At 39.0% G+C, this 72,089-nt stretch overlaps 1 protein-coding gene and 1 pseudogene across 1 annotated transcript; both read left to right on the top strand.

Moving 5' to 3' along the window:
- Positions 1 to 22,650: 22,650 nt before the first annotated feature.
- On the top strand, positions 22,651 to 27,974 carry LOC119769111. Its single transcript, XM_038261012.1, has 4 exons — positions 22,651 to 22,898; positions 23,153 to 23,657; positions 23,786 to 25,602; positions 25,733 to 27,974. Exons 1-4 carry the CDS (start codon positions 22,651 to 22,653, stop codon positions 27,972 to 27,974), a joined length of 4,812 nt encoding a protein of 1,603 aa, XP_038116940.1.
- A 35,722-nt stretch (positions 27,975 to 63,696) lies between these two features.
- LOC6051059 lies at positions 63,697 to 65,107 on the top strand (annotated as a pseudogene).
- Positions 65,108 to 72,089: the final 6,982 nt, after the last annotated feature.

Below are 72,089 nucleotides of genomic sequence, written 5' to 3'. Positions count from 1 at the left end.
GCGTGGCTAGCAACAGCACATCGGCGATGACGCCCGAAGAGGAGTCAGCAAGTTTGTCGCAAGCAGCCGAACCGGTCGGACGTAAAGTCACCTCTTCGCGATCGTCGGAAGAGACGCTAGTTTTTACCACTAAATTTAAGTTATGTTTAGTAAATAGATTAGTGAAGAGAAATACTAGTGTTTTTGTTTGCTTGCGGTAATTCCGACCCTCCATTCCGACCTTGACAGAAAAGCTCCAACTTGACAGCTCGTTCCAAGGGGACCATAATTGATCCATCGAAAAAATGTTGTCTTGTCAAAAGAAATTTTGGCATTAAAATGAAAATCAGGTTTTTAAATTTTTTTCTTAAATTCTTAAATTCTTAAATTCTTAAATTCTTAAATTCTTAAATTCTTAAATTCTTAAATTCTTAAATTCTTAAATTCTTAAATTCTTAAATTCTTAAATTCTTAAATTCTTAAATTCTTAAATTCTTAAATTCTTAAATTCTTAAATTCTTAAATTCTTAAATTCTTAAATTCTTAAATTCTTAAATTCTTAAATTCTTAAATTCTTAAATTCTTAAATTCTTAAATTCTTAAATTCTTAAATTCTTAAATTCTTAAATTCTTAAATTCTTAAATTCTTAAATTCTTAAATTCTTAAATTCTTAAATTCTTAAATTCTTAAATTCTTAAATTCTTAAATTCTTAAATTCTTAAATTCTTAAATTCTTAAATTCTTAAATTCTTAAATTCTTAAATTCTTAAATTCTTAAATTCTTAAATTCTTAAATTCTTAAATTCTTAAATTCTTAAATTCTTAAATTCTTAAATTCTTAAATTCTTAAATTCTTAAATTCTTAAATTCTTAAATTCTTAAATTCTTAAATTCTTAAATTCTTAAATTCTTAAATTCTTAAATTCTTAAATTCTTAAATTCTTAAATTCTTAAATTCTTAAATTCTTAAATTCTTAAATTCTTAAATTCTTAAATTCTTAAATTCTTAAATTCTTAAATTCTTTTAAATTCTTAAATTCTTAAATTCTTAAATTCTTAAATTCTTAAATTCTTAAATTCTTAAATTCTTAAATTCTTAAATTCTTAAATTCTTAAATTCTTAAATTCTTAAATTCTTAAATTCTTAAATTCTTAAATTCTTAAATTCTTAAATTCTTAAATTCTTAAATTCTTAAATTCTTAAATTCTTAAATTCTTAAATTCTTAAATTCTTAAATTCTTAAATTCTTAAATTCTTAAATTCTTAAATTCTTAAATTCTTAAATTCTTAAATTCTTAAATTCTTAAATTCTTAAATTCTTAAATTCTTAAATTCTTAAATTCTTAAATTCTTAAATTCTTAAATTCTTAAATTCTTAAATTCTTAAATTCTTAAATTCTTAAATTCTTAAATTCTTAAATTCTTAAATTCTTAAATTCTTAAATTCTTAAAATTCTTAAATTCTTAAATTCTTAAATTCTTAAATTCTTAAATTCTTAAATTCTTAAATTCTTAAATTCTTAAATTCTTAAATTCTTAAATTCTTAAATTCTTAAATTCTTAAATTCTTAAATTCTTAAATTCTTAAATTCTTAAATTCTTAATTCTTAAATTCTTAAATTCTTAAATTCTTAAATTCTTAAATTCTTAAATTCTTAAATTCTTAAATTCTTAAATTCTTAAATTCTTAAATTCTTAAATTCTTAAATTCTTAAATTCTTAAATTCTTAAATTCTTAAATTCTTAAATTCTTAAATTCTTAAATTCTTAAATTCTTAAATTCTTAAATTCTTAAATTCTTAAATTCTTAAATTCTTAAATTCTTAAATTCTTAAATTCTTAAATTCTTAAATTCTTAAATTCTTAAATTCTTAAATTCTTAAATTCTTAAATTCTTAAATTCTTAAATTCTTAAATTCTTAAATTCTTAAATTCTTAAATTCTTAAATTCTTAAATTCTTAAATTCTTAAATTCTTAAATTCTTAAATTCTTAAATTCTTAAATTCTTAAATTCTTAAATTCTTAAATTCTTAAATTCTTAAATTCTTAAATTCTTAAATTCTTAAATTCTTAAATTCTTAAATTCTTAAATTCTTAAATTCTTAAATTCTTAAATTCTTAAATTCTTAAATTCTTAAATTCTTAAATTCTTAAATTCTTAAATTCTTAAATTCTTAAATTCTTAAATTCTTAAATTCTTAAATTCTTAAATTCTTAAATTCTTAAATTCTTAAATTCTTAAATTCTTAAATTCTTAAATTCTTAAATTCTTAAATTCTTAAATTCTTAAATTCTTAAATTCTTAAATTCTTAAATTCTTAAATTCTTAAATTCTTAAATTCTTAAATTCTTAAATTCTTAAATTCTTAAATTCTTAAATTCTTAAATTCTTAAATTCTTAAATTCTTAAATTCTTAAATTCTTAAATTCTTAAATTCTTAAATTCTTAAATTCTTAAATTCTTAAATTCTTAAATTCTTAAATTCTTAAATTCTTAAATTCTTAAATTCTTAAATTCTTAAATTCTTAAATTCTTAAATTCTTAAATTCTTAAATTCTTAAATTCTTAAATTCTTAAATTCTTAAATTCTTAAATTCTTAAATTCTTAAATTCTTAAATTCTTAAATTCTTAAATTCTTAAATTCTTAAATTCTTAAATTCTTAAATTCTTAAATTCTTAAATTCTTAAATTCTTAAATTCTTAAATTCTTAAATTCTTAAATTCTTAAATTCTTAAATTCTTAAATTCTTAAATTCTTAAATTCTTAAATTCTTAAATTCTTAAATTCTTAAATTCTTAAATTCTTAAATTCTTAAATTCTTAAATTCTTAAATTCTTAAATTCTTAAATTCTTAAATTCTTAAATTCTTAAATTCTTAAATTCTTAAATTCTTAAATTCTTAAATTCTTAAATTCTTAAATTCTTAAATTCTTAAATTCTTAAATTCTTAAATTCTTAAATTCTTAAATTCTTAAATTCTTAAATTCTTAAATTCTTAAATTCTTAAATTCTTAATTCTTAAATTCTTAAATTCTTAAATTCTTAAATTCTTAAATTCTTAAATTCTTAAATTCTTAAATTCTTAAATTCTTAAATTCTTAAATTCTTAAATTCTTAAATTCTTAAATTCTTAAATTCTTAAATTCTTAAATTCTTAAATTCTTAAATTCTTAAATTCTTAAATTCTTAAATTCTTAAATTCTTAAATTCTTAAATTCTTAAATTCTTAAATTCTTAAATTCTTAAATTCTTAAATTCTTAAATTCTTAAATTCTTAAATTCTTAAATTCTTAAATTCTTAAATTCTTAAATTCTTAAATTCTTAAATTCTTAAATTCTTAAATTCTTAAATTCTTAAATTCTTAAATTCTTAAATTCTTAAATTCTTAAATTCTTAAATTCTTAAATTCTTAAATTCTTAAATTCTTAAATTCTTAAATTCTTAAATTCTTAAATTCTTAAATTCTTAAATTCTTAAATTCTTAAATTCTTAAATTCTTAAATTCTTAAATTTCTTAAATTCTTAAATTCTTAAATTCTTAAATTCTTAAATTCTTAAATTCTTAAATTCTTAAATTCTTAAATTCTTAAATTCTTAAATTCTTAAATTCTTAAATTCTTAAATTCTTAAATTCTTAAATTCTTAAATTCTTAAATTCTTAAATTCTTAAATTCTTAAATTCTTAAATTCTTAAATTCTTAAATTCTTAAATTCTTAAATTCTTAAATTCTTAAATTCTTAAATTCTTAAATTCTTAAATTCTTAAATTCTTAAATTCTTAAATTCTTAAATTCTTAAATTCTTAAATTCTTAAATTCTTAAATTCTTAAATTCTTAAATTCTTAAATTCTTAAATTCTTAAATTCTTAAATTCTTAAATTCTTAAATTCTTAAATTCTTAAATTCTTAAATTCTTAAATTCTTAAATTCTTAAATTCTTAAATTCTTAAATTCTTAAATTCTTAAATTCTTAAATTCTTAAATTCTTAAATTCTTAAATTCTTAAATTCTTAAATTCTTAAATTCTTAAATTCTTAAATTCTTAAATTCTTAAATTCTTAAATTCTTAAATTCTTAAATTCTTATATTCTTAAATTCTTAAATTCTTAAATTCTTAAATTCTTAAATTCTTAAATTCTTAAATTCTTAAATTCTTAAATTCTTAAATTCTTAAATTCTTGAATTCTTAAATTCTTAAATTCTTAAATTCTTAAATTCTTAAATTCTTAAATTCTTAAGAGCGAGTCCATCGACCTCACCAATCTGCCTGAAATTTTCAGGAGTTGTTTGTACATATAAAACTAGCATCTGGCCAAAATATGAGCACTCTAGGTCAACGGGAAGTGGGGCAAATCGGGACACAAAGTTTGAAACGTCAAAAATCTTTAAAAGGCTATAACTTAGGCAACATTCAATTTATTTTCAAAATTCAAAATGCATCTGAAAGGGCTTAAAAAATGCAACAAAATGCAGGATTGAGCATACCAATTGGTTAAATCTAAAAGGAGTTATTGGCATTTTAGTGGAAAAATAGCATAATTTTCAAACTCAAATAAAAAAGTGTTCCATCCAGATATCAACTCGGTTCGACCTGCAGCTTGTAGGGGACATCTTGGACTACCATCTGAGACTGAGAACGCTTTGGGTAAGGCAGTTTAACATATTAAATAGACACTTTTACTTTTAGTGAATTTTTTGGTTGTAAATTTTTGCTCGGGGGACCCCTTAGATCCCATTTTATGGTGATAATTTTATCATAAACATGCATAAAAATGTTTATTTTAATCCATTTTAACCCTTTAAAAAATAAAAGTTCAAAAAAACTTCGATTCACATTTATTGAAAATCAAGCTCGTTTCCAAGGATACTAGATGACACCAGAAAAAAAGCAGCTTTTTAATTTTTTTTAACTTTTATTTTTTAAAGGGTTACAATGGATCAAAATAAACATTTTTATGCACGTTTCTATTGTGAAATTGTCTCAGGAACACGAATATGATAAAATTATCACCAGAAAATGGGATCTAAGGGGTCCCCTGAGCAAAAATTTTCAACCAAAAAATTCACTAAAAGTAAAAGTGTCAATTTAGTATGTTAAACTGCCTTACCCAAAGCGTTATCTATCTCAGATGGTAGCCCCAGATGTCCCCTACAAGCTGCAGGTCGAACCGAGTTGATATCTGGATGGAACACTTTTTTATTTGAGTTTGAAAATTATGCTATTTTTTCACTAAAATGCCAATAACTCCCTTTAGATTTACCCAATTGGGATGCTCTATCCTGCATTTTGTTGCATTTTTTAAGCCCTTTCAGAGGCATTTTGAATTTTGAAAATAAATTGAATTTTGCCTAAGTTATAACCTTTTTAGAGCAATTCTCTACCAAAACCGGAAATGGATTTTATTTGTATTTTTTGATTTGGCTCAAACTTTGTGGGGGCCTTCCCTATGACCAAATATGCTATTTTGTGTCATTGGTTCACCCATACAAGTCTCCATACAATTTTGGCAGCTGTCCATACAAAAATGGTATGTAAATATTCAAACAGCTGTAACTTTTGAGTGAATTTTCTGATCAATTTGGTTTCTTCGGCAAAGTTGTAGGTATTGTTGAGGACTTTTGAGAAAAAAATAGGTACACGGAAAAAAAATTTGCAGATTTTTTATCAACTTTTTCACTAAAACTCAATTTCCCAAAATACGTATTTTTGATTTTCGAGATTTTTATATGTTTTAGGGGACAAAAATCCGCAACTTTTGAGCCATAGAGAAACATGGTCAAAAAATCTGCCGCCGAGTTATGATTTTTTGAAAAAATAGTGATTTTTGGAAAAAATCGAAGTTTCATGCAAAAACAAGTTTGACATTATTTTTTAATGCAAAATTGAATTTGCAATCGAAAAGTACTTTACAGATTTTTTGATTAAGGGCTCCGTTTTCAAGATATAGCCACCGAAATTTTGATTTTAGCGAAATATTTGCAGTTTTTCGATTTTTAAAAATAGTGACCATTAGTGACTATTTCTAAAAATATTTTTTTTTGAAAAGTTCAGAAAATTTGCTATAAAATTGTCTAAGAGACATTGAAGATTGGACCTCTGGTTGCTGAGATACAGCGGCTTAAAGAAAAAGAAACACGAAAATTGAAGTTTTCTAAGTCTCACCCAAACAGCCCACCATTTTTTAATGACGATATCTCAGCAATTAATGGTCCGATTTTCAATGTTAATACATGAAACATTCGTGAAATTTTCCGATCTTTTCGAAAAAAATATTTTGATTTTTTTTAAATCAAGACTAACATTTTAAATGGGCGTAATATTCAATGTTTGGCCCTTTTAAAATGTTAGTCTTGATTTAAAAAAAATCAAAATTTTTTTTTCGAAGAGATCGGAAAATTTCACGAATGTTTCATGTATTAACATTGAAAATCGGACCATTAATTGCTGAGATATCGTCATTAGAAAATGGTGGGCTGTTTGGGTGAGACTTAGAAAACTTCAATTTTCGTGTTTCTTTTTCTTTAAGCCGCTGTATCTCAGCAACCAGAGTCCAATCTTCAATGTCTCTTAGACAATTTTATAGCAAATTTTCTGAACTTTCAAAAAATATTTTTAGAAATAGTCACTAATGGTCACTATTAAAAATCGAAAACTGCAAATATTTCGCTAAAATCAAAATTTCGGTGGCTATCTTGAAAACGGAGCCCTTAATCAAAAAATCTGTAAAGTACTTTTCGATTGCAAATTCAATTTTGCATTAAAAATAATGTCAAACATGAAACTTCGATTTTTTCCAAAATCACTATTTTTCAAAAATCATAACTCGGCGGCAGATTTTTGACCATGTTTCTCTATGGCTCAAAATTTTTGTCCCTAAAACATATAAAAATCTCGAAAATCAAAAAATACGTATTTTGGGAAATTGAGTTTTAGTGAAAAAGTTGATAAAAATCTGCAAATTTTTCCGTGTACCTATTTTTTCTCAAAAGTCCTCAACAATACCTACAACTTTGCCGAAGAAACCAAATTGATCAGAAAATTCACTCAAAAGTTACAGCTGTTTGAATATTTACATACCATTTTTGTATGGACAGCTGCCAAAATTGTATGGAGACTTGTATGGGTGAAGTAATGACGCAAAATAGCTTATTTGGTCATAGGGAAGGCCCACAAAGTTTGAGTCAAATCAAAAAATACAAAAAATAAAAATGGTCGAAATCGGCCGATTTCGTAGAGAGTTGCTCTTTAAGATTTTTGACGTTTTTGAACCTTCAAACTTTGTGTCCCGATTTGCCCCACTTCCCGTTGACCTAGAGTTCTCATATTTTGGCCAGATGCTAGTTTTATATGTACAAACAACCCATGAAAATTTCAGGCAGATTGGTGAGGTCCAAACGACGTCCCATACACTGGGGTATGCCCTGTTCGTGGACTCGCTCTTAAATTCTTCAAATTTCAAATTCCTGATTTTGAATTCATTTTTTTTTATATTTTTGATAAAAATTGTGTTTTTGAATGTTAGAATTTCGGGTTTTTCGTAAATTTGTGAATTTTACTTAATTTCGATCCCGTCCGTGTGGATCAATTGGACAGCGCACTGGACTCACAATCCAGAGGTTGGTGATTGGTACTAGCAATAGTGGCCGACAGCTATAAAGACAACTTCTTTTTTTACTCCATTTCGACCAAAAAACTATATCTGTCCTTTTAATTTCAAAATTCTGCATTTTGAGATTCGGCGGGGATTTTAAATATTATTATATCGAATACAAGATTATTAAAAAGGAAAATTCCAATTCTTCGTTTTTTTCATCAGAACATATTGCAAACAAGCACCGCGCGAAGAAACGTCAAACGCCACTTTTCGTTTATGCTGCGTACCGCTTAAGAAAAAAATTTTCGTGACCCTTTCCCTGACCGTTTCTTGGGAGTTTTTTTATATGGAGTTTTGCGTTCCTTCGGATCTGCGTATCAGCCTTTACGGTACAACCATTCAAAATATTTTTAAATGAAATGAAAAAAAAAAATAATAAAAATAAACGTATTCGTAATTTTTTCTTACTCCTCACTGACGTGAGCAAGATACACCCTTTGTTTACAAACTCACATTGGACCAATTACATTGTTTTGCTTGATATACATTTGAATTTTAGACATAATTTAAAAATGTTCAAATCAGTTTAATTATTTTTAACTTTTGGACATTCATGTTTAAATTTCAGTGATGATTTGCTTATATTAATATATGTGGTTGATTATTTTTTATTTAAAAAATACAAAAGAATATATAAATTCCGCAACTTTTAAATTTAATAAAATCGTTTTGAACTAAATTACTGATTTCTTTAATATTCATTCATTCAATTTGATATTCAAAATAAATGCATCTTCAACCAAAACAAATACAAATAATTCAAAAAATCGCTGAAAAAATTAGGGACTTCTCGAGCACCTATCTTGGCTACTCGACGGATCCCCGATGAACTTTTTCTTCGCTGAATGAACTCGAAGGCTAATTTAGCTTTAGCTTTGCTACCCGCGGTGTGAAAGTTGGGGTGCAAACATGTCGGGAGTAAATCGGATGAACTCTTTTAAAAATTTGAAAATGATATTTGTTTGCGCATGCAAAAGGTTCAGATTGTAGATTTGTATCAGTTCAGTTAAACCTAGTACTGCATAATAATTCTAAGCATCTCCAAATGAGTTCTTGGCATTGTTATAGAATTTCCCGCTAGAACTACCAGCTCACTATGGGCCAACTCCATACAAACAGGCGGCCAAATTATTATTTTTGCTTTTTAAATGTTTTTTCATACAAATTTGGGTAATTGTATGGTATTGAAATGATATACGTCGATTTTTATGACTTTTCATGTTTTTCAATAGTGGATTGTTTATAATGAATAGTCTTTTCAAACATTTGCAAGTGCAAAAGAATTGCGTATATATTTTATTGCAAGTTTATATTATTAAATTATGGATAAGCTAATACATCCCCACTTTAAGGACACAACCCCTCCCTCCATTTTCTTTCAAGATATATGTTAAAGGTACTTTTATGATGTTTTGTACTAACCAACATAGAACTTAAATGTGGATCAGTTTCATGGATTGATCGCAGAAATTCATCATGCTAAGTCAATATTTTGCTGAATACTTTTTTCGGTATCAAACTGAGATTCTCCAGTTTCGCTTGAGAAAGTTCGGTACGAATACCTTATTTTGACTAAAGTACCTACTCAATTTTAAATGTAGGCAACAGAAAATTCCAATAAAGTCATTTCGAACTTCTTGAAACCAGGTATTGATTTTTGAAGCGACGATGCCCACGAAGTAGGTAGCAAAGCAAGTGAAATAAACGGGCGCATATGTAGATTGCAGCAAATTTTGATAAAACGTAAATGTTCAAAATGGCATATCTCCGAAAACGCAAAATCGCAGGCTGAAAATTTCAGCTATGTTAGATTATGATCCAATCTTTCAAGTGATCTTAGTTTCATGTTTAGCATCGGTTAGCAAAAAAAGTACTCGATTAACAAACACAAAAAAATAAGTTTTGTCAAAAAAATGCTCCAGTTATTCGATGAAAACTTCAGTTTTTGGTTTTGAAACAACATTTTATCTATTGATAGTTTCAAAGCTTATCTCATTACCTTTCCAAAGATGTATATAGGGTGGATCAGGGCTCCTTGGAAATGCAAAAATGTCCGCTAGGCCGTTGCATTGTTGATAAAATCATAGTTTTATGTCTACAGAAGCTCCCCTGAAATTTTCAGCCAATTTGGTTCAGGATTCGTCGAAGCTCTTTAGCATTTAAGTTTGTATGCGATTTTCATAGAGAATCTGCACCTTTTTACATTTTCTGACCGCAAAAAACATCTACTGAATCAAAATTTATGAAACCTGAGATATATATCAATTATTATATGGGAAACAATTCTGTAGAACACTTAAAGTTGATCTGAGCAAAACTGACTTAGTTATAAGTGGATTAAGTGAAGGTTTCGATGTTGTATTTTCCAAAGGGCCTCTTTCGCCAAATTTTCACCTGATGGCACACTTTGATCGATGGCAAATCGTTTGACAACTTGTTTTGTTGTTGATGTCAGAAAAAAATCGGAATGAGGGTTTCAACGTCTGTGGAACTATTTAATTAGCTTTCTTCCGTCTTTTTTAGGTTCCAGCAGGATATGAGCGCTTGGCCAGCATTGAGCAACACTTGGACTCGATCTGTGAAACACGACAGATTCAAGGATATTTGTTCAGCAGCTTAATTGGGCCTCCTGTTTAGTGGGGAAGGTGTGTTTCGTGGTGGTTTGTTGAGGTGCTGACATATCGTCACAAGCTCAACCGATGTTCGCGCTCCGGCGATGTACGGGCCGCTAGAGGAGCTTCAATTCCACGCTTCCGCTTCTACCCACTGGGTGGGGGAAAAGCGGGGGGAGGTCGGTTGGCTGATTAGTTGCTTATAGTTGCGTCTGCGATCTACGTCACCGGAGCAGTATTTCTTCAGCAAACTTTCGAGCCGGATGTTCTTAGAGACGGACAGCGAGCGTCTGACATTGCATATTCCCTCCTTGTCAAATCGACAACCAATCTTCTGCTTACCCGGGCATGTCGGAAAGGGTGTCTCCTTTACGATGATGGCCAGCCGACTGAGGATTGTCATCCTTAACGGCTATGGGCCGGGGAATCGCCAACGACGTTGAGGTCATTATTAGACGTGGACACATGGGGGCGGGACTCATACTACTTAGGCTGACCAATCCGGGTGCACACACACCAACAGAATCGCCTGGTCCCGCACTTCCATGTGAAGTCGATTGACTACCTGCACTATAACAAGCGTGAACTGTCCACTCGGATCGCAACTTCCACCAAGAAGCCTTTGATATAGGAGTAGTTAGGCGGCAGTTTTATATTCACATAACTTAAAAAACATTCCCGTCCCTGCGCGCTCCTCGGTCAACTTTGACGCTCTGCATGGCACAGATTGACTAGATTTGAGATAAATGTGTGGGTCATCAAGAACCCAAGTACCATGAACAGACGAGTCGTACAATTGCTCCTACCTCGACATACACTCCCTCGATCGTAGTGTCCCGAAGACCGTTTATGACTACGATGATGATCAGGATGTTATCCCTTATAAGTGATCGTTATGGTCTCCTCTCGCTACCTCCTACGATCATCCGTACTCGAGTTCGCGTATTGTTCTAATTGTTCTGAGCTGACCAGAGCGAAGCAGTGATAGAGATATAGTCCTGAGAATGATAAAGGGCTACTCCCAAACACGGTGTTATAAAAGAGTTAATCTGGGAAAGATCGACCTTTTATACTCTTCAGGGGTCCGAGTGGACAGTTCACGCTTGTTATAGTGCAGGTAGTCAATCGACTTCACATGGAAGTGCGGGACCAGGCGATTCTGTTGGTGTGTGTGCACCCGGATTGGTCAGCCTAAGTAGTATGAGTCCCGCCCCCATGTGTCCACGTCTAATAATGACCTCAACGTCGTTGGCGCTTCCCCGTCCCATAGCCGTTAAGGATGACAATCCTCAGTCGGCTGGCCATCATCGTAAAGGAGACACCCTTTCCGACATGCCCGGGTAAGCAGAAGATTGGTCTGTCGATTTGACAAGGAGGGAATATGCAATGTCAGACGCTCGCTGTCCGTCTCTAAGAACATCCGGCTCGAAAGTTTGCTGAAGAAATACTGCTCCGGTGACGTAGATCGCAGATGCAACTATAAGCAACTAATCAGCCAACCGACCTCCCCGCAGTGGGTAGAAGCGGAAGCGTGGAATTGAAGCTCCTCTAGCGGCCCGTACATCGCCGGAGCGCGAACATCGGTTGAGCTTGTGACGATATGTCAGCACCTCAACAAACCACCACGAAACACACCTTCCCCACTAAACAGGAGGCCCAATTAAGCTGCTGAACAAATATCCTTGAATCTGTCGTGTTTCACAGATCGAGTCCAAGTGTTGCTCAATGCTGGCCAAGCGCTCATATCCTGCTGGAACCTAAAAAAGACGGAAGAAAGCTAATTAAATAGTTCCACAGACGTTGAAACCCTCATTCCGATTTTTTCTGACATCAACAACAAAACAAGTTGTCAAACGATTTGCCATCGATCAAAGTGAGCCATCAGGTGAAAATTTGGCGAAAGAGGCCCTTTGGAAAATACAACATCGACACCTTCACTTAATCCACTTATAACTAAGTCAGTTTTGCTCAGATCAACTTTAAGTGTTCTACAGAATTGTTTCCCATATAATAATTGATATATATCTCAGGTTTCATAAATTTTGGTTCAGTAGATGTTTTTTGCGGTCAGAAAATGTAAAAAGGTGCAGATTCTCTATGAAAATCGCATACAAACTTAAATGCTAAAGAGCTTCGACGAATCCTGAACCAAATTGGCTGAAAATTTCAGGGGAGCTTCTGTAGACATAAAACTATGATTTTATCAACAATGCAACGGCCTAGCGGACATTTTTGCATTTCCAAGGAGCCCTGATCCACACTAATGTATAATTGTCCTAATAAAAAATTTAAAATGGCTGAGCTATGTTAAAATTAAACAATCAGCCATTTTTACGAAAACGCTAGTTTTTTACTCCATTTTTTGACTTTCAGCTTGCGTATCTCCGTAATGAACAAACTTAGAACTTTGAAAATTTGGATTTTTCTTAGTTAGAATGTTTACTTTCGAGAAAAAAATACCAAAAAATATTTGGAGAAGGTAACTTTTTTGAAACTTGGCCACCCATTGTACCATAGTGTAATGATGGATCTTTCAGCTTCAAGGAAGACGACATCAAGGACATGTTCCTGCTGTGGTTCAACAAGATTTTTTATCGATATGACGCGGGTCGTCACGCAAGCAAGCGCTCGACGAACGTGATGGACGTGTGGATTACGTCGTTCAAGGAGTCGCTGCTGGAGTTTGTGTCCAAGGAGATGAAAGCGTTACTTCAAATATGAAGTACATCAACCTGCCGATTGAGCGTTCAAGGAGTCGCTGCTGGAGTTTGTGTCCAAGGAGATGAAAGCGTTACTTCAAATATGAAGTACATCAACCTGCCGATTGAGCGTGCCGTTTCTCGGATGCAGGCCGTCGTCGAGTTGAGCTGTGTTATGCGCGATCGTAGAACCGTCCCCATCAAGTACCCGAGGTCATCGTCATCAACTAGAGCAAGGAATATCTGGATGACATCAAATCCCTCGTGAACTTTATCCTCAACGTGCGCGATATCATACTCAGCTCGGACAAGCAAAAGTACAAGCAGGTCATTCATGCGGTAAAAGTACTCACGGACCCCCAAATCGCCGAACAGCTCAAGCTGGGCTTCTTCACCGTGCTCGGCCATCGCATCGAGCTGAACGAACTTCGCTTTATCTACCAGTTTGACGAGCAACAGGCCAGTGGCCGAAACACGGCAATGACGTGCTCGTCCTCCTCGAAATGACTCCCAACGAGACCCTCATGAAGGAGGGCGTCGCTCGCGAAGTCATCAACCGCATTCAAAAGCTCAAAAAGAATGTATGACTCTTCCCAATCGATCCGGTGCTCATCTACTACACTGACAGCATGGGCAGACATGGGCACCGCCATAAGCTTCGGCATATCGAGCTCCACGGTCAGCAGCAGCAACGTTTCGACCGCCAACCCACCAAAACACCCAGGTCGAGAAGATCCTTGCAAAGCACGACGACGACCGTGGCAGATCTGTTGTAAAAGTGTCCCAGCCCGCCGTCGGTCGGCAGCCCCGACAAATTTTCTGAGCTGAAAGATTTTAACCCACGGAACGCGGACAAAATTGTTCCTGCTGCGCCGGGTCAGGAGTTTTGAGATTTGATCCTGTCGATATCTTCCTCGACTGTTCGATCTTCAGGTGGACGTCGACTTCGGCACCACCCTGACGGACGGACGGATATATTTATTTATTCATTTTGATTGCAGAAGATTCTGCGAGGAGTCAACCCTGCGGGAGATTGCCTTCGACAAGGTGCGTATGGTGATGGATATGAACCTGATAATCGTCACGATCGCCAGGACTCGCTCGAATGTCCCCTAGCACCGATTCCGCTAAGGACGATGAAGAAGAAGACAAGTCGGAGCCGTTTTTGTCGCAAATCGCGCCGTCGTCATAATATCAGGCTGTTCATCTGGAGGGCCGCCAGGAACTCCTCGAGGCATTCATCGACCTTCCTTCGAGCCTAGATCAAGCTGCGTGATCACCTGGGCATCTTCGTAATCTACATGTGCGCTAACTTGTTCTGGATGTGTCGATTTGATTCATATTAAATAATAAAATAATATGGGCGGGGAAGGAGGGGGTAGGGGTCTCAAGGTAGTCTTCTTCTTCCAGAATTGTTTTATTAACGAACAAAATGTGAACCTTCCGGGCCTTCGTCACATCCCGGCGGGTAGAGAGCCTCAACAACGCTGGTTCACGCTGTGTCGCTGAACTCCAGTCCAGCGGAGTTCGAGCTGCGGCCGCTTTTGGTGTCGGAACCCATTCCGGATTCTCGTGATGCAGATCCGCCAGCGGATGGTCCGAATCTTTGTCGGACGTTGGCGAACCCATGCTAATGTACGACTCTTTAGGTATCTCTCCACATGACCCAGCAGCTCCTTCAGCGTTTTATCCGCCATGCGATCAAGGAACGAACTAAAAATTTTTTTTTTGAATTTCGTTATTTTTTTATTTTTTTTTTATTTTATGAAATTTCAAATTTTCTTGAATTTTTTTGAATTTTTTAAATTTATGAATCCTTAAATTTTTTTAATATTTTAAAACTTGAAATTTCTGAAATTAAAAAAAAACCTATCTTAAAAATGAATAAAAATTTTAAATTTATAATTTTTTTTTAAATATGATAATTTGTCCCAGCTTCTGCGGGGGACCCTTCGCCGATGCAATCTTCTTAAACTCCGGGAACTCCATCTTCACTTGCAGCCCCTGGACCAGTTCCTACTGGCACAGCAGATCGTACCGGTTGGTCGGAATATTGATCCGGTAAATCACATTCTCCGACGCATCCTTGGCCGCATCCACCCGTCCTGATCATCTGCTTCTCGGTCGTGGCCTCGTCCAGCTCGAGAGCAAACTCAAAACACAGCTTCTAAAAAAGAAAAAAAAATAACAACAACAGCAAGAAACATAACCAAATCCTACCGTACAGTACCACCATACGGTATTGAAATAAAAAATATTTTTTCTGTTTTAAGGAAATTTTACGATAATATATTAAGAAAAAATATTGAACTATAGATATGTCAGTTCTGCAAACTTTTACATAGTTTAGCTTATTTTTTTTCGAAAAATTTGATTAAACTTATTTAAAACCAATGATACTACTCCGTACGACAACTGTTTACGTCACAGTGGTGCAATCTATCTGTTAAAATTTAGTTCATCGAATGTACCATCAGAGGGATATAGCGTAAAACATATGGCCAACTCACACAGCAGTTGCCCCGACCCCTCTTCGATTTGCGTGAAACTTTGTCCTAAGGGGTAACTTTTGTCCCTGATCACGAATCCGAGGTCCGTTTTTTTGATATCTCGTGACGGAGGGGCGGTACGACCCCTTCCATTTTTGAACATGCGAAAAAAGAGGTGTTTTTCAAAAATTTGCAGCCTGAAACAGTGATGAGATAGAAATTTGGTGTCAAAGGGACTTTTATGTAAAATTAGACGCCCGATTTGATGGCGTACTCTGAATTCCGAAAAAAAGTATTTTTCATCGAAAAAAACACTATTTTTTTTAAATTCTCCCATTTTCCGTTACTCGACTGTAAAAATTTTTGGAACATGTCATTTTATGGGAAATTTCATGTACTTTTCGAATCTACATTGACCCAGAAGGGTCATTTTTTCATTTAGAACAAAATTTTTCATTTTAAAATTTCGTGTTTTTTCTAACTTTGCAGAGTTATTTTTTAGAGTGTAACAATGTTCTACAAAGTCGTAGAGCAGACAATTACAAAAAATTTGATATATAGACATAAGGGGTTTGCTTATAAACATCACGAGTTATAGCGATTTTACGAAAAAAAGTTTTGAAAAAGTTGGTCGTCATCGATCATGGCCGTTCATGGTCACCCTGTTTGAAAAATGTCGCACGTCGTACGAGTTGTCGCACGGTTTTGATTTTACCGTTTCGATATCGATTGGTCGAAAGGACGACAAACGTGCGACAAACACTCGACATGCTCGACATTGTTTTTTCCATCGATTTACCTTCCATTCGACGTCGATTATTGTCGACGCAAACAGTTTGACAGTTCTCTTCAGTTGATCTTGTTCGGACTTGATCAAATCAGAAAAACAATATTGTTGTAAAGGTTCGTGAGGATTTTGGCTGGTTGATTGGTAAGTTGTGTTCCTTTTTTTGCTGGAAAGTTCCGAACGGAGTGGGCGAGCGGCTAAATCATAACATTATGTTCCAGATTTCCTGATTTCAGCCTTCGCGACGGTGGAAGAGAACGTGAAACATCGTTAACCCGGCGAATCATGCCGGAAGATGGGACGGGAAGGAACCGGTCTGTGATCGGAAGCGGATTGGGGTGAGTCGTGTTTTTTTAAACGGTGGAGGTGTGCCGGGAGGAAAAAAGAGGACGATGGAAATGTGCGTGGGGAGGACAGGAGGGGGGATCCAAACCTAATGCAATTACAAATTCTAAACAATAAAATAATTAAAAAAAATAATTCTTGAATTCTTCAATTCTACGAGCCAAAACTTTTTTTAAATCTCAAACACAAAAATTCTGAAATTCTTTACTTCTGAAATTCTAGTATTCAAAAATTTTACAATAATTAAGTAAATAAAAATTATAAAACTCTAAAATTCTGAAACCTGGCTCAACTCGAGAGGGCAGCATGAAGTTTGTGGGAGTAGCGAACAGCTCTAATTCTCCATACAAACTTTGGAGAAAACCCATTCGGCTCTGTCCAAATATTTTTGAAATTTTTGAAAAATACAAAGTAAACATGTTTTGGGGTCCCCTTGAGTTAAGCCTGCGCAGAAACTTTGTTGGTCGGTGCTATTTATAAAATCATAAAATTATAAATAAATAAATAAATAATTAAATAATTTTATTAATAAATTATTAAACTATTAAATGATTAAATTATTAAATGATTAAATTATTAAATTATTAAATTATTAAATCATTAAATAATTAAATTATTAAATTATTAAATTATTAAAATATTAAATTATTAAATTATTAAATTATTAAATTATTAAATTATTAAATTATTAAATTATTAAATTATTAAATTATTAAATTATTAAATTATTAAATTATTAAATTATTAAATTATTAAATTATTAAATTATTAAATTATTAAATTATTAAATTATTAAATTATTAAATTATTAAATTATTAAATTATTAAATTATTAAATTATTAAATTATTAAATTATTAAATTATTAAATTATTAAATTATTAAATTATTAAATTATTAAATTATTAAATTATTAAATTATTAAATTATTAAATTATTAAATTATTAAATTATTAAATTATTAAATTATTAAATTATTAAATTATTAAATTATTAAATTATTAAATTATTAAATTATTAAATTATTAAATTATTAAATTATTAAATTATTAAATTATTAAATTATTAAATTATTAAATTTTTAAATTATTAAATTATTAAATTATTAAATTATTAAATTATTAAATTATTAAATTATTAAATTATTAAATTATTAAATTATTAAATTATTAAATTATTAAATTATTAAATTATTAAATTATTAAATTATTAAATTATAAAATTATTAAATTAATAAATTATTAAATTATTAAATTATTAAATTATTAAATTATTAAATTATTAAATTATTAAATTATTAAATTATTAAATTATTAAATTATTAAATTATTAAATTATTAAATTATTAAATTATTAAATTATTAAATTATTAAATTATTAAATTATTAAATTATTAAATTATTAAATTATTAAATTATTAAATTATTAAATTATTAAATTATTAAATTATTAAATTATTAAATTATTAAATTATTAAATTATTAAATTATTAAATTATTAAATTATTAAATTATTAAATTATTAAATTATTAAATTATTAAATTATTAAATTATTAAATTATGAAATTATGAAATTATGAAATTATTAAATTATTAAATTATTAAATTATTAAATTATTAAATTATTAAATTATTAAATTATTAAATTATTAAATTATTAAATTATTAAATTATTAAATTATTAAATTATTAAATTATTAAATTATTAAATTATTAAATTATTAAATTATTAAATTATTAAATTATTAAATTATTAAATTATTAAATTATTAAATTATTAAATTATTAAATTATTAAATTATTAAATTATTAAATTATTAAATTATTAAATTATTAAATTATTAAATTATTAAATTATTAAATTATTAAATTATTAAATTATTAAATTATTAAATTATTAAATTATTAAATTATTAAATTATTAAATTATTAAATTATTAAATTATTAAATTATTAAATTATTAAATTATTAAATTATTAAATTATTAAATTATTAAATTATTAAATTATTAAATTATTAAATTATTAAATTATTAAATTATTAAATTATTAAATTATTAAATTATTAAATTATTAAATTATTAAATTATTAAATTATTAAATTATTAAATTATTAAATTATTAAATTATTAAATTATTAAATTATTAAATTATTAAATTATTAAATTATTAAATTATTAAATTATTAAATTATTAAATTATTAAATTATTAAATTATTAAATTATTAAATTATTAAATTATTAAATAATTAAATTTTTAAATTATTAAATTATTAAATTATTAAATTATTAAATTATTAAATTATTAAATTATTAAATTATTAAATTATTAAATTATTAAATTATTAAATTATTAAATTATTAAATTATTAAATAATTAAATTATTAAATTATTAAATAATTAAATTATTAAATTATTAAATTATTAACTTATTTAATTATTTGATTATTTAATTATTTAATTATTAAATTATTAAATTATTAAATTATTAAATTATTAAATTATTAAATTATTAAATTATTAAATTATTAAATTATTAAATTATTAAATTATTAAATTATTAAATTATTAAATTATTAAATTATTAAATTATTAAATTATTAAATTATTAAATTATTAAATTATTAAATTATTAAATTATTAAATTATTAAATTATTAAATTATTAAATTATTAAATTATTAAATTATTAAATTATTAAATTATTAAATTATTAAATTATTAAATTATTAAATTATTAAATTATTAAATTATTAAATTATTAAATTATTAAATTATTAAATTATTAAATTATTAAATTATTTAATTATTAAATTATTAAATTATTAAATTATTAAATTATTAAATTATTAAATTATTAAATTATTAAATTATTAAATTATTAAATTATTAAATTATTAAATTATTAAATTATTAAATTATTAAATTATTAAATTATTAAATTATTAAATTATTAAATTATTAAATTATTAAATTATTAAATTATTAAATTATTAAATTATTAAATTATTAAATTATTAAATTATTAAATTATTAAATTATTAAATTATTAAATTATTAAATTATTAAATTATTAAATTATTAAATTATTAAATTATTAAATTATTAAATTATTAAATTATTAAATTATTAAATTATTAAATTATTAAATTATTAAATTATTAAATTATTAAATTATTAAATTATTAAATTATTAAATTATTAAATTATTAAATTATTAAATTATTAAATTATTAAATTATTAAATTATTAAATTATTAAATTATTAAATTATTAAATTATTAAATTATTAAATTATTAAATTATTAAATTATTAAATTATTAAATTATTAAATTATTAAATTATTAAATTATTAAATTATTAAATTATTAAATTATTAAATTATTAAATTATTAAATTATTAAATTATTAAATTATTAAATTATTAAATTATTAAATTATTAAATTATTAAATTATTAAATTATTAAATTATTAAATTATTAAATTATTAAATTAATTAATTATTAAATTATTGAATTATTAAATTATTGAATTATTAAATTATTAAATTATTAAATTATTAAATTATTAAATTATTAAATTATTAAATTATTAAATTATTAAATTATTAAATTATTAAATTATTAAATTAATAAATTAATAAATTATTAAATTATTAAATTATTAAATTATTAAATTATTAAATTATTAAATTATTAAATTATTAAATTATTAAATTATTAAATTATTAAATCATTACATTATTAAATTATTAAATTATTAAATTTATAAATTATTAAATTATTAAATTATTAAATTATTAAATTATTAAATTATTAAATTATTAAATTATTAAATTATTAAATTATTAAATTATTAAATTATTAAATTATTAAATTATTATATTATTAAATTATTAACTTATTAAATTATTAACTAATTAAATTATTAAACTATTGAATCGAAAATTTGACAAACACAAAATTATTAAACTATTGAATCGAAAATTTGACAAACACAAAATTATTATCTACAATTCTTAAATTTTATTAATTCTCATGTTTTGAAATTCTTAATTTCTAAAATTCTTAACTTCTAGAAATTTTAAATAATTTGAATATTTTCGACAGGAAATTCTCGTATGTTTAGCAAAATAAGCACTCGCTCCTGACTCCATCCAATTTACTTATTTTAACTATTCAAACAACTAATTTTTCAAAACTTTTGATAGGAACTTGCTTGCTCACGTCTTATTGGCCGATTTATCGTTTGATTTCAGTTGAAAACGCTTTTTATGAGCTGTAATTGAATGTCAAAGTGCTGATATGGCAACATTAAAGGCACGCTGGAATTAGATGCCATTATCAATACTAAGACCTGGAAAAAAGAACAAACTTGCGGCCGAGAACAACCTTTGAGTGAAAGCGATGGAGGTGAACGAACTACTCACGGGGCAGCACACGAATTCTACCGGATTGGCCATCATCAAGCGAAATTTGGAAAATTGTGACTGCAGTGATAGTGAATATTTGGAAAACAAAGTGCCAGGCCAGTGAAAACCAATAGATATCAATAAAAATCAGCAAAACAACAAATAAAATGAATTTTATTTCGAAAATAACCTAAAAATTCCGAAATGACAGCACACGACAATAGCACGACATCCTAAATAACAAAACCGTGCGACGTCGGTCGAATGTCGTACGACAATGTCGAACAATTTCGATGATCGATCGCACGACAAATACGACATTTTGGTGCAAAAACGTATGACATTCGTGCGAATGTCGCACGACATTGGCGTGCGATGTCGTACGATTGCACGTACGACAAACGACGGACGTCGGACGGACTTTTCAGTCAGGGTACCCGCGACAGACACGGACGACGAAACAAAGAGAAACGCAAAAAGTAACTTTTTCAAAACTTTTGTAGAACATTGTTACACTCTAAAAAATAACCCTGCAAAGTTAGAAAAAACACGAAATTTTTAAATGAAAAATGTTGTTCTAAATGGAAAAATGACCCTTCTGGGTCAATGTAGATTCGAAAAGTACATGAAATTTCCCATAAAATGACACGTTCCAAAAATTTTCGAAGTCGATTAACGGAAAATGGGAGAATTTTTAAAACTTTTTTAGTGTTTTTTTCGATGAAAAATACGTTTTTTCGGAATTCAGAGTACGCCATAAAATGGGGCGTCCAATTTTACATAAAAGTCCCTGTTGGGGCCGAAAAACAAATTGTGTCTCCTTTAAGGACCCTATCATGCACTTAGCTTGGCACACGACCCGAAGATTCGGTTCTCTCACTCTCTGCACTGTGCGCACGGCCCCAAGAGGTTCTCGATCATTCGCTTATTGTACCCATTGTATCCCCATTGTGTCCCCTTGCCTATAAAAACCCATCCCGACCAATGTAAAGACCTCTTTCCCCAATAAACGCTCGACCTGATCGATATCTTCCGGAGTAAGTAGTTTTTTATACAGTCCGCTTGCCCTTCCTTCATTGGACTGGGCCCGAAGAGGTGTCTGGCGTAGACATTTCTGGTCGCCTTCGAGCCAAATTCATTCCGGCGGCCTCGAAGCGAACCTCCGCTCTTCACGAGCACTGGACTGGCGCGGTGTGGAGCTCCTGTGCGAGCCGCCGTCGCTCTCGCGAGGCCTGTGGTTGCCTCACCCGGAGGATATCGATCCGGTGTCGACCCGACCGGAAGTGAAAGTGAACAATAAGTGAAGAACAATAGACATTGAACACGTGTTTGGCCGATAAAAAGATCGCGCCCAGTAAGTGAAAACAGTGCTAAAACAAAAGAAGTGCTCCAGTTCCGGCTTGCTGCTGTGATCCTGAGTCGACGTGGACCCGAAGGCGGACCGTTCCTGTACACGTCGTGGGAAGTAGCTGCAAGTTCCTGCGTTTTCCCAGGTTTCTCGACAAAACCTGAAGCACGTGGCCGACCCACGTGACGTAGGCGCGCGTAGGTTGGGTCTGCGTGAACAGGTGGGCTTAGAGCGTAAGAAAGTGGTTAAAAGAGGATTTGGTGGAGGGAGTGGAGAGCCAGGAAGTTTTAAACGTGAGTTGTTGACCAAAGCTGATCATGTCGAAGCTGAGGGAACACTCGAAGGTGGTGAACGTCACCAAGACATCGATCCTGGCAATCCAACGTTTTGCTGATGCTTTTAATGCAGCGACTGACGAGGACAAGGTTTCGTTCCGCATTCAGCGGCTCGATGACCTCTTTGAGCGATATATGACGGCTTCGGTTGACCTTGAGCTGTTAACCGATGACGACGACAAAGTTGCGACACAAAACATCACCAAGGATAGGTCGGACGTCGAGGAACAGTATTTTACCCTCCGCGACTTTTTGGTGTCCAAAAAAACCTTTTGTACCCGTCCCCGGCAATCAGGTCCCCACAGCTCCGGTGCAATCGGTTGTACGTCTTCCCCAAATCGAGCTCCCCATGTTCGATGGTGAACTTGACAACTGGATTCCTTTCCGGGATGCATTCAAATCGTTAATCCACAACAACAATAGCTTGAGCGCGGTTGACAAATTCCACTATTTGAACTCCGTGTTGAACCCGCGTGTCAAACAGCTGTACGATTCCACCAAGGTTACTGCAGCAAACTACAAAATCACGTGGGATCTGCTGGTGGAGCGGTTTGACCAACGCGAAAGAATCGGCGGACGCCATTTTGAATTTGATTGACCAGTTTGACCGCCATGTTCGAATTCTCAAGACATTGGGCGAGTTGACTGACAAATGGAGTCCACTCTTGGTGCACATGGTGTGCACGCGGTTGGACCAGAGCACGCTGCGGGCATGGGAAGTGTCCACCAAGGAAACAGTTGACGAAATCCCTGCCTACCAAGACTTGGTCGAGTTTCTCCACGAACAGGCTCGTGTGTTGCAGTCCTTGAAAAGCGCAACAGTTTCCCCAAGTCCAGCTGCCCCTAAGGAAAAGTCCCGATTCTCTGTCGCCCACGCCGCTACCAAGCCAGCTACGAACATCCCTGGTTGTCCTGTCTGCTCGAAGTCCCATCGCATTTACGAATGTGATCAGTTCCGCCGCATGACGGTGGAGCAACGACAGGAAGTCGTTCGCAACAAAAAGCTGTGTTGGAATTGCTTGTCGTCCGCTCACTTCAGTCGCAACTGTACCTCGAGGGCCTGCCGCTGTGAGAGAAACACCACTCGATGTTGCACCCGTCCCCCTCGAACGGTCAGTCCTCGCAACCTCGATACACTGCTGTCCCGCACAACACACCCAAGGGAAGTAGTTCGAGCTTTCAACCACACGCTACACGAGACACACAGTCCTCCCCCACCAATACAAGCCCCCCTCACGCACCCACCACGCTGAAAGTGGAAGCCGCCTCTCCTGAGTCTCCCCGCGCGACTGCCCTGTCGGCATCGCAAGGCTCGAAGGCGCAGCAAACTACCGTGCTGCTGTCCACGGCGGTAGTCAAGGTCCACGGACCTTCCCGAAAGAGCACCCTGGCGCGTGCTCTGCTGGACTCCTGTTCGGAAATGAACTTCATAACCGAACGAATCGTTCAACTGCTTGGGTTGAACCGTGCGAAGCAAGTCACCACCATCTGCGGTATGGGTGGAGTCAAGACACAAAGCACGCACAGTACCGTCGCCATGTTCAGCTTCCTCAACTCGTCGTTCTCTGAGACCCTGACCTTCACCATTCTGCCCAAGATCTCGAACAGTATTCCCGCCAGACCTGTCGATACATCGCGGTGGAATCTGTCCTCCCAACTGGTTCTGGCCGACCCTGGTTTCGCAACCCCCCAAAAGATCGACATGGTAATCGGTGCCCAGCTGTTCTACGTTCTGCTTCAAGCAGGTCAAATGTTCGTTGGTGATGGTCCCGGTCGCTACCCAATGCTCCAGCAGACTGTTTTCGGTTGGGTAGTCAGTGGTCCGGTGGTCCAAGAAGGGATGAAGTCGGAGACTTCAAGCACTGCTATGGTCTGCACCGCCGATGATCTCGATCAGCGGCTCGCAAAGTTCTGGGAGGTTGAAACATGCTACAGCCCTAGCTGTCTGTCCAAGGAAGAGTTGATCTGCGAACGTCTCTTCGCCGATACAACCACTCGAGATGAGTCTGGTCGATTCATCGTTCGTCTCCCGAAAAAGCAACTAGCTCTGAGTCAACTTGGCGACTCAAAATCCTCCGCTCTGTGCCGGTTGCGCTGGATGCAGCGACGCTTAGAGAAAAATCCCCACCTGAAAGAGCAATATGTCGATTTCATGCAAGAATACCTCGACCTCGAGCACATGGTTCCCGTAGACACGCCTCAAGACAATACCCAAGAACCGCCATTTTATTTGCCACACCACGCGGTGGTTAAGCCTAGCAGCTCCACGACGAAGTGTCGCGTGGTTTTTGATGGGTCCAGCAAGTCTTCTACGGGAATATCGCTGAACGACTGTTTGATGGTAGGGCCAACGGTTCAAGACACCCTATACTCCATTGTGTTGCGTTTTCGAATGCAAGAAGTTGCTCTGGTGGCGGACATCACCAAAATGTACCGCCAGATTTGGGTACACCCAGACGATCGCAGACTGCAGCGCATTTTCTGGCAACAGCCCGCGGACCCGGAGGTCCGCGAGTATGAGCTGACTACGGTCACATACGGCACCGCCAGCGCGCCTTATCTGGCCACGCGCTGCCTCAAGCAGCTCTCGTATGACCACTCCGAGTCTGCGAACGACGCTGCTGCCAAAATTGGGAGAGATTTCTACGTGGACGATCTCCTGAGCGGAGCACCCACGATCGACGAAGCAGTGCAAGTTCGCGGTGAAGTCCAGAACATCCTCGGTTCTGCCGGGTTCGAGTTGCGCAAATGGGCATCCAACTCTGCCGAGGTTCTCCGCCAAATTCCCCCCGAGCTGCAAGATGAACGCTCGCTTTTGGAAATCGACAGTCCGTCCGACACCACAGTCAAAACTCTGGGCTTACTGTGGCACCCCGAATCGGACACGTTCCGGTTCAAGGTTCCTGAGTTCTCGCTGGACGGTCCCGTCACGAAGCGAGTCGCAGCATCTGAAATGGCCAAACTCTTCGATCCAACTGGCATTGTTGGCCCTGTCGTTGGCCAAGGTCTTTATCCAAGGACTGTGGAGAAAAGGCTACTCGTGGGACGCACCTCTGCCCGACAGGCGTGCCGCGGAATGGCAGACGTTCCGAGACGACTTGGCTGCTCTGAAGACCATCTCCGTGCCCCGCCTTACAAAGGCTCCAGGCGCTGGTGACCAAGTCGAACTCCAAGGGTACTGTGACGCGTCCAACGACGCATACGGTGCGTGCATTTACATCAAAAGCAAGGGAGCAGATGGCAAGATCTCAGTTAACCTACTGACATCCAAATCTCGGGTCGCGCACATTCTACCGATGCCGATCCAGCGCTTAGAACTCTGTTCAGCCTTGCTCCTTGCCCACCTGTACTGCCAGGTGGTGGAGAGTCTGGGTCTCCAAAATATCACAACGTACCTCTGGACGGACTCCATGGTGACCCTGCACCGACTGCGCGACACACCCGCAAACTATGACACTTTCGAGAGAAATCGGATCGCGGAGATCCAGCGCCTCACCGACGGCTGCATCTGGGGTCACATCGCCGGCAAGGACAACCCAGCCGATATCATCTCACGTGGCGTCAGTCCCAGCGAGCTGATCGAGATGCCACTCTGGTGGCACAGCCCGCCGGAAACGGAAGAAAGCCCAACCATGTTCGTCATGCACGCTGTGCACGATGAAGAAGACGTCCCTGCAGTGGCAGCGGCCGTCACAAGCCCCCCGGAAGCAGACGAAGAAGAGAACGAGCGGTATTGGTTGTTCAAGTGGTATTCCACATTGACGACACTGTTGCGCACCGCAGCGTACTGCCGGAGATTCGCTACTCTCTGCCGGCTGAAGCGATCTGGCACACCCGCAACGCTTCCGCCGTACCTGACCTCTGACGAACTATCGCAATCCTTGATCGGCCTGGTCAAGGTAGTCCAAGATCAGAGTTTCCCGAAGGAGTCAACCTTAATACGAGCTGGCAGGCTCGCCCAGCTGAAGAAGTCGTGGCGCTTCCTCGACCCATTTGACGACGAAGGTGCACTCCGCGTTGGTGGCCGGCTGGACAACTCGGCTTACGCATTCGGCCGAAAACACCCGCTGATTCTCCCGGCGGATCATCCACTGACCGAGCTCATTTTGGAGGAAACACACCAGCAACTTTTGCACGCTGGCCCGCGCTTGATGATCGCACACATTCGCGAACGGTTCTGGCCGTTCAATCTCCGTAACTTGGCACGGAAGAAGTTCAGAACCTGTCTACAGTGCTTCAAGGTCCAGCCTCAACTCGAAGGCCAGCTGATGGGTCAGCTGCCGAAGGTCCGCATAACCCCGGCCCGTCCGTTTCTCAACACGGGTGTTGACTTCTGTGGACCAGTCTGGATCAAGCAATCGACGCGGCGAGGCAGAGCGGTCCCCCCAGTGCGTGCCTACATCGCGCTGTTTGTGTGTATGGCAACGAAAGCAACACACATCGAACTGGTCAGCGATCTCAGCACCGAAGGATTCATCGCCGCGCTGAGACGATTTGTGGCCCGCAGAGGACGCCCCCTCAGTCTGTACTGCGACAACGCAACCAATTTTACTGGGGCAGAAAAGGAACTGAAACTGCTGCTCAACCAATTTCTGGACCAACAATTCCGCGAGAAGGTGTCGGCGTACTGCGCGGAATCGACCATCCAGTTCCACTTCATCCCAGCGCGCGCTCCTACGTTCGGTGGCCTATGGGAGGCCGCAGTACGAGCGCTGAAGCATCACATCCGTCGAGTCGTAGGCACAGAAGCTCTCACCACTGAAGCCATGCAGACGGTGCTCTGCCAGATCGAGAGCTGTCTCAACTCGCGGCCGCTGACGGCCGTCTCGGAAAGCCCCAACGACGTGACTGCCATCACACCCGGACACTTCCTGGTCGGCTCCGCTCTACAATCGATTCCTGAGCCCGACCTCTCCGGTGTCCCCACCAACCGGTTATCGCTGTGGCAAGCGATTCAACGGAAGACCCAGCAGTTCTGGAAACTGTGGACAACAGACTATCTTCACCAGCTCCAGCAACGCACCAAGAACCTGTACCGGCAGCCGAACCTCCTCGTCGGCAAGCTGGTCCTCCTGAAGGAAGACAACCTTCCACCCCTCCGGTGGAGCATGGGCCGCATCACCGCAGTTCGTCCTGGTCCGGACGGACTGGTACGGGTCGTAAGCGTCAAGGTTCCGTCGGGCGCTGTCTACGACCGGCCGGTCGTGAAAGTGTGCCTGCTCCCGATCAACGATCTCTCACCAGCGGACAACCCAGAAGACGACGAGTCAGCCAGCCAGCCGGCGACCTCCGAAGACGAACAGTGAAGTGTTGAAGTGGTAGTTTGTAAGAAGTGTGAAGTGTAGAATTAATTAAAATGGAATCGGGATTCCACTGGTGGCCGGGATGTTGGGGCCGAAAAACAAATTGTGTCTCCCTTAAGGACCCCATCATGCACTTAGCTTGGCACACGACCCGAAGATTCGGTTCTCTCACTCTCTGCACTGTGCGCACGGCCCCAAGAGGTTCTCGATCATTCGCTTATTGTACCCATTGTATCCCCATTGTGTCCCCTTGCCTATAAAAACCCATCCCGACCAATGTAAAGACCTCTTTCCCCAATAAACGCTCGACCTGATCGATATCTTCCGGAGTAAGTAGTTTTTTATACAGTCCGCTTGCCCTTCCTTCATTGGACTGGGCCCGAAGAGGTGTCTGGCGTAGACAGTCCCTTTGACACCAAATTTCCATCTCATCACCTTTTCAGGCTGCAAATTATTGAAAAACACCTCTTTTTTCGCATGTTCAAAAATGGAAGGGGTCGTACCGCCCCTCCGTCACGAGATATCAAAAAACGGACCTCGGATTCGTGATCAGAGACAAAAGTTACCCCTTAGGACAAAGTTTCACGCAAATCGAAGAGGGGTCGGGGCAACTTTTCCCGATTTCGTGTGAGTTGGTAGAGAATGCGAACCTGGCGGCAGTTTGGTGAAACACCCCGTCAGGTGTTCCATTTTGCAATATCAAAACAATACCTTAAATTGGTATGATACCACATTTTGCTCTTGTATAGTCCTTAAGACAAATTTTAAAAGGTCCAGGAATACCAAAATTTGGAATTGATACCAGAGAAAACTATTATTACGCATTTCCCTTGTTATTTACCCATGCTCGGGAGGGAGCGTTCTTTTATTACATAACGCAAAAAATGAATTTTGGAACCCCCCTCCCCCCCCCCCTCCTCGTAACAAAATTTTCATACACATTTTAAAAAAATTGTATGGAGTGTAAACCGCGTGTCTATTTATTTTCCAACTTTCTGTTTAATGACAGTTCCCTTTTCCCTCGCGTTGGTATTGGTTTGCACGTTTAACCAGAATACAACACATGGGCCATCTGGTTTCGCGCGTGTGAAAACCCGAACGCACAAACGACATCGCCTCAGCCGGCCCTTCGTTTGATCTTGAATAGAGAACTGTGAAGTTATGCTAACTGGGCCAAGTTCCCCTGGAGGTAATTTGGCTGTAGACTAATTATGATTTGAGTGGCTTCACGGTTCTCTTTAATTTCACAGCTAGATGAGATCTCCTTATCATGGGTCAAAGTCCAATCGCACATTATTGCATCGGGGATTTAATCTAAAGTGAAAAAGATGTGGGTCGCTCGCTACACTAGTACGGCACTCAACCCTTGAATTGCACCCAGCAACTAATTCCTGTTTCCCATGTATCTTCTTTTCAGATAAACAAACTCATAAATACATGCAAACCGAATTATTAATAATTTTGCATCTAATAGATATAGTTAGAAAAACAATCGTGGCGTCACACAATCAACTAATCATTTTCTCGACGGGTTTCTGTAATGCACGCAAATGTGCCTACAGATCGAGCAGGTGGTGCAGGAGGATCATGGCGGTTACCTCCAGATGAGACTTTACAGGTAGCAGATCCAAAGCAAAAGGACGAACAGGTAAAAACTTGCATCAATGGAAACAATGAAGATCTATCCAACTACAACTCAAAAGCGAAAAAATCCTAAGGCGACGCTTGCCGACCCGGTCATGGACTGTTTTTGTGAACATGGCATGGCCGCCAAAATTCATGATACTTTTTATGTTCCTAGACAGTGAATCATCAAATGTTTTATTTTCATTTCTATTTGATATGTTTGGAATTAGCGGAATTTCGAAAATTAATTTGTTTGGCATTTTCGCTGGATTTTATTATTTTGGGCCTAAGAAAAAAATGTAAAAGTTGGAAAGTTTTTGGATACTACCATGCATTTATTCGGATTGAAAGTTACTTCGTCGTAGTGGTGCTTTGCATCGTAGTCACGTGCGGTCCCGTTTAGTGCAATAAAAATCGCCGAAAATTTGTTCGATCGCGACCGTGTGTGGTACTTGCCGAATCAGGGCGTGACCGGGAACCATTTTTGAGTGTTGTCCTGATGCGGGAATCTGTGACCAAGCGGAAAAGTGGCCACAAAGTTCTGGTTCCCCAAGAGTGTAAACAAAGTGATCAGTGAAGTGGTGGCATCATCGGCGCAAGAAGGGTCATCGTCGTCATCACCCTTTGTGCTACAAACAAGCCACACAGGCGAGTGCCCCGGTCGGGTCGCGCGCGAATTGCGTCACATAGACGAACAAAGAAGTCACGACACACATATTTCTCGAGCGTTGGTTGTCGAACAAAATGTGGAAGTTTTGGAGAAAAAGTGAAGTGCACGGAAAAGAGCGAGCAAGCGTAGTAACTGTGGCGACAAGGCTACAGCTGGCCTTGCAGCGTAGGTGGTAGTCCACCGCGAGGCTAGGGCTCCTTAGGCTAGCCACTTATGGAGCCCGAAAGTGGACTGAGGGCTACTGAAACCGCTAGAAGGAAAACAGACTGGAGGAATGGAACAACCCTTGGCATGAAAACACGGACACGAATCGGAACATGGAATGTACTGACGCTTGCCCAGGCGGGTAAGTTGGAAACGCTAGGGAGGGAGGCAGTTCGGCTGAAGCTAGACATCTTGGGTCTGAGCGAAGTCCGTTGGCCGGACTCAGCAGAGCACAATTCGCCATTGTTTGTTTACATCACGTTCTTCACTGTGTCTCGTTTTCCCAGTGGTTTTTAGTGTGTTAAACTTACCCGTTTATTTTTAAACTAATTCGAACCGTTGCTTAAGTGTTCTCCGCATCTCCGATCGGTGTTAGTTGGTGGTATTATCTCTGGCGCTTATTTTCGTGGATCGAAACAGTTCAGCAACCTCAGAATTCGTCGTCGTCATCTTCGTTGCTGCTCCGTTCGTGATAATCATCATCATCATCGTTTGTTCCCACGCTGACGATTCGGTGCGCCATCTACTGTCGGATAGCTGAAACCTACTCTTCATACACGGAAAAAACTGCAGTGTAAAGATGTCGAAAGTTGCGGCAGTGTGCCACTCGTGCTCAAATGAGGTCTCTGGACACCAAATCTGCTGCCAGGGATATTGCAGCGCTGTGTTTCACCTGAAGTGCAGCGGCGTCTCGGAAAGTCTACTCGCGGCAGTCGACGGGAACAGGCAAGTCTTCTGGATGTGTCGGTCTTGTACCACCATGCTGTTGGACATGCGCCACCGCAAATCGGTTCACTCTGCCTTCATGTCCGGCCAGGAATCGCTGGTGGATACTCACAGCCAAAGTGTGGCCGAAATGAAGAGTGAACTCACGGAACTGAAGGCCGAAATCCGCTCCAACTTTGCTTCCCTGAAGAACTCAAACTCGCCCTAGGGACAATCCGGACCTAAGGAAAAAACTTTTCCACGACAAGCTAGAACCCAAGAAGCAATCTCAGCCCTTGCTGCAAGGGACAGGCAATCCTGTCTCACCGAGCTTTAGCTCCATGCTTGTGGCTGCACCAACGCCGAAGTTCTGGTTGTACATGACAAGGATTTCTCGTACCGTCACCGTGGACCAAGTGACAAAACTTGCGGTCGAGCGCCTTGGTGTCCAGGATGTGGAAGTCACCAGACTTGTTGCCAAAGGCAAGGACGTCAACACGATGTCGTTCATCTCGTTCAAAATCGGGATGGACACCTCGCTGAAAGAGAAAGCTCTGGCAACCTCCACTTGGCCGCAAGGTCTGATTTTCCGCGAGTTTGAGGACAGATCAACGGAAATTTTTTGGGCGCCGATAGCAACAGCGTCTGCAAACCCGACTGCTTCAGGAGCAACAGGGACTACGACTACTCCGGAATCTACGCCACCGAATCTCCCTGCTACGGGGGACGGATCGGAGAATCCGAATCTCGGGGTAGAGAGCATGGAAGAGTAACGCGACCATCTTTAGCTGCATCGCCAGGACGCGCCGTAGAAAGCCACGTGAGAGTCCCTCGCCTGCCCGACACCACCACGTCGTCACCCAGCCACCGCCTGATAAGACCAGCCTGTTGCAGCCTTCAGAGCCGTCCTGGTGCTGGTGTCGGTGCCGGGGAGGGTCTCTCAAACGGCAACCCTCGGCAAGTACCCTCTATATCGCAATATTCCTTGCCTGATGCTCGTCCAACTTCCAGCTCGTGCGCCATATCATCTACATCGCCTTCGGTCAGGACACCAAACGCTGTACGAGCTTTCCGGTCATCGCCAGGACGCACATCGCCTCCAGTCAGGACACCAAACGCTGTACGAGCTTTCCGGTCATCGCCAGGACGCGCCGTAGAAAGCCATGTGAGAGTCCCTCGCCTGCCCGACACCACCACGTCGTCACCCAGCCACCGCCTGATAAGTTCAGCCTGTTGCAGCCTTCAGAGCCGTCCTGGTGCTGGTGTCGGTGCCGGGGGAGGGGTCTCTCAAACGGCAACCCTCGGCAAGTACCATTCTAGTTTGCAAAATCCATTGCCTGATGCTCGCCCAACTTCCAGTTCGTGCACCACATCGCCTCCAGTCAGGACACCAAACGCTGTACGAGTTTTCCGGTCATCGCCAGGACGCGCCGTAGAAAGCCATGTGAGAGTCCCTCGCCTGCCCGACACCACCACGTCGTCACCCAGCCACCGCCTGATAAGACCAGCCTGTTGCAGCCTTCAGAGCCGTCCTGGTGCTGGTGTCGGTGCCGGGGGAGGGGTCTCTCAAACGGCAACCCTCGGCAAGTACCCTTCTGGTTTGCAAAATCCCCTGTCTGATGCTCGCCCAACTTCCAGCTCGGTGGCCTTCCCTTCTACGATCAACGCTAAAGGCACTTCAACCCCCTGCAAACTCCGCATCTACTATCAGAATGTTCGCGGACTCCGAACAAAAATTGATGCCTTTTTCCTTGCCGTCACTGAGTGCGATTATGACGTCATCGTCCTGACTGAAACTTGGCTGGATATTGAGATCCTTTCCCCTCAACTGTTTGGATCGACGTATCGGGTTTTCAGGAATGACAGAAACGAGCGGAACAGCGACAAAAGAGCGGAGGAGGTGTCCTGATTGCTATTTCGTCTCGCCTGGACTGTGTGCTTGACCCCACTCCTGTTTGTGACACGCTAGAACAACTATGGGTTAGGTTGACCGTAGGCGCATCACAGCGCGTTTGTATAGGGGCGTTCTATCTTCCACCGGGCTTAAATCGCAGCATAGATCTGATTAAGGATCATCTAGAATCCATCGGTAACGTCCTCTCCCACCTCAACTTAAACGATTCGTTCATTCAATTTGGTGACTACAATCAACCTGGGCTGAAATGGATTCCCTCGGAAGAAGGCGGACTTGAAATCGACCCAGTACAATCTCGTGTCCCGCTTGTTAGCAGTTACCTCATCGACGGCTTCAACCTACATGGACTTAGTCAGCTCAACCCCTGCGTCAATGTCTACAACAATTGCCTCGACCTTGTATTGGTGAATGAAGTTGCGCTGCCCAACTGCGCTGTTCTCGCAGCCGTGGACCCGTTGCTTCCGCAGGATATTGCGCATCCGGCGCTCGAAATGTTCGTCGATGTTCCCGCGCCCTCTGCAACTGCCGAACCACCACTCAACTCTCAGCAATCGTTCAACTTCAGGAAGGCCAACTACGCAGCGATTCAAGAAGAGCTGAGCAGGATTGACTGGAGTTTCTTAGAACTGCCCCGAGCATCGATGCTGCAGTGGATGCTTTTCAATCGATTTTGAACAACCTTTTTACCGAACATGTCCCGTTACGAAGGCCTCCCCAGAAACCCCCGTGGTCAAACCCAACCCTACGGAAACTAAACCGACTCAAAACAGCTGCTCTCCAAGAATTCAGCAATCACCGCTCGCCTTTCTTCAAATCCAAATTCAACCTTGCCAGCAAAAGATACCGGGGGTACAACCGCACCCTCTACAGGCGATACGTCATAAGGACGCAGCGTGATCTCCGGAGAAATCCTAAGAACTTTTGGTCATTCGTGAACTCAAAAGAAAAGCGGACGGTCTGCCACCCACATTATACCTGGACGATGTTGCTGCTGCGACTTCAGAGGAGAAATGTGCCCTGTTTGCTGCCCACTTCAAGGACGCGTTCAATTCCAGGTTCGCTTCGGAGGCGGAAATTATCGAAGCCACAAGGAACACTCCCATCAATGCTATCGAGTGTTCTCTCACGGAAGTTGCGAATTGCCAAGTATCTGCTGCTATTAACAAGCTCAAACTCTCCTATTCGCCCGGTCCCGACGGAATTCCCTCTTCGGTTATCAAACGATGTTCTGGTGCACTCCTTTCCCCCTTGACCTGCCTGTTCAACCTATCTTTGCGGCAAAGCACCTTCCCGGATAAGTGGAAAGCCTCTTTTATGTTCCCGGTGCACAAGAAAGGTGACAAAAGCAGCGTCAAAAATTACCGTGGAATCACCTCTCTCTCGGCTTGTTCGAAGGTTTTCGAAATTCTGGTCAATAATGTTCTGTTTGACTCTTGCAAAAACTACATTTCCAAGGATCAGCATGGCTTCTACCTAAACGCTCTGTTGTCACGAATCTTGCTCAATTCGTGTCACATTGTCTTCAAGAAATGGATGCTGGAGCTCAAGTCGACGCAGTGTACACAGACTTGAAGGCGGCGTTCGATCGGGTTGACCACGGAGTTTTGCTAAAACGACTGGAAAGACTCGGAGTCTCCGCCAGTCTCGTTCGTTGGCTGAAGTCTTACCTCACCAACCGGATTCTGCGAGTCAAGATCGGGAACTCTGAGTCAGACATATTCATAAGTCTCTCTGGCGTTCCTCAAGGCAGTAATTTAGGTCCGTTACTGTTCATACTTTTTGCCAACGAACTGTCGATGCTGCTAAGCGAAGGGTGCCGGTTGTTTTACGCTGATGATGTCAAAATCTTCACCGTTGTTAGAAGCGTTTTGAACTGCTCAGCTCTGCAAAGACAGTTAAACCACTTTAACGAATGGTGCGTGCGTAACTTCCTGACGATCAGCATAGAAAAGTGTAGCACAATCTCTTTCCACCGTAAACTCAAACCCGTGGTCTTCGACTATGCCATCGCCGGAAACACTCTTGCTCGGGTAACCCAAGTACGTGACCTGGGCGTTACCCTTGATAGCAAATTGTGTTTCACTATCCACCTCCATGACATCGTGTCCAGAGCCAATCGACAGCTTGGATTCATCTTTAGGATCGCTGATGACTTCCGAGATGTCGCGTGCTTACGTTCATTATACTGCGCGCTGGTAAGATCCATCCTCGAGTTCTGTTCCGTAGTGTGGTGTCCGTACCAGAGCACTTGGACTGCTAAAATCGAATCAGTTCAGCGAAAATTCACCCGGCTTGCCCTTCGCCGTGCAAGGAATCCTGCCGGTTGGAACACGTACGAAGAACGTTGTCGTGTCTTGCAGCTAGAGACTCTCGAGCGGAGGCGGCACGTCTCACAAGCAACGTTTGTTGCCAAAGTACTGGCCGGTGAAGTTGACACTCCTTGGATTCGCGCTCAAATTCAAATCTACACACCTGCTCGGCCACTTCGTCAACGCCAATATCTACAACTTGCTCACCGCAACACCAACTATGGACAGCACGAACCAGTTCGTTTCATGTGTAGCCGATTCAACGTATTTTCTCACCTGTACGATCCCAACATCTCCACCCCGCAGTTTCAACAACGAGCCCGACTCTGGTACTCTCACCAGCTTTAATCTGTTTTTGTGTTTCATGTTGTTAGCATTTGTCTTTAGTTAAGTTAAGTTTTATCATTAAGACCACAAGTTGTCGGATGATTCAAATAAACAAATAAACAAATAAACAAGATGCCTACCAGGCAGGTTCTGCTGTACTCTGGCTTGCGAAGCGAAAACACTCAACGTGCCAACCGGGTACGGGCGAGTAGGAAGCCAATAAACGAGCGAATAATCGTGGCTAGATTCAGGACGCGGGTCAGAAACCTGCCCTTCGTTCAAGTTTACGCGCCGACGGATGCTGCCGACTTGCAGGAAAAAGAGGAGTTTTACAGTCAACTGAGCGGAGTTGTCAACGAGATCCCGAAGGGTGACATCCGAATCTACGCAGGCGACTTCAACGCGAAGATAGGCTCTGACAACACAGACCTGGAGCGCATCATGGGGCCCCATGGTCTTGGAGAAATGAGCGAGAACGGTGAGATGTTTACAGAGTTCTGTGATACCCAGAACTTGGTGATTGGGGGATCGCTCTTTCCCCATCGCTCAGTGCACAAAGTCACGTGGGTGTCACGTGTTGGAAGAACGGAGAATCAGATCGACCACATCTGCATCAGCCGCAAGTGGAGAAGAAGCCTGCTTGATGTGCGGAATATGCGCAGCGCCTTAAATTCTTAAATTCTTAAATTCTTAAATTCTTAAATTCTTAAATTCTTAAATTCTTAAATTCTTAAATTCTTAAATTCTTAAATTCTTAAATTCTTAAATTCTTAAATTCTTAAATTCTTAAATTCTTAAATTCTTAAATTCATAAATTCTTAAATTCTTAAATTCTTAAATTCTTAAATTCTTAAATTCTTAAATTCTTAAATTCTTAAATTCTTAAATTCTTAAATTCTTAAATTCTTAAATTCTTAAATTCTTAAATTCTTAAGTTCTTAATTCTTAAGTTCTTAAATTCTTAAATTCTTGGATTCTTAAATTCTTAAGTTCTTAAATTCTTAAATTCTTAAATTCTTAAATTCTTAGGATTCTTAAATTCTTAGGTTCTTAAATTCTTAAATTCTTAAATTCTTAAATTCTTAAATTCTTAATTCTTAAATTCTTAAATTCTTAAATTCTTAAATTCTTAAATTCTTAAATTCTTAAATTCTTAAATTCTTAAATTCTTAAATTCTTAAATTCTTAAATTCTTAAATTCTTAAATTCTTAAATTCTTAAATTCTTAAATTCTTAAATTCTTAAATTCTTAAATTCTTAAATTCTTAAATTCTTAAATTCTTAAATTCTTAAATTCTTAAATTCTTAAATTCTTAAATTCTTAAATTCTTAAATTCTTAAATTCTTAAATTCTTAAATTCTTAAATTCTTAAATTCTTAAATTCTTAAGTTCTTAATTCTTAAATTCTTAAATTCTTAAATTCTTAAATTCTTAAATTCTTAAATTCTTAAATTCTTAAATTCTTAAATTCTTAAATTCTTAAATTCTTAAATTCTTAAATTCTTAAATTCTTAAATTCTTGGATTCTTAAATTCTTATTCTTAAATTCTTAAATTCTTGGGATTCTTAAATTCTTGATTCTTAAATTCTTAGGATTCTTAAATTCTTGATTCTTGGGATTCTTAATTCTTAATTCTTAAATTCTTAAATTCTTAAATTCTTAAATTCTTAAATTCTTAAATTCTTAAATTCTTAAATTCTTAAATTCTTAAATTCTTAAATTCTTAAATTCTTAATTCTTAAATTCTTAAATTCTTAAATTCTTAAATTCTTAAATTCTTAAATTCTTAAATTCTTAAATTCTTGATTCTTAAATTCTTAAATTCTTAAATTCTTAAATTCTTAAATTCTTAAATTCTTAAATTCTTAAATTCTTAAATTCTTAAATTCTTAAATTCTTAAATTCTTAAATTCTTAAATTCTTAAATTCTTAAATTCTTAAATTCTTAAATTCTTAAATTCTTAAATTCTTAAATTCTTAATTCTTAATTCTTAAATTCTTAAATTCTTAAATTCTTAAATTCTTAAATTCTTAAATTCTTAAATTCTTAAATTCTTAAATTCTTAAATTCTTAAATTCTTAAATTCTTAAATTCTTAAATTCTTAAATTCTTAAATTCTTAAATTCTTAAATTCTTAAATTCTTAAATTCTTAAATTCTTAAATTCTTAAATTCCGTCATCAGGGGTGACATTGGGTCTGGGGGGTGAGATTGGGTCATACAAATTTCAGCATTTTTGTATGACCCAATTTCACCCCCCAGACCCAATGTCACCCCTGATGACGGTTCTTAAATTCTTAAATTCTTAAATTCTTAAATTCTTAAATTCTTAAATTCTTAAATTCTTAAATTCTTAAATTCTTAAATTCTTAAATTCTTAAATTCTTAAATTCTTAAATTCTTAAATTCTTAAATTCTTAAATTCTTAAATTCTTAAATTCTTAAATTCTTAAATTCTTAAATTCTTAAATTCTTAAATTCTTAAATTCTTAAATTCTTAAATTCTTAAATTCTTAATTCTTAAATTCTTAAATTCTTAAATTCTTAAATTCTTAAATTCTTAAATTCTTAATTCTTAAATTCTTAAATTCTTAAGTTCTTAAATTCTTAAATTCTTAAATTCTTAAATTCTTAAATTCTTGGAATTCTTAAATTCTTAAATTCTTAAATTCTTAAATTCTTAAATTCTTAAATTCTTAAATTCTTAAATTCTTAAATTCTTAAGTTCTTAAATTCTTAAATTCTTAAATTCTTAAATTCTTAAATTCTTAAATTCTTAAATTCTTAAATTCTTAAATTCTTAAATTCTTAAATTCTTAAATTCTTAAATTCTTAAATTCTTAAATTCTTAAATTCTTAAATTCTTAAATTCTTTAATTCTTTAATTCTTTAATTCTTTAATTCTTTAATTCTTAAATTCTTAAATTCTTAAATTCTTAAATTCTTAAATTCTTAAATTCTTAAATTCTTAAATTCTTAAATTCTTAAATTCTTAAATTCTTAAGTTAAATTCTTAAATTCTTAAATTCTTAAATTCTTAAATTCTTAAATTCTTAAATTCTTAAATTCTTAAATTCTTAAATTCTTAAATTCTTAGATTCTTAAATTCTTAAATTCTTAAATTCTTAAATTCTTAAATTCTTAAATTCTTAAATTCTTAAATTCTTAAATTCTTAAATTCTTAAATTCTTAAATTCTTAAATTCTTAAATTCTTAAATTCTTAAATTCTAAATTCTTAAATTCTTAAATTCTTAAATTCTTAAATTCTTAAATTCTTAAATTCTTAAATTCTTAAATTCTTAAATTCTTAAATTCTTAAATTCTTAAATTCTTAAATTCTTAAATTCTTAAATTCTTAAATTCTTAATTCTTAAATTCTTAAATTCTTAAATTCTTAAATTCTTAAATTCTTAAATTCTTAAATTCTTAAATTCTTAAATTCTTAAATTCTTAAATTCTTAAATTCTTAAATTCTTAAATTCTTAAATTCTTAAATTCTTAAATTCTTAAATTCTTAAATTCTTAAGTTCTTAAATTCTTAAATTCTTAAATTCTTAAATTCTTAAATTCTTAAATTCTTAAATTCTTGGTTCTTAAATTCTTAAATTCTTAAATTCTTAAATTCTTGAGTTCTTAAGTTCTTGGATTCTTAAATTCTTAAATTCTTAAATTCTTAAATTCTTAAATTCTTAAATTCTTAAATTCTTAAATTCTTAAATTCTTAAATTCTTAAATTCTTAAATTCTTAAATTCTTAAATTCTTAAATTCTTAAATTCTTAAATTCTTAAATTCTTAAATTCTTAAATTCTTAAATTCTTAAATTCTTAAATTCTTAAATTCTTAAATTCTTAAATTCTTAAATTCTTAAATTCTTAAATTCTTAAATTCTTAAATTCTTAAATTCTTAAATTCTTAAATTCTTAAATTCTTAAATTCTTAAATTCTTAAATTCTTAAATTCTTAAATTCTTAAATTCTTAATTCTTAAATTCTTAAATTCTTAAATTCTTAAATTCTTGGGATTCTTAAATTCTTAAATTCTTAAATTCTTAAATTCTTAAATTCTTAAATTCTTAAATTCTTAAATTCTTAAATTCTTAAATTCTTAAATTCTTAAATTCTTAAATTCTTAAATTCTTAAATTCTTAAATTCTTAAATTCTTAAATTCTTAAATTCTTAAATTCTTAAATTCTTAAATTCTTAAATTCTTAAATTCTTAAATTCTTAAATTCTTAAATTCTTAAATTCTTAAATTCTTAAATTCTTAAATTCTTAAATTCTTAAATTCTTAAATTCTTAAATTCTTAAATTCTTAAATTCTTAAATTCTTAAATTCTTAAATTCTTAAATTCTTAAATTCTTAAATTCTTAAATTCTTAAATTCTTAAATTCTTAAATTCTTAAATTCTTAATTCTTAAATTCTTAAATTCTTAAATTCTTAAATTCTTAAATTCTTAAATTCTTAAATTCTTAAATTCTTAAATTCTTAAATTCTTAAATTCTTAAATTCTTAAATTCTTAAATTCTTAAATTCTTAAATTCTTAAATTCTTAAATTCTTAAATTCTTAAATTCTTAAATTCTTAAATTCTTAAATTCTTAAATTCTTAAATTCTTAAATTCTTAAATTCTTAAATTCTTAAATTCTTAAATTCTTAAATTCTTAAATTCTTAAATTCTTAAATTCTTAAATTCTTAAATTCTTAAATTCTTAAATTCTTAAATTCTTAAATTCTTAAATTCTTAAATTCTTAAATTCTTATTCTTAAATTCTTAAATTCTTAAATTCTTAAATTCTTAAATTCTTAAATTCTTAAATTCTTAAATTCTTAAGTTCTTAATTCTTAAATTCTTAAATTCTTAAGTTCTTAAATTCTTAAATTCTTAAGTTCTTAAATTCTTAAATTCTTAAATTCTTAAATTCTTAAATTCTTAAATTCTTAAATTCTTAAATTCTTAAATTCTTAAATTCTTAAATTCTTAAATTCTTAAATTCTTAAATTCTTAAATTCTTAAATTCTTAAATTCTTAAATTCTTAAATTCTTAAATTCTTAAATTCTTAAATTCTTAAATTCTTAAATTCTTAAATTCTTAAATTCTTAAATTCTTAAATTCTTAAATTCTTAAATTCTTAAATTCTTAAATTCTTAAATTCTTAAATTCTTAAATTCTTAAATTCTTAAATTCTTAAATTCTTAAATTCTTAAATTCTTAAATTCTTAAATTCTTAAATTCTTAAATTCTTAAATTCTTAAATTCTTAAATTCTTAAATTCTTAAATTCTTAAATTCTTAAATTCTTAAATTCTTAAATTCTTAAATTCTTAAATTCTTAAATTCTTAAATTCTTAAATTCTTAAATTCTTAAATTCTTAAATTCTTAAATTCTTAAATTCTTAAATTCTTAAATTCTTAAATTCTTAAATTCTTAAATTCTTAAATTCTTAAATTCTTAAATTCTTAAATTCTTAAATTCTTAAATTCTTAAATTCTTAAATTCTTAAATTCTTAAATTCTTAAATTCTTAAATTCTTAAATTCTTAAATTCTTAAATTCTTAAATTCTTAAATTCTTAAATTCTTAAATTCTTAAATTCTTAAATTCTTAAATTCTTAAATTCTTAAATTCTTAAATTCTTAAATTCTTAAATTCTTAAATTCTTAAATTCTTAAATTCTTAAATTCTTAAATTCTTAAATTCTTAAATTCTTAAATTCTTAAATTCTTTAACTAACTTCGGAGTAAGAACTGGTTCGTTTTGCCTTCCTCACTGAGGTAAGGCTATAATCCTACTCGAAAATTGAACCTTTGAAAAACAGCTCGTAGACCTATATTTATGTATACCTATCGACTCAGAATCGAAAACTGAACAAATGTCTGTGTGTGTGTGTGTGTGTGTGTTTTTTTTTTACAAGGTCGGAATCTGCTACCAGACACCTGAGAATTAATTTCTCAGGTAGTGTGGGGTTGAGAAAAACGAATTTCCCGACCCACTAAACCAGCCCTTGAACGCCATGCCCTTTTCCCCCCGGGACCACCTTTCGGTATAACTTCGGGGGGAGGCGTTGCATTTTCTTCACTAGTCTACTTATAAGATCCATGCCGGGTACTAGAACCATTTCCTGTTCCACATACATATGAGTCCATGCGAGGGTTTAACCGCGCCCAAGAATCGCGTTGCTTTTGATCGGCTAGTCATATGCAGCCCTCTCCTTGGACCATCGAGACGTGTACCGATTTGGTAGAGCCAACCGTCATAACGTGCTCTCCTTCACAGCCACACTCGTAGGTTCTCGACTCCTGTGACCATCGAGACGTGTACCGATTTGGTAGAGCCGACCATCATAACGTGCTCTCCTTCACAGCCACACTCGTAGGTTTTCGACTAGGCTCCTAGTCGTTCCTCCTCTGATCGTCTCTCTATTTCCGCTGGAGAGCCGAAGTGATCTGCGTCACCGCTCCGACGACCGCAGTCCACTTGGCGATGTCGCTGCACATTGTTCGCACCACATTATCCGGGCTGGTGTCTGCTCCGATAATGGCCAGCATTTCGCTTCGCGCTGCTTCGAAGCGAGGGCAGCCGAACACCACGTGCTCCAGTGTTTCCTCACAATCGACGCAGTCCGGACAGAGAGGAGACTCTGCATGTCCGAACCTGTGCAGGTACTTCCTGAAGCAGCCATGGCCCGACAGGAACTGTGTGAGGTGGAAGGTGACCTCTCCGTGCTTTCTGTTCACCCACGCGGATACGGACGGGATAAGCCGATGCGTCCATCTGCCTTCCTCCGTAGTGTCCCACTCACGTTGCCACCTTGCCAGCGATTCGGCTATAACGCCAATCGCTTCCGACGAGATGGTCCTGTACGCGCTTGCAACCCGCATGGCCATCAGTCTCTGCGTTCTGTCCACCATACCGGTCCGCCGTACCTAAGTATGGACGTCGCGACACTTGCCAAGAGACGGCGCCTACTGCTTCTGGGTCCAGCGTTGATCGGCATCATCCTCGACAGTGCCATGATCGCCTTCGCCGCCTTCTCGCAGGCGTAATCGACGTGGCTGTTGAAGTTCAGCCGGTCATCCACCATCACCCCGAGGTACTTGAGCGCTCTCTTCGAGTGCACTACGTGTTCCCCAACGTGTATCTGGGCCTGCTGCACCTTTTTGTGGGTACTAACCAGTATCATCTCCGTCTTGTGGTGAGCGATCCGCAGCTTCACCTCGAGCATCCAGTTCTCGATCATTGCAATGGCCTCCGTAGCCAGAATTTCGACCTCCTCGACATTTTCGCCGGTTACCGTCAGCACTATGTCGTCTGCAAAGCCAACAATCTCTACGCCGTTGGGTAGCCCCAGTGTCAACACTCCGTCATACATTCCGTTCCACAGTGCTGAACCCAGAATGGATCCCTGCGGAACTCCGCGGTAACAACAACGGTTTTTGTCCATCGGCAGTGTCGTAGACCAGCACGCGGTTCTCGAAGTAGCTCTTCAAGATCATGCACAAATAGTCAGGCACCTTCATTTTGTGCAGCGCTGCTGCTATGGCCGCCCAGCTCGCACTGTTGAACGCGTTCTTGACGTCAATCGTGACTATTGCGCAGCAACGGTTCCCCCTGCGTTTTTTCCTCCGTGCTTCGTCGGCTTTCTCGACCACTTTCCGGATGGCGTCCACTGTGGATCTCCCTTTACGGAAGCCGAACTGCCTCGCTGCTAAGCCATGCTCGCTCTCCATGTACTTGGTCAGCCGGTTAAGGATGATCCGTTCCAGAAGCTTTCCGAGGGTGTCCAGCAAACATATAGGCCTATACGATGATGGGTCCCCCGGTGGTTTGCCTGGCTTCGGCAGCAACACGAGCTTTTGAACCTTCCACGGGTCGGGGAAGTGTCCTTCGTCCAGGCATTTCTGCAGGACTGTTCGAAACCTGTCCGGGAATGCTTGAACCGCCGATTCCACTCAAAAGTCTTGGGGACCATCACACCAATGGAGCGCTTCCACGAAGAGACCCTCGTCGAAGTACTGCAGCTTCCATTTCCTTCCGTAGGATCGGCTGCTCCTATCTGGTACAGGGGCTCGTCTCCCGATGCTGTACCGGATCGCTTGGTGATCACTATGGGTATAGTCTTCACTTACCCTCCAGTTCATGTCGGCCGCCAGCCGCGGGCTACAGAACGTAACGTCGATAATGGACTCACGACCGTCTTTGCGGAAGGTACTGCTGGTTCCGCGATTCGCCAGCCTAACGTCCAGCTTTGCCAGAGCTTCCATTAGGCTATGCCCCCTAGCATTGGTGCATCTGCTACCCCATTCGACTGCCCACGCGTTGCAGTCACCTCCGATGACGATCGGGCTTCGTCCGATCAGTTCGTCGGTCAGACTATCCAGCATCTGCTGAAACTGCTCCAAGGTCCATCTTGGGGGAGCATAGCAGCTACAGAAGAAGGTTCCGTTTACTTTGGCGATCACGAATCCTTCAAATGCTCTCGAGACCACTTCCTGTTAGGGTACCGCCCCATCACGTGTATCGCCGCCATTCTTGCTGTATCCGCGATCCAGTTTCCATTGTCGTGGGGAACTCGGTACGGTTCTGCAATAATTGCCACGTCACACCCCGTCTCCGCGGTCGACTGCCACAGCAGTTGCTGTGCAGTTTCGCAGTGATTGAGGTTCACCTGGGACACCTCCATTTCTTTTTGCCCGAGGCCAGCTTCTGATAGACCGGGCAATTAAAGCCACCCGTCGTGTGACTATTGCCATCTCCTTCTTTACAGAGCATGCACTTCGGCTTATTTTTGCAGTCTCTTGCCATGTGGCCTTCTCTACCACACCTTCTGCAACTGGTTCGATCGGGACCGTCGCAATTTCTCGCCTGGTGGCCGAAACCCATACAGCGGAAACACCTCGTCATCTGCTGGGTCACACGAGGAACAGGCCCCAGTGGGCACACCGACCACCCTACTTTGACCTTGCCGGCTTCCAGCAGCTTAGACGCCGAAGGCGTCGATAGTTGGATCGACGCAATTTGCGTGCCGCCGTAGGCTTTCCTCAACCGGATTGCCATCGGTGTCGTACGGTCATCCAGAAGAACGATCAGCGCATCTTCTAGCTCTTCCTCCGTCGTGATCTCGTCCAGGTTCCTGCACTCGATCGTTGTCTCCGGCGATAGCGCCCTCACCTTCGACTCGTAGCCTACGGCTTTCTCGACGGGGGACTTAAAAGCTGAACTCTTGACCGCGGGATCATTTTTCAGCTCAAAAAGCATCGCGCCGGTCTGGGTGCGCCTGGTTTTAACCACGTTCTCGCCAAGCTCCTTGAGTTCCGGATCGGTTCGTACTTTCCGGAGGAGGTCTGCGTACGAAACACCTTCCTTCACCTCGACCACCAAAGCCTCGCCTTTGTTACGCTCCCTGCGAAACTTGGGTTTTTGGGTGTCCTCGTTCTGCTTCCCTTTTTTCTTCCGCTTCTTTTTCTTTACCTCCCATTCCTTCTCCTTCCCTGGGTCTGGTTCTGGCTCCTTCGCTGGGTCCGGACTGTCTCCATTCCCCTGCTTCTGCTTCTTTGCGTCCTCCTCCTCTCCAGGCGTTTCCCTGTCCCTTTTTGTGCTTGGGCCGGGCGGCGTTTTCAGTTCTTTCCCCCGTAGCGCTTCCTCCTCCAGTTTTGCCTCCAGCGCTTCTTCGGCTCTTTCAGCTCTCAGCTTCAGTGAAGTTCTCGTCACCACCAGCGAACTGTTTTCGCGCTCTGCAGCAATCATGGCTGCCTTGACTCCATTCACCATCTGTTTGATTCTGGTGTGGACGTTGTTTTTGTCTTTGATGAAATCAAAGAGTTCGTTGACCCTCCTCCTGACCTCCTGCAACGCGGTCCTTCTGAGCAGGACTCCATCCTGAGGGGGTACCGCCGGCGAAGTTCAATACGGATGACTTGGGAGTTTCCCCTCCAATGACTCCTATCTGCTGACTCGAAGCATGTGTGTATGTGTGTGTGTGTGTATGTGTGTGTTTGTATGTACGTATGTGTTTAAAATTCTTGCCAAGTTTTCTCAGCACTGGCTGGACCGATTTTGATCAAACCGGTTGCATTCGACTTGGTTTAGGGTCCCATACATCGCTATTGAATTGTTTGAAGTTTCGATAAGTAGTTCAAAAGTTATATATAAAAATGTGTTTTCACATTTATCCGGATCTCACTTATATGAATGAAAACTATGTCCGGATCCATCATCCAACCCATCGTTGGTTAGGTAATCAAAAGACCTTTCCAACGAGTTCAAAACATTGAAGATCTGGCAACCCTGTCTCGAGATATAGCCACTTAAGTAATATTTATGTAGTTTTTGGAAGCCGGATCTTACTTAAATGTATGTAAACTATGTCCGGATCCACCATCCGACCCATCGTTGGTTAGTTTATCAAAAAACCTTTCCAACGAGTCCAAAACATTGAAGATCTGGCAACTCTGTCTCGAGATATGGCCACTTAAGTGATATTGATGCACTTTTTTGAAGCCGGATCCCACTTAAATGTATGTAAACTAAGTCCGGATCCACCATCCGACCCATCGTTGGTTAGGTTATCAAAAAACCTTTCCAACGAGTCCAAAACATTGAAGATCTGGCAACCCTGTCTCGAGATATGGCCACTTAAGTAATATTTATGTACTTTTTGGAAGCCGGATCTCACTTAAATGTATGTAAACTATGTCCGGATCCACCATCCGACCCATCGTTGGTTAGTTTATCAAAAAACCTTTCCAACGAGTCCAAAACATTGAAGATCTGGCAACTCTGTCTCGAGATATGGCCACTTAAGTGATATTGATGCACTTTTTTGAAGCCGGATCCCACTTAAATGTATGTAAACTATGTCCGGATCCACCATCCGACCCATCGTTGGTTAGTTTATCAAAAAACCTTTCCAACGAGTCCAAAACATTGAAGATCTGGCAACCCTGTCTCGAGATATGGCCACTTAAGTGACATTTATGTACTTTTTGGAAGCCGGATCTCACTTAAATGTATGTAAACTATGTCCGGATCCACCATCCGACCCATCGTTGGTTAGTTTATCAAAAAACCTTTCCAACGAGTCCAAACATTGAAGATCTGGCAACCCTGTCTCGAGATATGGCCACTTAAGTAATATTTATGTACTTTTTGGAAGCCGGATCTCACTTAAATGTATGTAAACTATGTCCGGATCCACCATCCGACCCATCGTTGGTTAGTTTATCAAAAAACCTTTCCAACGAGTCCAAAACATTGAAGATCTGGCAACCCTGTCTCGAGATATGGCCACTTAAGTGACATTTATGTACTTTTTGGAAGCCGGATCTCACCTTAATTTATGTAAACTATGTCCGGATCCACCATCCGACCCATCGTTGGTTAGGTTATCAAAAAACCTTTCCAACGAGTCCAAAACATTGAAGATCTGGCAACCCTGTCTCGAGATATGGCCACTTAAGTAATATTTATGTACTTTTTGGAAGCCGGATCTCACTTAAATGTATGTAAACTATGTCCGGATCCACCATCCGACCCATCGTTAGTTAGGTTATCAAAAAACCTTTCCAACGAGTCCAAAACATTGAAGATCTGGCAACCCTGTCTCGAGATATGGCCACTTAAGTAATATTTATGTACTTTTTGGAAGCCGGATCTCACTTAAATGTATGTAAACTATGTCCGGATCCACCATCCGACCCATCGTTGGTTAGTTTATCAAAAAACCTTTCCAACGAGTCCAAAACATTGAAGATCTGGCAACTCTGTCTCGAGATATGGCCACTTAAGTGATGCACTTTTTTGAAGCCGGATCCCACTTAAATGTATGTAAACTATGTCCGGATCCACCATCCGACCCATCGTTGGTTAGGTTATTAAAAAAACTTTACAACGAGTCCAAACATTGAAGATCTGGCAACCCTGTCTCGAGATATGGCCACTTAAGTAATATTTATGTACTTTTTGGAAGCCGGATCTCACTTAAATGTATGTAAACTATGTCCGGATCCACCATCTGACCCATAATTGGTTAGGTTATCAAAAAACCTTTCCAACGAGTCCAAAACATTGAAGATCTGGCCACCCTGTCTCGAGATATGTCCACTTAAGTGATATTGATGCACTTTTTTGAAGCCGGATCCCACTTAAATTTATGTAAACTATGTCCGAATCCACCATCTGACCTATCGTTGGTTAGGTTATCAAAAAACCCTTAAAACGAGTTCAAAACATTGATGATCTGGCAACCCTGTCTCGAGATATGGCCACTTAAGTAATATTTATGTGCTTTTTGGAAGCCGGATCTCACTTAAATGTATGTAAACTATGTCCGGATCCACCATCCGACCCATCGTTGATTAGGTTAACCATAAACCTTTCCAACGAGTCCAAAACATTGAAGATCTGGCAACCCTGTCTCGAGATATGGCCACTTAAGTAATATTTATGTACTTTTTGGAAGCCGGATCTCACTTAAATGTATGTAAACTATGTCCGGATCCACCATCTGACCCATCGTTGGTTAGGTTATCAAAAAATCTTTCCAACGAGTCCAAAACATTGAAGATCTGGCAACCCTGTCTCGAGATATGTCCACTTTAGTAATATTGATGCACTTTTTTGAAGCCGGATCCCACTTAAATGTATGTAAACTATGTCCGGATCCACCATCCGACCCATCGTTGGTTAGGAAATCGAAAAACCTTTCCAAAGAGTCCAAAACATTGAAGATCTGGCAACCCTGTCTCGAGTTATGATTACTTAAGTTATATGTGTGTTTTCTGGATCTAAAAAAATTGCTGAAATATGTATCCAAACCACTCATATTACCCATTGTTGGTAAAAAGTGAGGAAGGCATCAACCACTTAGGTGGATTAAGTTAGTTTTTTTTTAATTTCTAATTAATTGAATGTTATTTTTTTAATATGTTGATTTCTAAATGTTTTTTTTATTATTATAACAAAACTATATGCTTATTATTGCACACTTTGCACCAAATTCTCCCCCTGTGCAAATCATAACTGCACACCAAATATTTGCACACTTGAAATCCTACCCCTTCTCCCCCCCGCTCGCCTACAGTGGTGCGTGTCTCGACTGAGCTTTGTTGCTTTCGACCACTTTAGGACAGTTTCAAAATAGGGTGTGTGTCTTAGATTGTTTTTTTCTGCTGTAGTTTGAGGTGTGCACTTTGTTGGAGAGCTTTTCACAACTTGCACGATTGTCTAAAAATCTATGAAATACGCAATAGATAATGCACTACAGACTCACACTTACACATACAAACTTCCAATGACACATTCTCCGGCAATGTACACCTTAGGATGAAATTTTGAAAAGCGTGTATGAGCTATTTGGATATTTTTCCTCGATTCTAGACTACTTGAAGCTTCAAAAATCATGGTTTCCATTAATTGATCATTTGAATATCATTATGCACAAGTTGGTTAAGTTATGCATCAATTCATGATAAAATCATCGTTTTAAAACATTTTTCTAAAAACTCCTGGTTTTCAGCGAAATAAATTCCAAAAATTATTCTTTAGATTGCATTTTGTAGGTTTTTAGATGTACTAAACGGAAATGTCATGGATTCGCAGTTTATCTTAAGTTAAGTATTTTTTCAAACTAGTGTAAGTTTACCATTTTATTGCGTTGCAACGTCACGAAAAAGGGACATTTGTTTATGCCAACAGAAAACTAAACATTCAATCCTTTTGATATTTCGGATGCTCTTTGTACTTTGAAAGAGCTTTCAAATGCAACCTAGAGCGACTAAATTGGTTGTCTAGATCCAAAGTTACAACAGGTTTAAGTTTGCGTTGCAACGTCACGAAATTTTAAATCATATTGGTCACATGGCAAAAAAGGTGTATGCTTAGTTGGTTGTTGAAGATAAAAGGTTACTAAATATTATATAGGGTAGGGTAGTCATCAATGAGACACTTTTGGTTTTCAACTTTCAACGATTTTTCTAATTTTTTCATCAGCATGTTTTAATGAGCTTTTAGTTGCATTATCATTCTTTTAGTGTGTTCTAACATTGACAAAAATATGAGATCGATCCGACATCTATAACCAGAGTTATTCAACTGTCTCATTGTAGACGCACTTGGCAGGAACAATGAGACAGCTGGGGAACAATGAGACACTCTACGAAAATCAACATTTTTTCTAGCAAAACATCATGTTTTTGTATTGTTCCATTGCAGGTGACTTGCCTTGAACATTTTAGAGCAATTTTGCCAACATGAAACTTTTAATAACAAAAGTTACACAAAAAGTATTACAATTTTGTAAAATCCATATATTAATACCAAATAACTTTGTATTTTTGGTTAAATGAAGTTTAAACTCTGTAAATATGCCAAAAATCACTTTTAATTCATGTTTTGAAAGATTTCCATCGATTTTGAAAAGTTTATTGAAGAAAAATCAAAGTGTCTCATTGTTACCCATGGGCTGAAATGAGTGGGGAACATTGAGACAGCCCTGGATTCTGGGTATATTCTAAATTTTGGCCAAATCTAATGAAAGGACATTGTAGCCCAACTTAATCCCTATAGAACGTCGAAAGAAATTTGAAGAAATATTAGTTTTGGTGTGAATGGCAGCCTACGAGCGAACAAGTATTTTTTGTTCATAATTTACTTTTACACCCCAGAATCAAACATTTATGAATTACTTTTCAAGGGAGCGTCCATAACCAAAGCCACTAATATGGCAGACGTGTATCCAGTAGACACACCTTTCCCCCAAATATGAGCCTGATTGGTTGAAACTACGACTTGTGAGAGCCATTTTATCATTGTTGTCTCATTGATGACTACTCTACCCTATTTTTTATATAATGTTTCCAAGCATATTTACTGAAGAATTGTACATGGGTCATTCACAAATTCCGTTACTTAAGTTTGAATGCAACTCGATAAAAGTAGGTATTTTATGAAACTTGTTGAACAAATCAAAATATACCGATGTTCACAAGGGGAAAAAAATCTTAAACTTTCAAAAAAGTAATCACTTGGTTACTGGATGGCCCCTTTATAATAAACTGATTTAAGTGAGGGTTTATTCTAACACAACGCAACGATTTTTTTTAGCCTGCACCCTTATGTAGGCCATATTACAGTGAAATTCACTAAACATTAAAAATCACTTGATTCGATTGTTTTTTTTACAAACTTTTGTCACTTTGTTGTTGGACGAACACTTACCTAAATAAGTTGTATGCAACGTTTAGTTGTTCGCAATTAAAAATGTTATGTTGCGCAGCTAAACAGTTTTATTATTTCCTCAAATTTAATTTAAAAAGCACAAAAGTCAACAAAATAAGTTACGTTGTTTGCAGATCACCCCTTAGGGGCCATCAACAAACGATATGGGCACTTTATTTATAAATTTCAGCCCTCCTAAAAACTTGAAGCTCCTCCTCCCATCTAAAACTTCCACACTTCCACGTGTTTTGTAAATTGCTCAAAAGCATTAAAATATTAAGGGAGCGTTCGTGAATTACGTAACAAAATATTTATATTTTTAGGCCCCCTCTACACCCTGGTAGTACATTTCCGATACATTTTTTGTATAAATCCTCGAACCCCCCCTCCCCTTTGATATTATGCCGTTACGTAATGCATGGACGTTCCATTACATGGATAGAGGAGGGGAGAGTGTGGGGGGGGGGGGCGGGGTATGTTTGTCCTTCGTGATAATAGAATAATACAAATATTTATTTTTACTTTAAAAACGCTTTGGAAAACTTCGTAAATTGTACTGCTACTGTGATAGCGGTATAGGAGGAGGGGTGGGGGGGTCAAACATGGGCAGGCCAATCAATTCACATGTCCTTGTACTGTCTATTGACCGATTCTTCGGCGCCTTTTCAAAAAAATCCCAAGTTTTTTTCAGCATTTTGGCTGTAGTTTATAACGATTAGACTTAATTGGTAGCGAAAACGTAGTTATTAGTCCTAGTTTGTACGAAACTGTGAAAATGAGATCTTTGTAAGCCCGTCGTGGTGAGTTTTTCTGATACCGTACCGATTCATGTTGTAGCTATTTTGTAAACCATTTGTGGCAAAAATTAAAGTTATGTTTTAAAGTTCTTGTTGTTTGGGATAATTTTGCTTTTGAAGACCTTTTGAGAGTTCAGCGAAGATGATGGAGGTTAATCCCATTGATCTGAGCAATGAAGAACTCAACTTTGAGTTAGAGCTTCGTGGTGTAGCAGGCCTTGGGCCGATGACGCACAGAATTAAGTGTACGACACTAGAGAAAGTTATGCAAGATGATTTGAAGTCGGGGAGAATTTACGCATCCTCGTCTCACGTGGTGGATGGTTCGTCGGAGATCAAAATCTGTCAATCGCGGATCAATCGGTTGTTGCCCCAAATTATCACGGGAATAGAACGCAACAATATCGCTTTCCTCGAGCCAATCGTGTCGCGCTTGAACCATTACTACAATCGGCTCACCCTGGTTTCGCCGCCGTCAGCGGACATGCGAGAAGAATGGACAGGAGTGCGAGAAACGATAACGCGTACGAAACGGCAATTCTTTACCCAGCCAACCAGTCAACAAATCAGTACAGTGTCAGTTCGGTTTCAAACTCCACAGTGCCGGCGCACAACAGCACAGCTGTCAGCAGCGGTAGCGCTCAGCAAAACAATCAGCTATCGCTAGCAGGTGCAGCTGGGGGAGATTCGTCGGGTATGGAGAGAGGAAATTCTGCAAGCGCGCGTCTAGCATCAACCGGAGCCATCCCGAAAAGGACATCGAACCTAAGCGTAAATGATCTACTACTCCTGTCAGGTCAAGCTTCGGCGCAAGCCAGCAACGCAGCAGCACAAGCACATGGAGGACAAGGCTTACCGGTCGATCCAAGACCGCATTCGCTAGGTCGAGGACGAGGACAGCCAATCTTCAACCCGGATCATCCTCAGCGCAACCCTCAACCACGACCACCGAACCTAGGACGAGACATCACTCCACCGCCACGGCCGGGAAACGACGACGCAGAATACAACGAACTGAGGGATCGGGTACTGTGTGACCTGCTTCGCCGCGAACGTCAACCAGCCGAAGGTGCGCGAGTTCCGAAGGCAATCCACAACTGGCCATTCAAGTTCCGTGGCACGAAAGATTCGACCAACCTTAACACGTTCCTGGATCGAGTTGAATCATTCGCTTTTTCGGAAGGAGTCAATAACGCGATGCTGCTGCGGGCGATCAAACATCTGCTGCAGGACGATGCTCTGGATTGGTACAGTCGTGCGCTCAACGAAGGAGAATTGGACACCTGGGAGAACTTCAAGCTGATGATCCGCCAAGAGTATCTGTCGAGCCACTACGGTCAGCTGTTGCGCGAAGAAGCATCGTCGAGATACCAAGGCGCAAACGAAATATTCCAGAAGTACTATCGGGATATCTCTGCGCTCTTCCGCTTCGTGCAACCGCCGATGTCGCAGGAGGACAAGTTTTTCATACTGAAAAAGAACATGAATCCAGAGTACGCAACCATCCTAGCGTCGGCAAGACCGCAGACAATCCAAGACATGGTTGAAGTTTGCAACGCCTACGACGACACGCGCACGCTTCTCACACACCAGCGTCGAACGCCAATTCCGCATAGTTCGCTTCTCGAGCCGAATCTGGCCACACCCAGCGGTTCACAGCGCTCACAAGCAAACAACGCAGGATGGCAGAGGTTTGGCGGCAGGGTCAACGCAATCGACAGTCGGGAAGAGAACCAGGACAGGCGAGGGAGATACGACGCAACAAGCGCGGACCAGCGGGACAACCTGGACGAGGACGATTGGACGGAACAGATAGAACAACTGACGCAGCAGATTTGCGCGATCCGTACACAGTTTCAGAAACGCAGCAACGAACAGTACAGAAGAGGAGGAAACTATGCGGGACAGCGTTGGCAATCCCATCAACAACAACCGGTAGCAGAAGAACAGCAGCCGATGTTGGCAAGAAACAACCATCAGCAAAGCGAGTCCGCGCAACCGCGAGTCAACCAGCGTAGTCCAGAACAAGTAGCGACAAGACCAAGTGCGGAACAAAGACAAGGCACGTTGTTGTGTTGGAATTGCGACGAGGAGGGACACCGTTTCACCGATTGTGACAAGGCACAAGCCGTTTTCTTCTGTTACAGATGTGGCCGCAAAGGATACACGCTCAGAAACTGTCCGGAGTGCTACGCAGAACAGGGAAACGGTCCAGCGGGGAGCCAGTAGCAGAGGGTTCAACCTCCTCGCGCCAATTCTACAATCCCTCGAATTATCCCGAACTCCAACACATCAACTCGATCATCATCAACACCGGAAGCGACAACCGTCCACACGCGACGATAAACATTTTGGGAAAAGAGATCACCGGTCTACTGGACAGCGGGGCGAACTGTTCACTTCTAGGAGGAGCGTGGGTGGACATCGTAGATGAACTGCAGCTAAAGAGAGGAACGCTCAAAGGCGGAATTCAAACAGCGGACGGAACGAAACACGAGATCGAGGAGTTTGCGAACCTACCAATAGCGTACAACGGGAGACACGAAACGATCCCAGTTCTGCTAATCCCTTCGCTACCAAACTCGTTGATTCTCGGCATGAACTTTTGGGAAGCCTTCGGAGTCAAAGCAATCTGCTGTTCGATCACGACAAAGCCGATAGAAACCGAGCCGCATCCGGAACCAATGCGAGAACTCAACAAGCAGGAACAGTGGCAGCTGGATAAGGCGATCGCGAAGTTTCCGTGTAGTCGGGAAGGCATGATCGGACGCACCACGAAGTACGTGCACCGGATTGACATTGGAGAGGCGAAACCGAAGAAGCAGAGAGTCTACGTTATGTCCAAGTACGTGCTGGATAAGGTCAACAAGGAGGTCGACCGGATGCTCGCGCTGGACGTGATCGAAGAAGCAATGTTCAGTCCCTGGAACAACCCGCTGGTTGCGGTGAAGAAGAAAACGGGCCAGTATAGAGTGTGTCTGGACGCGCGCTACCTGAACTCGATCATGCAGAACGAAGGGCACCCGATTCCACAGATCGCCAACATCATCAACATCCTGGGCGGCTGCAGGTACATCTCGTCGATCGACTTGAAGGACGCATTCTGGCAGTTGCCGCTGGAAAAGGAGTCAAGACCAATGACAGCGTTTACTGTACCGGGACGTGGCCACTTCCAGTTCAAGGTTGTACCGTTTGGGTTGTGTACAGCGAGCCAAGCCCTGGCGCGCTTGATGACGCATCTATTCGCCGATCTCGAGCCGCATGTTTTCCACTACCTAGACGACGTGATCATCTGTTCCAGGAATTTTGACGAACATCTTAGGCTGCTGAACATCGTTGCCGAGCGACTGAGGGACGCAAACCTTACGATATCTCCAGACAAGTCGAAATTCTGCCGCAGCGAGATGAAGTACCTGGGATACGTGCTGAACGAAAACGGCTGGAAGGTCGACGAAGGCAAGATAGCGTGTATTGTGAAATTTCCGAGACCAGAGAACAAAAAGGACGTGCAACGTTTCTTGGGGCTTTGCGGTTGGTATCGTCGTTTTATCGCCAACTTCTCGTGCATTGCAGTACCGCTCACCGAGCTAACGAAAGCGAAAGTCAAGTTCAAGTGGACTCCGGCCGCTGAGGACGCGTTCGTGAAGCTGAAGTCGTTGCTAGTGTCTGCGCCCGTTCTGGCCATGCCGGACTACTCGAAGCCGTTCAACATAGCGTGTGATGCAAGCGACACGGCCATCGGTGCCGTACTCGCACAAGAGGTCGACGGAGAGGAACATCCGATCGCGTACTTCTCGCAAAAGCTGTCCGCTTCGGAGCGCAACTACTCGGTGACGGAAAGGGAATGTTTAGCGGTCATCAGAGCAATTGAGCACTTTCGTGGTTACGTTGAAGGAGTAAGGTTCACGGTGTACTGCGACCACTCGGCTCTGACGTACTTGCGATCGATCAAGAACTCTACCGCGCTGATGTGCAGATGGATTTTGCGGCTAAACGCGATTGAATTCAAGATCGAGTACCGAAAAGGATCGTGCAACGTCGTCCCCGACGCGCTCTCAAGGATTGTTGCGTCGCTGGTGTTTGCGGTGAAGGCGATGGACGACAGCTGGTACAAGCGAATGAAGCAGAGCGTGGAAAAACAGCCGGACAAGTTTCCGGACTTCAAAGTTGCGAACGGCGAGCTGTACAAGAACTGTCGCTGCAAGGATGAATTGGGAAATACGGTGCACAAATGGAAGAAAGCGGTGCCGTTGGGCGAAAGAGCAGACGTGATCAGCAAGTTCCATGATTCGGTGACCGGTACGCACTTGGGATTCCAGAAAACGTGGCAAAAGCTGCAGAACTTCTACTACTGGCCAAAGATGCAGCAAGACGTTGGTCGCTACGTTCGCTCCTGTGCGGTCTGTAAGGCCAGCAAAGCGCCAAACACCAAGATGATGCCAACGATGGGGAAGCTCAAGCCAGCGCGCGTGCCCTGGGAACTCATCTCGATCGATTTTGTAGGTCCGCTGCCGAGGTCGAAAGACGGGAACACGGTTCTGCTCGTGATTGTAGATTGGGTAACGAAGTACGTGATCGCGCACCCCATGCGAAGCGCTGACACGTGCAAGATGGTGGCGTTTCTGGAGAAAGAAGTCTTTTGCGTTATTCCAGGCCAAGGATCGTGCTCAGCGACAACGGAAAGCAGTTTGTGTCAGCAGCGTTCAAATCGCTTCTCGCACGGCACAAGATCGAGCACATGACCACCGCGTTCTACTGCCCGATGGTCAACAACGCCGAGCGCGTCAACAGAGTGCTGGTCACCTGTATCCGAGCACTGCTCGACGAGGATCACCGTTCCTGGGACGAGAACTTGCCGTCGATTGTTGCGGCGATCAACAGCGCGAAGCACGAAGCCACCGGGGTAAGCCCGCACTTTGCGAATTTCGGAAGGGACCTGATTCTGCATACCGATCTGTACAAACAGCAAGATCTGAACGCGCCGGACGATCCAAAGCTCGCACAGGACTTGCGACTGTCGAAGCTCAAGCGAATCCACGAGTTCGTCATCCAGAAGATCAAGAACAACCACGAAAAGTCCAAACAGCGATACAACCTGCGCACTCGAGCCGTGTCGTTCAAAGTGGGAGAACTTGTTTGGCGGAAGCTGTTCTCGTTGTCGTCTAAAGCAGATCACGTCAACCAGAAGCTCAACCCGAAGTACGTTCCGGTGATCGTGAAGGTGGTACTCGGCCACAACCTGTACGAACTGGAGGACATCTCGAGTGGCAAACGAGGGCGCTACCACGCCAAGGACCTGAAGTCCGACTGATTCTAGATCCCAAAGCTATGTCTGCAACCAAAAGGTTGCTAACCAGATCGACAAGAACAACAAACACGCAAAGCGGTAAACATGTCATCTGAGGAACGAGGAGGAGAAAAGTCATCAAGCTGTTTTGCAGCGGTATGACACAGCCAGCTATGTAGCCTTCATACCACGCGAGGAGGACCAAACCAAACAACACACGGTGCGAAGCACAGCGCAAGCAACCGGGATGGCGAGGAACCAGTAGGAGAGTCCGGAACGTTGAAGCGCGCCGAGGACAACAGTAGCAGTACTGGCTTACCGTGTAGTGCAGTGCCGACGAAGACAAGCCTCGTGCAGAGGTTCTGGACGCAGCACGCACCGAACGCAGGAGGACAACAACTGGAGCAGCTTCGACGCAGGACAGCCGCTGGAAAACTGACACCCCGGGAACGCTGGCGCTGGAGGAAACCGGACAAGAAACCACAACAACCACCGAGCACAAGCGCTTCTTGGGCCCTGTTGTGCCCAGGGGATTGTGATCGAAATAAACTCCAAGACTACTGAACTGCGACTAACTTTATTTAAAACAAAATTTGGTTTTTATAATTGGTCTTAATTCTAAACAATTATTCTAAACAGTTTATTCTAAGCAATGAAAGGGATGACAATAGTTTGCATTTATACTAAACTCCTCCTACTGATAATTTTTCTAATTTTCCTTTCTTCTTACTCATCAATGGAGATATGAGCGTGGGTGTATCGCGCTGTCCTCGTCCTTTTCCTTGTTCTTGTCCTTCCTAGATCCTTTTTTCTTCCATGAGGATCACTTTCTTGAGTAGGCGTGGAATCCAATTTCTGGTTCCCACGCACTTTCGCCAGATGCCATTTCTGCGTCTGGTTTCGATCGGTATCCCGTCGTAAAAGGGACCCGATCGTAAAATCTCATCCCTTCGCGGGAGATCTTCAATTTTACAGCGTGTCGTAACCCTTCTCGAATTACGTCGCCTGTGTAATTGCTCGGCTCCGTTCCCATCGTCTGGCAAGGGACTCGGGCCATGTGTTTTTTAGTAAATTTCCATAAATTTTGAAGGAATCCATTTAGGGAATTTTTGGAAGTCCTTGAATTAATTTATAGGTTCTCCGGTTCTTGAGAAAATAAAATTCAAATTTTCTCTCGTCCCTCGGAACACATGTGCGTCGTAAATTTTCCAAAGTCGTTCGTCTGTCTCGTCAGCGACATTCCGCCCCTCGTAAATCGATCTCCTCGATTTACCAATTATTTAACTATTATTTGAAGGTTAACTATGACAATTTTTTTTTTAATCCATATTTGTTGTGAAGCTACAATTTTTTGTTGTATTATTATTATTAACTACGTTTTTACCAGCTAAATATGATTTTTATCTACGTGCCTAATGATAAAAAATGTTTTCTTCATATAATCAAATTCATTGTTTAATCAGTTGTTGAGGCTCTATTCATAGGTATGTATATTTCATCAACTTGGTTTCGTGGTACGTGCTGTCTGCGTACAGGTTGTGGTTTATTGTCTACTGATACTTGTCTCAAGGCATTGCGGTGGGATAAGAAGGTTGTCAACGAATCCCAGAATGAGGCAATCAGTTGCCATCCAAATCCATAAATGTCATACAAGATACGTCCATGCATAATGGTATCTATGACGAATTTAACAAGGCGTCCAATCATATAAGCTCCGATTATGGTGGAAGTTGCCGTTCCAAACCACGTCGACCAGGTTAAGAATTTATGCCAATACTTATTTATCATACTGTCTATAACAGTTTCTGTGACAAAGGCGTCCAGTTTAAACCCTTGTAAGTTAGGATTCTGTCCCGTCATTACTTTATGGAGTACCGTTGAGGCCGCGCGTCTGTCTCCTTGTTCATTGATCATGCTTCTCATTTTCTCGATGCTTTTGGCATCGTATACACCGCTTTCCATTAAGTTTGGAAGTGGAGTATATGACCAACTAGTAATTATGTCTGTAGTTAGTTTGTTTGGCGTTGTAGATTCGCGGAGGCGGCCATCGGATGTGTACCACCGTCCTCCGAACATAAATTTAGCGGGTAAAAGTGGCGTGCAATCTATTTCCGTACCTCTAGCTTGGACTATTCTTGTCACAGGTGCGAGGTACATGCTCTGATTGTTATGTGTTACCGGTATCTCCTGATAACATCTTTCAGAAGATCTTGGTGTCACATATACTGGTTTACATTGTAATATGTGAATAACCTCTCCTGCTACTACCGCTGTGTAGCCAGATCTTCTTACAATGCTTGATACGAACTCTGTTGGATTTAAACGCGCTAAAGTAAGCTTTGTTTCCATTATGGTTTTATCTAATTTGCACATTTCTGTCATTACGCTGGTATACACATCGTTTAATTTTTGCCCAATGTAATTTTCAACTAATGTTATTTTTGAGTTGAAATACGTAAAGAGGTCGTAATTTTTTCCATTGGGCCTTCTGCGGAATGGAGACCTAAACCCATTCACCTCTATTATCAAGATTCTAGGATGATCAGTTTTATACCCATCATAGCCGCATATTTTTGTGGCCTCGCGAGTGCGAATTGAAAATAGATGAGCATCAGAAATAGTGCTATACACAGCCTTTTGACTTAATGTTGCTTGCTTGTCACCGTTATCCACAGTTTTATTAACGTTTCCCTCGTATAAAACTTCGAATTCTACGTCTTCGCAGATTCTATTTAGATTAACGCTCCAAGTGCTGTATCCCTCTTCAGAGTCCAAACACTTGCCGTGAGAGTAAGGACATACTAGTCCTCTTTTTAACTGTATTTGATCATTTTCGATATCTACCGTTGCCATATAGTCAAACAGTGTTATATCGTATTCGTAATATACGAGAGCGTCTACCCATGTATAAAAGGGTGTAGTATAGGTACCTCCCTGACATGTGCTTCCTTGTACATGTCCAACTATTAGAGCTTCTCCCCGTGTCGTTGAGTTTCTTTTAAGTTGACTTATTTTATAATTGTCAGCTAAATGAATTGAGTTCGACACGTGCGCCATAAGACATTCGTCTGGCGTAAATTCCTTAACAATGTAATTATACCCGTATTGGTAGTCCGAAGTATGACTGTGCATTCCACAGTGTTTTATACTTCTTTTCATTATGACCTTGCATTGGTAGACTCTGGCTGTCGTTTTAGCGCTTCTTTGAAGTACTTGAATCGATACCTGAGTCGTAGTCAAATTCGTCGTAGGAGGTAAGCATGAGGCTACATCTAATAATGAATACGTAGTCAGATTCACATCGGCTGTAGTGCAATCATATGCTATCAGGCCTTTTGTCTCATTTCCAAAGGCTTGACTTATAATCATAAGACAGGCAAGAATTGTAAGACAAACACCATTCCATGGTCGAATTTTTCCTCTTTTCTTTACTTTTGGTTTGGCTGACTCATTTTGAGCTTTTAGTTCTGCAGCAATAAGTTTGATTTTTTCAATATCGGGAGTCTTTTTCTTTCCCCAATTGTCTTTATTAATAGGTTTTGAAGGTATCTCTCTAATCATCCCCATAAATTTGGGAATGTTGTCTGACTCTTTTTCAGTATTTTGTTTTCTGACGTCAAATATCAGAAGGTTTGATACTGATTTGATGAGCTCATGACGATTTGGTGTTCTTATGCGTACAGATCTTATCTGGCCATCCTTACCTGGGCGTAATTCAGTAACAATGGCTTTAATCCAAACCCCTTTTGGTGATTCATCAGGGTATGCAACGATATCATCCAGCTTGATCGGTCTATTGACTTCTTGCCATTTAGATCGTTTGCCAAGCGTCGGAAGATATTCTTGTATCCATCGATCCCAATATACCTTTGCGGCCTGTTCGGCTCTTTTCCAATGTTCACGATTTACTTCACCTTTTGTTACATCATTTAAGCTCAAATTAGTAGCTCCTGATTGATTAAGCAAAAAGTGATTGGGAGTCAGTACCTCATCATCATCTGAATACAGTGGAATATGAGTGAGAGGTCTGCTGTTAATTATAAATTCTATTTGAATCAATAAAGATCGTAGCTCGTCTTCTGGCATAGTTCTTTGAACTGATGGCAATAGACTTTTAACTTCTTTCACCATCCTTTCCCAAACACCTCCAAAATGTGGAGATGCGGGAGGATTGAAAAACCATTCAATTCCGTCATCAGCCAATCTTTCTTTGATTCTGTTAATTTCGTTATTGGCCCCGACAAAATTAGTACCGTTATCACTATATAACTGCAAGATTTTGCCTCTCCTGTGAATTACATTTTTAAGGCACAAGAAGAATGCGTCTGTGCTTAAAGCGTTCGCCAATTCAATATGAACAGCTCTTGTATTTAAACAAGTAAACAATGCTCCCCATCTTTTCTCAACTCTTCGTCCTATCGATACATTCATAGGTCCGAAGTAGTCGACCCCTGTGTATGTAAACGGCTTAACATTCACGTGTAGTCTACATTTCGGAAGTGCTGCCATTATTGGAGGTATCGGCTTTGCATTATCGTTTTTACATTTCTGACACCTAAATTTAATCTTTTTCATAACAGCACGTATATCTATGACCCAATACTTTTGTCTAACGGCCGCAATTGCCGTTTCCATTTTTTTATGCAAAAATTGTTCATGATAAGATATAAGAATCAAACGGGTAATGTAATGATTTTTAGGGAGGATTGCTGGTAGAGTAGCTCCTTCGGGAACAACTCTGGCGTTCTCATACCTTGTCCGAGATCTCAATACTCCTTTTTCATCAAGGAAAGGAGTAAGATTTCGAATTGGGCTGTCTTTTGGAACATTCTCTCCTACACTAAGTGATTTCAATTCATTTGTAAATTCGTTCCATTGCGCTTTTCTTATAAGTAAATTTTCTGCCCGTTGCAAATCATGGACTGATATGATTGCGTTAAATTCGTTTTGGTCCTTGCGGACTCGTATCCATTCTACGAATTTAATTAGTATAGCCGTCGATCTTTTAAGTCTTTTCCATGAGGAAAAGTTTTCCTCATTTATGAAGCTTAAGTTAGGGATTTCAATGGTCTTTATCATGTGTACAGGTTTTAATTCTTCAAGGGTTGGTTCTTTCTGTTTGTTTGAGGGCCAATGATATTCTGTTTTATACAGAAAATCTGGTCCTGTAACCCAAATACTATCTTTAATGATAGTTTTGGTAGCTTCATCCGCCGGATTGTTCTTGGAATCAACCCATCTCCATTGATTAGTAGTTGTACTATCAAGTATCTCACTAACCCTGTGAGCAATAAATTGCTTATAGTTTCTCGGTTCAGAGTTGATCCAAGCTAGGACTGTGCGGGAATCAGACCAAAATGTAATGGATGCGTAATTCAATCGTATTTCCTTTACAACTGTTTCCACTAAACGGGTACCTAACACGGCTGCTTGTAGTTCCAATCTTGGTATGGACATAAGTTTGTTAGGAGCTACCCGTGCTTTAGCTGCAACAATACATAAATCAATTGATTCCTTTCCAATTGTTCTCATATAGATAACAGCAGCATATGCTCTATCTGAAGCGTCTACAAAAACATGAAGTTCTCTTGAAATAATTTCTCCTTTCAAATTAGAGTAACATCTTGGAAAGAATTCTGTTTTTAACTGTTCCAGCCTGTTTGTCCATGAAATCCACTGGTTAAGCATTTTGTGTGGGATTTTTTCATCCCAGTTTGTACCTGTTCTCCACAATTCTTGCATCATAACTCGACTCTCTATGGTTATGTTTGAAATAAGTCCGAGAGGGTCGTAGACACTCATTGCTATGGATAGCATTTCTCTTTTTGTAGGCCAGTCTGGGAAATTATCATTTTTCACCCTATATCTAAGAGCATCCTTTTCGGTATCCCAATAGATACCAAGAACTTTTTCGTAGGTTTGCTCGTCGTTTCCAAGCTCAACTACTTTTTTCTGCATCCTTTTATCTTCAGGAATACATTCAAGTATCGAACTTGAGTTTGAAATGAAATTTCTTAAATTGAAATGTGCATTTGCTTGAATTTTTATTACGTTATTAATTATCATGTTGGCCTTTTCAACTGAGTCAAAACTATCTAAATAATCATCTACGTAATGATTATCAATTATGGCCTTGACTTCCTCTGGATATTTTTCTTGAAACTTAAGCGCATTTTGGTTTTTAACGAATTGAGCACATGCTGGTGAACATGTTGCTCCAAAAGTCATCACCTGCATAATGTATATAACAGGCTTTTCCGTTGGATCATCTCTGAACAAAATCTTTTGTGATTCTTGATCTTCTTTTCTAATGCGAACTTGGTGGAACATCTCTTGGATGTCCCCTGAGACCGCATATTTACCCTCCCTGAACCGAATTAGAACTCCTACTAAAGATGATAACCCTAGGGGGGTGCCACTTCGGTTCCGGCGGGTTTCTCGCATCTGAAACTGCGTGATCGGCTCCGTCGGCTTCGAATCCGATCCGAACCCTCGATTTTTTTTCAAACAAAGTTAATTCAATCCATTTAAGCGTGTAACGCTCCGCTGTGGGTTGCGAACTGTCAACCGTTTTGTTTTGTTTTCCTCCAGTTTTGTGGCGAAGTGCGAACGTGTACAAACAAAAAGGAGTTTTTAGTTGTTTGTCCAACCGGACCACTTCCACGATGGCCAACACCACCGCAGAACTTGCCGTAGAATCTTCCTCTGTTCTCGCTCCAGCAATTAATATGCAGAACATCACTTCCGCCGCCGTCGTCCACTTTTTGCTGGACGAACTGGTCCGGGAGCTAAAGTTGTTTGCCTAGAAGAAGATGGACACGATTTGGCAGAAAACGTAGGAGGATTTAGAGAAAAAATAGATCCTGCAAGAAAACAAGGGCTAAGCCCGTGGTCCGTGGACACGATCATCGACGTTCATCATCGACGCAGTTGCAGGTTCAGCTGGCGGAGAATCCGACCAAGGCGAAGCCGATCGGTGCGCGGCTGGATGATTCAGCGTTGCGTGGAAGATGGACATTGCCGACAGGCCGGATATGGATGGACGTGGTGGTGTCTTCGATTATGAAGGTAAAAATTCTCAATTTTTATAGCAAAAAATAAACTCATTTAAATTCCTACCTTTATGTTACCCAGAGCCTCCCCTTCCGCAACACGGTACTGCGTTGCTTGTATCTGGGCGTTCCACAACATGTATCCGTCAACATGTGCCAGTGTCGGATCTCCCTGGAAGACCCGTTGGCCGTCGCCGAACTGCTCGACAATCTGTCTAATTGTGGCAAACACACGGACCTGATTGCGTACTACATCTGTACGATTCTGTCACGCAGCAGTTCCTGAGACAGGTTCTGCAGACGCACAAAGCTACCGATTCCGTCGAAATGTATTTCAAACTTAAGCCGCGAATCACGAATGCTGCGCCGGAAGAGCCAATATCAAACAAGAGCAAGAGACACACCAAGCGAACTTTGAGACACAGGCGAGAATTTTGTCCGTAAAGATTACGATCGATCTGCAGTTACAGTTCACAATTCGGACCAACCCCGCGGATCTGCAGATCCTGCGCGCGACTAGGAAAGCATCGCGGGTGTCGATTTCCCACATGGCGACGGGAGTTGCGGACGCGCGCACAGCGGTAAAACGTGCGATCCGTTCCTGAGCGATAATCTGGTGTTTGGTGATTGGTCAGGGCTACGAATTGGGAAAAGTTTTCGGCCACGGCCACGCTGCGAGTGATTCATCTCGGGCACGAGATAGAATCGTTCGTGTTGATGCAGAGGTATCTGCCGAAAGAGAGTGGACTGAGCTCCGGATGTGGCCTGTACGCGCTCGGATTGATCCGCGCTTATCACAGGTTAACATTTTTAGGTAATTTAATCAGCAGAAGGACGCTTAAAACGAGAATGTTTGAGGCTGGGGCTGGCCAACGGGAAATCACCGGCAGGACATTTATGAGCAGTCTTGTGAGCAATTAATCTTTGACTTGCAACAGAACGATACTGTAAGGGTGAGACGACTGGAATTACCATGGGAATGGTCATGCTCGGTTCAAAGCAAAACCATGGTCGGGTCGCGTAAGCCCATTAGACCCAGCACGAGAAGATTGTGCGTTGGTTGGCTGTCAGAATTCTGCTGACCATCAACACTAAACCCTGGTCATCACTAACAAGCACGAGGACATGGTCAAGTACGGCGCCATCCTTGCCCAGGGCATGACCATCAGCCTCCAATACCGTACCGTACCAACTGCAAGACAGGTCAGAATACTCGGTTTCACCCAATACTGGTACAGGTTCCCTCTGGGTCAGTGTTTCTTTCTAGTATTCTGGAACGATCTCTAAACCGCCGCCCACGCATCTCAGCTACCACTCGAGGAGAAGAAACGCAAAATAAAAAAAAACCTTTCATAATGTCATAATAAATTCTTTTCTTTTTTTCTATTCTTTTTTTATGTCCAACAGGAAGTTGGATTCTCCGTTGCGTTTTCTTTCATATTTCGATACTTGCTCACGGTAGATTACGGAAGTGCCCTCTGATGGGAGACATTTTCCCAAGTTCTGTCAACGGTATCTCCCTCCCTCGAGCAGCTGTCGTCAAACACTTTCTCCTTAAACATGTCCAAAACGCTGGCTTATCCGCGATCATCGCGTTGTCACCGTCCACCTTGGGCACGAGCCCAATGGTACCGAGTGTACGTCCCCCACGAAGATGACGTTCCTGGAAAGATACAAGATTAGTTTCGATACGAACTTATGTCGCTACTAGTTGAATCTTACCTTAGCAGCCACTACTCCTCGTCCTTCTTGGGGGCCATTCGTTTGTGCGAGTTGCCAGCACTTCCAGTGTCACTCAAGTGCTCGAATCGAGCGTTTCTTTGCTGCCTCCGGACTCCGGAGGCTTTCTTGGTGCTGCCGCTGCCACTGCCCAAACTAGAGCTGCATACTTTTTCTTTGACTTCCGATGACGACAGGAGGCCTTCGGTTCCGGTTGAACTTGAGTTGGATGCTCCACCGGAGGCGATCTTGTTGTAGGACAGGGTCGACATTGGGAGTAGCTTGAAGCGACAAATGATGGTGTGATCCCAAGCGGCGTTCAGTAGCTGACCGAATTTCGGAACTCCGTTCGAGATCGTTAATCCGATCGCTCCGTGCTGGTACATGGGACTGTTCTTCATGCATATCTGGGCCCCGGCTTTTTAGTCGTTGCGTTGTATTTGTCCCAAAGTCGTTTACGTTAGCCAAACGGCAAGACGCCCCACCAGTTCGTCACTTTCAGTGCTTGAAACGGTTTAGAGCGTACACGTGGGATTTATCCGTCCTTGTCCAGCCCAAACAGCTGGTGGCCACATGTTCCAGCTTGCTGCCGGCATAATCGAGCAACTTGTCCTTCTAAGTGGCGATGCGTCCACTTTCGGTAGAGACCGGAAACCGGATTGATGTCCACGAAATGTACGTGACCTTCTCGTACAGTTAATCCTGCGGAACCATCTTCGGGTGGTAGATGTTGGTCGGTTCACTGCTCCGTCTGCCCAGCGCCACTGATGCAACTTCCCCTTACTTGTCACTCCGATAAACTCCGAGTTCAGGATCTACGGTATAGAAAAATTTTACTGTTAGAGATATATTTATTACCTAAGTCCGTTTCTAATTCTACAAACAACGCTCCTTTACCGCGGGGGACATCGTACATGGAATCAGAAATCTATCTTAAAAGGCACGCAGACAATTTTGCTCAATAACTATTTGCCAAACGCCAATACCAGCGGTCTTCCCCTAGCAAAAAAACACTTCACAACCTTTCGGATATCCCCCACAGGCTCTGGTGTGCCCTACTTACCTGCCTAGTTACCACACTTCTTTTCACAGGCGTCCTCGCGGAACCACAGGCGTGGTCCAAAGTACCGTCGAATCCTTTCCGCTCGCCACCGTCCGAATCCTTTCCGCTCGGCACTGTTCAATCCAGATCTGCTTCCACCACTGGTATCGCATCTTCCTCCTCCCTCGGAACCACCGGCCAGAAGTCCGGACGTTTCTCCCATATCGACAACAGAACCGGAAGCCGATACTTTGCCGATTGGTCGCTCCGTGGCTCGCTGCCTACCAATTCTCCCCTTAGGCCACTTTTCCTCGAATCACTCAACCTTTGCGCAAGGCACTCTGTGGCCACAGATTCTTCCGCTGGGTAACTTCGGCACAACTCGCGAAAATCAAATTGAAAACATTACGATTGGAAAACATGATTTTCTAAAACATAAACAAACCAAACGAAATGTCAAAACGGTCAACACTCTGAATGAAATTACACAGATTCGGCTAAACAGAGGGAGCGAGTCTGAAGGATTTGGAGCGGATCCAAATCCGCTTCGAAAACTCGAAGTGGCACCCCCCTAGTGATAACCCATCCGGTCCAGAAAGCAATTTTGAGTTTAATGATTCACCTCCTATTTTTGCCGCAGCATCAAATACTAATCTACGCTTAGGAGGATTTTTGTTTAAATTTACCACAACGAAATGTGGTATGTAATAAGTGCGTTCTGATTCTTTCTGTTCCATCAGCGTCGCTTTACGTAAATAGCCCTTTTCCTCATATTCCTTTATTTTGTTGGAATACCTTGTTCTTAATTCGGGCTCTCGATTCATTTTTCTCTCTTGTAATTTTAATCTATTCAACGCAGATTGATAACTGTTAGGAAACGATATTTTATCTTCTTTCCATAGCAGTCCTATTTCATACTGACCGTTGGAATAGTTTAAAGTCTGCTCCATTATTCGCAGAGCTCGCTCATCACTGGATGATTTCATCTTTTCAACTAATTTTACTCCAAAATTTTCAGTTGAAAAGTAATCTTGCATCATTTGCCTAAAATCATTCTCAATTGATATCTCTTCCATTGAAAAGAGATGATCATATTTGTTGGATTGTCCATGGTTGCTTCCGTATAGCATCCAACCTAACATGGTGAGTCTTGCAATTGGCTCATTAAATCCTCCACACCTTTCTTCAATTCCTCTGAATAGATAAGCATGCGGCAATCCTAAAAGAATGGTTGGCTCCGCTTTATCATAAGCCTTGAGATCGATGTTTTTAAGATAATTAAATTTGTTCTTCAACGTTTTTATATTAACTGACTGCGTAGGCAAAGCCAAATCCTTGATTGTCCGCATGTTCTTGAGATTAAAGGTCTTGCCATTTGGACCCGTTATTTTGAATTCTACGGACATACTTTCAAAGTCCTCTTGAATTTCTCCGTTCGTCCATGCCAATGTCATAGGTTTAAACGAACCTTTAATCTTAAGTATTTTGACTATTTCGCTATTGACAAGACTTACCGAAGAGCCTGAATCAAAAAATGCGAAAGTGTTAAATTTATTATCTCCATTCTTCAGCGTTACGGGGATAATTTGATAATATACCTTGTTCTGATCTTGAACTTGGCAATTAACTGCATTGAATTCTTCTGGTGGATTTTCGGCCTGTCTATTTGCCGTAGACAAGTTTTCATGCACCATGGGATGATGAGCTTTCTTGCAGCCATCTATGGTACATTTTACCGGAATTTTACATTGTTCAGATTTGTGATTGCTGTAGTTACAACAACTATAGCAAACTTTTTTTGTTTTAAGCAGACGTCTTCTAGCTTTAACGTCCATCTTTTTAAAGTTATCACAAGTGGTTGTCTTGTGATTTCCATCGCAACTAAAACATTTGAGTTTTTTCTCTGGTTTAATTTTCTGAGTCAAGTGAACATTCACTTTCTCTTTAGTCTTAGTTTCAGTTCCTTCACGATGTTTTTCTGCTAAGAGAACTGTCGCTAAATCTTTATGAGGTTTCATCCACGTATGAAATTCCTCCAAAGTGGGTGCAACATATGGATCCAGCAAAGATGATGATGCTTTTTTATCCAAAACATATTTCGTCCATGTTTGAAACATGGACGGTGGTAATTTAAAGGTTAAATCTTTGACCAATCTAGAGTCGACTAGGAGGTCTGGCCTTTTTAATTGATTCATGGTCACTATTAGATTTTCTAATGATGTAACAAAATCAATCATTGTTTTGGGAGCTTCCAATTTTGGATTCTTAGCTCCCAAAACGCAATTAATCAAATTTTGGTAAATTGCATCAGCATTACCAAAATTTTCATTTAACCTATGGAGGATCGTCTTTAAGTTATTGTGATCCATTAAAAGTGGATTCACGAGCTTAAAGGCATCTCCCTTTAGGTATTTCTGTAGACGGTTTAAATTTTCTAGATCGCTAAAACCACCTTCTTTGGTGGTTAGCTCAAAGGTGTCATCAATGTTACTTCCGGGGTACCTCAAGGCTCTCATTTAGGCCCATTACTTTTTATTCTTTACGTAAATGATGTATCCTTTATATTTAACCCGTATAGGCCTGGGTGAAATTGGAATCACTAAAATGGCCATAACTCAGCGAAAACTCAACCAATTTGCATACTTCTTTATTAGTTGGACTCGTTAGAATGTCTATTTTCCGAAAATGACCCGCAGAACCCGGAAATGTTCCGGTGGCCGGAGATATTCCGGTGGGTCACTGGGTCAAACAGGGTCAAAATGGCCATTTTTGGGTCCCGCACTATTTTGTTAATAGAAATCTAGGAAAAAACACATTTTTTCATGTTACGATCTTTGTTCTACCAACAGACAATACTGACCATTGATTTTGCACCACCGGGGATGTTCCGGATTGAGCGGGCAGGTTCCCTACCCCGGGGGAACCGGTCAAGGGACGGTCAGAAATAAAACTATTTCAATCATGGCAATATGGGTGTCAAAGTTCATCATTTTCAAAATCAAGCTCATCTATGATCCCCAAAACCACCTTTGGACCGATCTGGCCACTTTAGAACCGGTTCCCGGTACTCCGGTGAAACCCGGAATAATGCAAATTACGGGATTATTTCTGAATAATTTTTGGCAGGGCAATATGGATGTCAAAGTTCATCAGTTTCAAAATCAAGCTCATCCATGATCCCCAGAACCCCTTTTGGATCGATCTGGCCACTTTGGGACCGGTTCCCGGTACTCCGGTGAAACCCGGAATAAGGCAAATTACGAGATTATTTCTGAACAATTTTTGACTGTGCAATATGGGTGTCAAAGTTCATCATTTTCAAAATCAAGCTCATCCATGATCCCCAGAACCACTTTTGGATCGATCTGGCCACTTTGGAACCGGTTCCCGGTACTCCGGTGGAACCCGGAATATGGCAATTTACGGGATTATTTCTGAATAATTTTTGGCAGGGCAATATGGATGTCAAAGTTCATCATTTTCAAAATCAAGCTCATCCATGATCCCCAAAACCACCTTTGGACCGATCTGGCCACTTTGGGACCGGTTCCCGGTACTCCGGTGGAACCCGGAATATGGCAAATTACGGGATTATTTCTGAACAATTTTTGACTGGGCAATATGGATGTCAAAGTTCATCATTTTCAAATTCAAGCTCATCTATGATCCCCAAAACCATCTTTGGATCGATCTGGCCACTTTGGAACCGGTTCCCGGTACTCCGGTGAAACCCGGAATAAGGCAAATTACGGGATTATTTCTGAACAATTTTTGACTGGGCAATATGGGTGTCAGAGTTAATCATTTTCAAAATTTAGCTCATCCATGATCCCCAGAACCACTTTTGGATCGATCTGGCCACTTTGGGACCGGTTCCCGGTACTCCGGTGGAACCCGGAATAATGCAAATTACGGGATTATTTCTGAACAATTTTTGACTGGGCAATATGGATGTCAAAGTTCATCATTTTCAAAATCAAGCTCATATATGATCCCCAAAACCACCTTTGGACCGATCTGGCCACTTTGGGACCGGTTCCCGGTACTCCGGTGAAACCCGGAATATAGCAAATTACGGGATTATTTCTGAACAATTTTTGACAGGGCAATATGGATGTCAAAGTTCATCATTTTCAAAATCAAGCTCATCTATGATCCCCAAAACCACCTTTGGACCGATCTGGCCACTTTGGAACCGGTTCCCGGTACTCCGGTGAAACCCGGAATAAGGCAAATTACGGGATTATTTCTGAACAATTTTTGACTGGGCAATATGGGTGTCAGAGTTAATCATTTTCAAAATTTAGCTCATCCATGATCCCCAGAACCACTTTTGGATCGATCTGGCCACTTTGGGACCGGTTCCCGGTACTCCGGTGGAACCCGGAATATGGCAAATTACGGGATTATTTCTGAACAATTTTTGACTGGGCAATATGGATGTCAAAGTTCATCATTTTCAAATTCAAGCTCATCTATGATCCCCAAAACCATCTTTGGATCGATCTGGCCACTTTGGAACCGGTTCCCGGTACTCCGGTGAAACCCGGAATAAGGCAAATTACGGGATTATTTCTGAACAATTTTTGACTGGGCAATATGGGTGTCAGAGTTAATCATTTTCAAAATTTAGCTCATCCATGATCCCCAGAACCACTTTTGGATCGATCTGGCCACTTTGGGACCGGTTCCCGGTACTCCGGTGGAACCCGGAATAATGCAAATTACGGGATTATTTCTGAACAATTTTTGACTGGGCAATATGGATGTCAAAGTTCATCATTTTCAAAATCAAGCTCATATATGATCCCCAAAACCACCTTTGGACCGATCTGGCCACTTTGGGACCGGTTCCCGGTACTCCGGTGAAACCCGGAATATAGCAAATTACGGGATTATTTCTGAACAATTTTTGACAGGGCAATATGGATGTCAAAGTTCATCATTTTCAAAATCAAGCTCATCTATGATCCCCAAAACCACCTTTGGACCGATCTGGCCACTTTGGGATCGGTTCCCGGTACTCCGGTGAAACCCGGAATAAGGCAAATTACGGGATTATTTCTGAACAATTTTTGACTGGGCAATATGGGTGTCAGAGTTAATCATTTTCAAAATTTAGCTCATCCATGATCCCCAGAACCACTTTTGGATCGATCTGGCCACTTTGGGACCGGTTCCCGGTACTCCGGTGGAACCCGGAATATGGCAAATTACGGGATTATTTCTGAACAATTTTTGACTG

The sequence above is a fragment of the Culex quinquefasciatus genome, chromosome 3, assembly GCF_015732765.1.
Source record: "Culex quinquefasciatus strain JHB chromosome 3, VPISU_Cqui_1.0_pri_paternal, whole genome shotgun sequence".
Taxonomy (NCBI): Eukaryota; Metazoa; Arthropoda; class Insecta; order Diptera; family Culicidae; genus Culex; species Culex quinquefasciatus.
This window is presented reverse-complemented; position numbering and strand designations above follow the sequence as displayed.

What these genes read in the sequence shown, in the direction of transcription:
- LOC119769111 (XM_038261012.1), top strand. Translation starts at nt 22,651, where the DNA reads ATGTCGAAGCTGAGGGAACACTCGAAGGTGGTGAACGTCACCAAGACA. An exon ending in AGGTCGGACGTCGAGGAACA is followed by an intron (nt 22,899 to 23,152) that starts GTATTTTACCCT and finishes CGTGTCAAACAG; the next exon opens with CTGTACGATTCCACCAAGGT. An exon ending in CTGGACGGTCCCGTCACGAA is followed by an intron (nt 25,603 to 25,732) that starts GCGAGTCGCAGC and finishes TCTGCCCGACAG; the next exon opens with GCGTGCCGCGGAATGGCAGA.